This window comes from Vidua chalybeata, unplaced genomic scaffold, assembly GCF_026979565.1.
Source record: "Vidua chalybeata isolate OUT-0048 unplaced genomic scaffold, bVidCha1 merged haplotype W_reject_6, whole genome shotgun sequence".
Taxonomy (NCBI): Eukaryota; Metazoa; Chordata; class Aves; order Passeriformes; family Viduidae; genus Vidua; species Vidua chalybeata.
This window is the reverse complement of record NW_026530355.1, coordinates 575,678-644,393: the sequence shown is the minus strand read 5'-3', so window position 1 is coordinate 644,393 and position 68,716 is coordinate 575,678. Positions and strand designations below refer to the sequence as shown.

The following is a 68,716-nucleotide window of genomic DNA, read 5'->3' as shown; positions in this document are numbered from 1 at the left end:
CAGGGACAGCCCCGGGATGCCCCAGGGGATGGAGCACGGCCGCTGCGGGGTGTCTGCCCGGCCCCTCTTCCGTCCTGTCCGTGGGCATGTCCCCAGGGGATGGGATGGGATGGGATGGGATGGGATGGGATGGGATGGGATGGGATGGGATGGGATGGGATGGGATGGGATGGGATGGAATGGGATGGGATGCCATGGGATGCCATGGGATGCCATGGGATGCCATGGGATGGGATGCCATGGGATGCCATGGGATGGAATGGGATGCCATGGGATGCCATGGGATGGGATGCAATGGTGCCAAGCTGGCTGCAGGCACCAACCCTAAGCCCAGCTCTGCCACTCACCCTCCTGTAGAGTCTTGAACCGCACCACCTCTTTGATCTCCTCTACTGGGGCAGCTCCAGGGCCTTCTTCCTCCTCCTGCACCCAGGCCAGCTTGGGCCCTCTCAGGGATCTCTGCTCCATGGCAGTGACTGGATTTGAGGCTACTTGCAGGAGAGATGCCTCGGAAAAGCTCCGAGTCAGCGAGTCCTGCAGTCGTGCCTGGAAGGCACCTTCAAGAGAGAAGCCTCAGGAAGGCTACAGGACAGCAAGTCCTGCACTCTGGTCTTGAGGGCTCCTGCCACAAGGACAGGAGACTCCTGTCAAGGATTGTGGTCAGGCCTCGAGGGCACCGGTGGCAGGGATGGGAGATGCCTCCGGGGCACCAAGTCCCACGGTCTGCCCTCAAGGGCACCTGCAGAAGAGAAGCCTCGGGAAGGCCACAGGTCAGCAAGTCCTGTGGTCTGGCCTCGAGGTCAGCTGCAGGAATAACGCCTGGGAAAAGCTCCGGGTCAGACACGAACGAGTGCGCTGTGCGGGGGCTCCTCACGGCACCGCTCTGTCCCGTCCTGTCCCGTCGCGTGCTCCAAGCACTCTGGCGTGGTCTTGTCACCGCCAGCTCCTATGTCACCCCGTGTCACAAAGGGCCCTTGGACACGCTGTCCTGTTCCATGACACGGTGACCACGCAGCACCGTGTCACAAAGGGCCCCTGCACACACTGCCCCCTGCCCTGGGGCCGCCCCTGACCCACCCAAAGTGGCCCAGGTTGGAAGGAATTCCTCACCCCAAGTGTCTAAGACAGCCCGACAGGGTCTTTAGGAATGGCTGAAACCATCAGCAAATAGAAAAGGAGGAATCCCCAAATTTCTCCCCAAAATTCCTGATTTCCCTCCCCCAAATCCCGAATTTTCCCCCCAAAATTCCCTAATTTTCCCCCAGATCCCCTCAGGAACCTTCATCCCTCCCCCCTCCTCCTCCTCCTCATCTTCCTCCCCGTTCCCACTTTTCCTTCCTCACCTTCCTCCTCCTCTTCCCGAGCCTTCCTCCCCTCCCGGCTCCATCCTCTTCCTCCCGGCTCTGCATCCCCATGCCTTCCTCTTCATCTTCCTCCTCCTCTTCCCGAGCCTTCCTCCCTTCCCGCATCCTCCTCCTCCTCATGCTGCTCCTCCTCTTCCTCCCCCCCGGGGTCTCCTTCAACTTCCTCCTCCTTCTCTTCTTCATCCCCTCGCTTTCTTCATCTTCCTCTTCCTCCTCTCCATCCTCCTCCTTCTCCTCCTCCTCCCGGGCCTTCCTCCCGCTCCTTCTCCTCTCCCCGGTCCCTCCTCCCGGGCCTCCTCCCGTTTCTCCTCCTCCTCCTCCTCCCGCTCTTCCTCCCTTCCCGCTGCCGCATCTTCCTCCTCCTCTTCCTCCTCCTTCTCCTCCCCCCAGATCTTCATCCCCTCCATCCTCCTCCTCCTGCTCCTTCATCCCCCCCTTCTCCTCCCCTCCATCCTCATCCTCCTCCTCCTCCCGAGCCTTCATCTCTTCATCCCCTCCATCCTCATCCTCCTCCTCCTCCATCCTGGTCCTTCATCCCCCCCCCCCCTTTCCTCCTCCTCTTCTCGAGCCTTTATCCCTTCATCCTCTCCATCCTCTTCCTTCTGCTCCTTCATCCTCCTCCTCCTCCTCTTCCTCTTCCCGGTCCTTCCCCCTCCTCCTCCTGAGCCTTCATCCCTTCATCCTCTCCATCCTCTTCCTCCCCCCGTTCCCCCCCGTCCTCCTCCTTCTCCTCCTCCTCCCGAGCCTTCATCCTCCCCCCCATTCCCATCCTCCTCCTCCTCATCCTCCCCCTCCTCCAGGGCCTTCATCCCCCCGCCCTTTTCCCTCCTCCTCCTCCTCCTCCTCCCCCTCTTTTCTTTCTCCTCATCCTCCTCCGCCTCTGGGGCCTTCATTCCTTCATCCTCTCCATCCTCCTCTTCCTCCCCCCCCCCCCTTTTCTTCTGCCTCCTCCTCCTCCTCCCCCCAGGCCTCAGAGCCCCCAGGGCTGCCGACGCAGCTGTGCTGGGAAGGGCACGGGGCCTTCCACAGAAGCTGGCACGGCCTCCTTGGGACACGTCCCGGCTGGTGGCCATCCTAAACCCGCGGGTGTGACACAGACAAGGAACGTGTGGGCCAGGGCACCAATGCTGCTCGGAGCCCTGGGGCCCGGGGAGCGCTGACATCAGCAGGTGTGGCAGAGTCCCTGCCCAAGCAGACCTGCCACCCCCCGGGCCCTGGCAGCTCTGGTGCCCTTCTCCTGCCCCAGAGACCTGTGCCCGTGGGGGGCTTCTGTGCCAGAGGGAGCCAAAGCCCACGTGCATTGGGGGCTGCGCTCCTGCCTGCAGGGGCTCTTGGCAGGAACACCTGGAACAACTGCTGGCAACACTTGGTCTCTGTCAGAAGCTCTTACTCCATGCTGAAATTATTTTCTCATTGAAGTTACTGCCTTCACCACAAAAACACATTAGTGGTCAAGGCACGGAAGAATCTGGCAAGTAAGAATCCTCAGTTCAGGAAAGCTTGACTTCCCATTGCTCAACTCAAGTAGTTCCAAAAATTTGCAAACTTCCCAAATTAATTGGGATGGCCTGAGGAGGTGAAGATTTGGAAGTAATTAGCACAGACATACCGAAGTATTTAGCAGCAGTTAGCCTAAGAAAAACCTGGCAGGCCTAACTTGACCTGAGAGTGACTTGACAAAAAGCTTTAGCCATAGTCTAGCAGAAGAACTAAGGGCAAGTGTGGAATCAGCCCTGTGCAGGGAAGCCATGAGGAAGACTTTGTGCTGCTTTGGGGCATGGAGACGGCTCCTGGCCAGGGCCTGGACATCAGCTTCAAGTACAGCAATCTAACACAATGTGTTTGCCTATCGAATCACCTCAGCAGTGTAAAGATGGATGGTATGTTTGATAAAATTCCTACATCAACCCCCTGAAATTTATAGGTGGTGGAGAAACATTTCGGTGGGTGCAGACTCCTGCCCTCCTGCCAGGTCAGTAAAAGGGCTTTTGGCAGACAGTGCATTTGTCTGCCGATTTCTTTGAATAAGGGAGACCCCTCAGGACTGCTGTATCCTGAGGGAACACCGTTGGCCTTGACCTGTAGGCACCTGCACCAGCTTAAAATCAGCTGCCTCAGCTTCCAGGACCTCTCTTGGCCAGCATCCTGACGTGGATGCAGGACTGCTGCGAGGCACTGCTGGGACCCAGCGGGACGGGACCGGCTGTCTCGTGTCCACGTAGCACCCCCTGACACAGCCAGGGTCATCCCGAAACCAGAGAAACGCTCATGTGTCAGCACAGGGGAGCAAGGAGCACTGGGCTCCTCTCAGGGTATCTCAGCTGGGCTCACTCCACAACACAGCCCCATTTTAAGGCCTGCTGATGCCCAGCTGCCAGAAATGCCTACCTTGCTCTCTCCAAGATGCACAGGGAGAGCCAATGAGCAGGACGCCTTGGGAGGCAAACCTTCCCTGCCTTTTCTGAGGCCAGGGACACACCAAGATCAAACAAGACTCTCCATGCTGCGTGGTCCACACAGCCCAGCTCTGTGCTGGCCCTGGGCCACAGCAGCATCCCCCAAGCAAGAGGCAAATGCATATTGCCAAGAGTTGAAACCCAGCAGACAGGGAAGATGTGAAAAGTGTGTGCATAAAGGCCTTTTAATTCACAGCTCTCAAAGAGACCTTTGGGGCTCATGGCTGGACAGAGGCGCTCCTGCTCACACCTCTGTCCAAAGGGGGGAACACACCCTGCTGCAGGTGCTTGGGTTGGTCTCCATAGGTCCAGGCGGATGCCAAACCTGCTCTTCACAGCCTTCTCCCTTGCCCTGCCCCTCTGCCAAGTGCAACGAGCCTCAAAGACTGAAAGGACCACAGAGAGACAAAGGGGGACACTTGCACCTGCCTTCCTGGGAAGCACTTCCCTTGAGAAACAAGCCCCTTTACTCCAAAGGCATTTCCCCAAACGTGTAGCTTTCCTGGGGAACACCAACACACTCTTAAGAAAAGCTGGCAAGGCTGAGTGACTTCAGGTCCTTTCAGGACAGGCAGTCCAGCTGTAGCTCCTATTCCCCCAAGTGTGTTTCCAGGTGGAGGTTCAGAGGTGCAGCCCCAGGCCCTCTACAAACACAAGCTGCCCGCTGCCTCTTCACCTGCCTCAACTCCTGCCTGGGGTCACGGCAGCAAAACCAGGCTGTTCCAGCCTGAGCCCAGAGCCCTGTTCCCGCAGGATGCTCTTGCCAGTACCTTCCTGCAAAGAAATATCATCTAGGATATCATGCCCTGGTGCCACGAGAAATTCCTCCACCCATTCCCCTTTTTCTTTCTGGACAACCCAGGCTCTATTTGTAATAGATTCTAAAGTTTTCTTTACACAAAAAAATACTGCCAAAGATAATAAGCACAGCAAAAGTGACAAGAAGGATTCTAATTCCTTCCATCAAGAAGGTTTTCAGCCATCCACTAATTCCACATTCCTTGAGCTATTTGTCAGAAGGATTTTCAACAATAGTAAGCTTTTTCATATTCTCTTGAAGTAGGGAAAGTCTCTTGTGAATGGAAGCAGAGTGATCAGAAAGATTCATGCAACACATTCCTTCAAAATCCTCACAGCTATGTCCTTGAGCCAGTAACAAGAAATCAGTTGCGGCACGATTCTGTAATCCAGCGTGTCATCTACTGCCAACGTCAGTGGTGAGCTCACTTAATATTTTGGAGGTGATATTACTTTGTTTCCCTGTCCAATAAGCCAGTCGTCGCATTAGTTCCAAAGCTCAGGCGGAAGCAACTCCTGGTGCAAAAATTGATGCTGAAATGACAGATGATCGTCCCCACAATTGAACATCATCTCTACAGTCAGGTCCTAATTCTAATTGGTGTACGCTACGCTTAACACGTTGAGACTTGTGACTTATGTTGAGTACCTGTTGGATGCTGGGGGCAAATGATGTTAATTTGCCAAAGTAACACGGTCCTCCTGCTGCTTTAGCAGGTCTGGCAGGCCAGGCACGATCCCCACAAATGAGGAATACTCCTGGAGGTTACATCTGTGCCGTGGCCCTAAACCATGGAACAGGCCAAATCCAATTGTCACAAACAGCAGGAATGTTGTTGTTGTTCCAAGGGGATCCAGGGGCAATGCAAGTACTATTACTTCTTGGTTTGAATGCCTGAAGGTTTTCGGAGCTAATGTCCTTTCTCTGAAATCCAAAAACTAGACAGTAATTTCCTGGAGCAGACCCTGACATGTCAAGCTCCTGAGGTTCTTTTTATACCTGTAACATTCAGTCCTTTTTGCAATTAAGAATGCTCGGGACCCTAGGGGGGTTGGTGGAAATGTTGAGTTGTTTGCAGCAATTAATTGGAACGCCTTTTGTTTCATTTAATTGTTGTGGATATTCTCAGTTCAGTCAGAGAGAAAAAGAGAGATTTCTACCAGCCTGGGCCTGGGAGAGAGTTGGAAAAGAATGTAAAGAATTCACTATGTCTCTTGTTGTTCATATTGTTTATAGATATATTCTGCCACCGTGCATCATTCAGAGCGCACCAATGGTGTGAGATGATTTTACTTTAAGTCCAATGAAATTTGTCTGCACAATGTTCTCTCTAAAGAGAGTGGTGCATTTGAAATAAATCAGTTTTCCTTCTCACTTCTGAACTGGAGTTCTTTGTTCCTGTCCTGCCACAACAACAACAACAGGCGGTAGTACAAAACTCATCTGCTGCTTGTTCAGGCTTGGGATATACTTTACTTTTTGTCCAAGGCCTGAATTCTGTGAGATTGTTCAAAGGAACTCCGATGAAGCAAGTACAAAAGGGATCAGAGGGGGTAGCTAGTGATAAATAGAATGATTTTTGCCCTGTCTGATTGGCCCAGGTAACCCACATATTTGTTCATGGTTGGATGTTAATCCATGCTGTCTTCTCCAAGGACAGTTTTGTCAGTCCTAACAGCCCTATAATCAAATGAAACAAGAATTTTGTAATTCTTGTTCCTAGCTGGTAAAATGAACACCACAGGCCAAGAACTTGCGTTCTTTTTGTGGCTAAGACAACAGTGTAAGCCTTGGTTAAAAGATGCCAAAAGAAAGCTTTGTATAGGCCTTCAATATTTTCTGGTATCCATGTTTCTGGAAAAGGCTGATCTGGCTCAAGGTTCAGAAATGCTCTACCAGGTTCTTCAAAGGTAATACTAACAATGACATCTCAGCAGTCTAAGCACAAAGCATGATCAGTTTGCAAGTGGTTCCACTGTATAACAAAATTCTTTCCACAACTACTGCAATGTAACACTATGTCAGCTTGCTTTCCACAATTCTCACAAGCAGAATTTTTATAGCACTTCCTTAACACAACATTACAAGCTAGCAGACCAAATGATTGTCCTGCTATGACTTTTGACACGACGTCTTCTCTGGAAGGTGGGATTGGTCCGAGTTCTTTGTGGAGTCTCTTGAAGATTGGGAAGAAGTAGAGTTGATATCAATATTCCCTTCATTCTTCTGAGGTTGACATGCAGGGCAGACAAATCTGCTAGGGACCCACAAAGGTTCTTTACCTGTGGAAATACAGAAATATCCTTGACCAATAAAGAACACTGGACTGGGTCCTTCCCAGTTGCCCATAGTCACATGTTTTTATAATGAACTTGCATCCCAGGAATGGTTTGATTTTGACTGTTTTGAATAGCCTGATGATGTATAACAACAGGAGGCCCCTCTCTTCCTTCTGTTAGAGACAAGTAATTCCATGTAAAAATTACTTTATTTAACCGTTTACTTGCATCAATCTCAGTTGTCTTTTGTTTCCTCAAGTATTCTTTTATTGTGCGATTTGCTCTCTCGACTATGGCCTGTCCTGTAGGGGAGTGTGGAATTCCCCTGACATGTTTCACCCCCCATGTTATCATAAATCTAGCAACCCATAAACTACTGCAAGCAGGGCCATTATCTGTTTTGATGTCTGCAGGCACTCCCATAACTGCAAAACAGGCTGTTAAATGTCTTTCAACATGAACTGCCTTTTCTCCAGCCTGGGCAGTGGCCCAAATGAAGTGAGAGTATGCATCAATTGTTACATGGACACATCTAGACTTTCTAAATTCAGGAACGTGTGCTACATCCATTTCCCAAATTTGGAATGCTTTTAAACCTTTTGGGTTTAAACCCTATACCAGGCCCATGACGACTACACTGAGGACAGGAACGAACAATTCCTTTTGCATCTGCCAAAGGGATTCTGTACTGTCGATGCAATGATTATGCATTTGGATGAAACATTTTGTGAAAAATGCCAATCACTTGTTTTTAGAATTTTTAAAAGTTTAATAATAATAAAATCGTTATAGAAATAGCAATGCAATTAGAGCAATAAAAATTTAGAGTAAGGACAATTACAAGACAATTAAAAGCAAAGATTTACAGACATCCGGATGTTCTTGGGCACTAAGCTGCCAAAAACATGCCTTGCGAACAAAGGAATAACCCTTAAAAGCAACAGCCTGTTGCATATTCATCTATCTCATATATGATGCATAGATTCCTTGCAAATTAAGAACTTTTCTGGTTTTTTCAACTTCTTCCCCTTAATCCTGGTGCTTCCATAAAGATGGAGAGAAGGTGGAAGAATATTTGTCTTTCCCGATAAGGAGGCCATAACTCTTTGTGTCCTGTCACTGTTATCTCTCTGCGTAGAGTTTCTTGAATATCTTATCCCTTTCTTGAGCTAGTAAAAAATCTTACATTGCAGAGTTTCTATGTTAACATTTTGTTATAACCTAAAACTATATTTAACACACCACTCAAGAGAATTAATACAGCATAACTTTCTAATATTACACATATCATATTCATTTTAATATTTGTGAAAAGCCACTCATAAAAGATGCATTTTTCACAATTTCATGGCTGTTTCGGGCTTCTTCCAATTTGTTTCTTGGAGGTGTTATTGCAAAACAACTGACTGCTTCATCTGCTCGTGCATTGCTTTTGCCTAATCTAATGTTCCACTGATGGCTTCTGATATGCATCATGCAGAATTCTTGCTCTCTTTGCTGAAGCGTGGTATGTAACTGTACAAACAGTTCACCAGGCTGCTGATTTTTTGTTTCTCATAGCAAAGCATCTTCAATGCGCTGCACTACGCCGACTACACACAATGACTCTGATGCTATGTTTACCGGCGTATCTTTCCAGTTTCCAAAGCCCAGCACACGGCTTTCGGTTCTAAGGTTTGGAGGCTGTCTCTCTGTTGCCCAAGGATGATGTGCTTCTGCCAGTGATTTTCTGATTGCCGCACACATGCAGCCTTCTTCATTTTTCGCCCTGCATCTGTAAACACCGTTGGCCCTTTAACTGGCCTTTCAGAACAGAGTGGCGTTTTGACACGTATCGTTCAAGCATCAGCTCCATCTAGTTCAATGATTCTGTCCCTCCTTTTTCTTACCAAAGCTGCTAATGCTTCTGACCGATACGAAATACGATGCCATAGTTGCATTGGCAAAAACACCCACTCAAGAATGATGGCCGTGTCCTCCCCCTTTTTCTTTTGCCATTGTAGGGTAATGGCAAGGGGAGAAGTGGTGGCGTTGCAGATCAGAAGAGATAATGGCTGATCTGGCAATCGGCGATTACTCCATCCTGTTTGAATCTTACGAGCTACTGCATCCAGGGCAGCCTGTTGTTCTGGTGAACGGGTGCGGGGTCTTTGTGCCTCGGTGCCATGCAGCCAAGACTGGAAGGGGAGGAGGTCATCATTGGTGATGCCAACTAGATTACAAACCCATTGTACATCTCCCAAAAGCCTTTGAGCATCATGCAGGGTACCGATCTGTGCAGTGATGGTTACCTTTTGTGGCCTGATCTGAGCGTCCGAGATGAGCCAACCCAGGTATTTCCATGGTACAGAACGCTGGACCTTTTCAGGGGTGACAGCCAGTCCACAGGAGTGCAAATGGTTGATGATCCACTCGAATTCACTATCTGTTAAAGCAGATTTGGCAGCAAACAAAATATCATCCATGTGGTGATAAATGAGCATGTGAGACCATCGCTTTCACACAGGCTGAAGTGCCCAATCCAAAAAGATTTGACACATACTTGGACTCTTTCTGGACCCCTGGGGTAAAACTACACATTGATAGTGTTTGGCAGGGGCTGCACGGTTGACAGATGGCAGAGTAAATGCAAACCTCTGTGTATCATCAGGGTGTAAAGGAATTGTGAAAAAACAGTCCTTTAAGTCTATTAGTATTTGCCAAGTTTGTGGGATCATTGTAGGAGCAGGAAGGCCACTTTGCAGTGCACCCATACCTAACATTTGATCATTAACTTTTCGTAAATCATGCAAAAGTCGCCACTTGCCAGATTTTTTCAGGATGACAAATATAGGAGTGTTCCACGGGCTTGTGGAAGGTTGAATGTGACCTGCGTTTAGCTGTTCCTGCACTAACTCTTCTGCAATGCGCAGCCTTTCTGAGGTCTTCGGCCACTGGTCTACCCACACTGGCTTTTCAGTTAACCATGTAATTTTTAGAATGGGCGGCTGCCGCCCAGTGGCCGTGGCACAAAATGCTGATCTGTTGTCAGCACCAGTCCCGGTTGTGACAAAACATCCCTTCCAATCAATCCTGGTAAAGTGTGTGGAAGCTGCATTACAATTACAATTAATTACAATTGTTTGGCTGTCTTCAAACTGCAAAGTAATTAAGTCTTTACTTTGTTTTGGTGCTTTTGCTCCTCCCACCCCCACTGCTTGGGCAACTGGAGATTGTAATTCCCATGTCAGAGGCCACATATGTTGATTAATGATGGTGACATCTGCCCCAGAGTCTAGTAATGGTTCTAAACTAATTTGTTGACTGCCCTTTTTCAGTTGAATTTCCGGATATGGTCTTTGATTAAGGTCCAATGTGAAAAACACATCATATCCAGAGGATCCAAAACCTTTATTTCCTCTTACTTTAGCTACTTGGCCTTGTTTTCTGAGTTTTTCATAATATTCTCGATGTGTAAGAAAGTTGTCATAAGGAAGTATTTGTGCAATCTTGCTGCCTTTAGGAATTGTTACAGTTGGTTGTAAAGCAGAGGCCATGTTTGTACTTGCCCTATGAAATCTGCATCTATTACATCGGGTAATGCAATTACTCCTTGTTTGCTTGTTGACGACCTGCCAAGTAAAAGCCCTCCGGCTGGAGACTCAGCCCTGAGCACAGGGCCTTTTACTTCAGCTGGAATCAATGTTACCTCTTTGTTGCTCAGGGTTACCTCTACTGTGGTTGCCACGTCCACTCCGAGACTCCCTCGGGTGGCTGGGACGCGCTGGTATAGGAAACCGTATTTTTCATCTGTGTTGAAGGGGTGTGTTGGGTTGAAGGGGTGTGTACTTGTGTCTTTGTGCGGAGACAGGTCGCGCTGCTCTGCATGTTTCTTGACGGTTTGTGAGCACAGGCAGCGGTGGCATGAGTGTCAGAGTTACACACATGACACCAAACAGTTTTGGAACAGCTTCGCCGCATATGCCCAAATTCACCACATGGGAAGCAGGTAGCAGTTTTCATCTTTCTGTTATTTTGACCTTTTATTTTAGCTTCCTTGCCTCTATTTCCAGACAGAGCAGCTGCTATTACATGACCTTGTTCCTTTAATGTTTCTTTCATCGCTGCCGTGAAGGCGGCTGTCTGATTATTCTGTTCTGCCCGAGTGGCTCTCATAAGCATTTTGTCAACGGGGCTCCCTTGGGGTAATGTTGCCAGGATTGCTCTCATTCTGGGATTTGCTCCTTCAAAAGCGAGAGTGCGGAACATATGTTCCTGGAGTTCAGGAGGCAAATCTGCATTATCTTTCATTGCTGCTGACAGACGGTCTAGGAATAGTCCACAGGGCTCTGTTCTTCCTTGGCGGACAGCGGTCTAAGGTGCAGGATTTTCCTATCAGGTATAGACAAAAGAGCTCAGTGGGCTCAAGTCTGGGCAATTTGGTGCATTTGAATAGGATATGGTAGCTGAACCTGTGTGTTAGAATAGGGTCCTTGCCCAGTTAGCATGTCTGCCTGTATACCATACAGAGGGTCTCCTACTATTAAATGTTTATTTGCTTCTTCAACTGCTCATCTTTTCCATTCTCTTTCAAACAACAAATACTGAGACAGAGTGAGGAGAAGGGAAGCAACTCTTGCACAGTCAGCAGGGGCAAGGACATCTGCTGTAGAAATAAACGGAATAATTTGTCGGGTAGCTTCTGATCGAATACCATGGGTAGGAACTGCTTGTTTTGCTGGTTGCAATATTTTCCAATCATGAGATTCCCAATTTGCTTAATTATTACTGACTATTACAGGGCAAGCAAGAGAACTGTCAGCCTGCCATTCACCTTCTATGATAGCATCTGGAATCACACCCAACCATCGCTGTTGAATTGGATCTTTTTCCGGCCTTGGTGCCTGTGGGGGTATTGCAAGGCATCCGGGCATGGGTGGAGCAGTCGGCTCCTCAGGGGGTGTCACAGGGACTGGGAGGGAAAGGGGTGTCGGAATAGTCTTTAGCACTGACACAGTCTCTGTTCGTTTTTCCAATTGTTCCTGCCGTATGGATAATTCTGCTAATTCCTTTAACACTTCTTGAATTGAGTCATTAGAATCCGATTTTTTAGCTTTGTACTTAGATTCAGAGTGCTTTGACCTTCTAACTCTATCTTTTTCCTCTCCCTCGGACTCAGCCGACAGCATAGATTCGTCTGATGCTATGTCAGGCAAAGGAGGGCACAGGGAAGGGCAGCATTCTTTTCTTTTCCTTTCTACCCGCAAGCTGAAGCTGCCTTTTTCGGCCTTGCATCACCCACCGCCTCAGGAATTTCTTCTATTTCTGCTGCTTCAGGCACTGCTTCCATATCTATGGCTTCTCTTGAAGGGGGATCAGTTACTTTTTCTAATTTTTGACCATCTGCAGCAGACTCTGATGGGGCAACCTCCTCTTTTTGTGATGGATTATTTAGCAACTCTTGCAAATTAGAGCAAACAGGGGCAGAGATTCCTTTCATGGGGACCTTTCCAACTCCAAAAATGTTAGCGAGACGTGATGGCTTGGAAGGAACTTGTTGCTTTGCTCCACTCACATCGCCTCCCAAATCCTCAATGGCTGCGGCAGCTACCTTTTTCTCAGCTTTCACAGTCTCTGAAGTATTGGTGATAGATTTCCAAGTAACTCCTAACTCCCTTGCTTCTTTTCCATTTTTTCCACCTTCTATCCTGATGTCCTGGAGGTAGTTTCCTACCTCTTGCCACTCAGATTCACTAAAGAGCAGGGCAGGTTCAGAAAGCTTTCCTGTTTTTACGTGCCCATTTTATTAGGGCTATTACTTCTTCTTTGGTGTCCTCACCTCTCTTTGAGAGGATAGTTGTCAGTAATTTAACTGCCGCGTCTAATTCCATCCTGGTCTTACCTTGGCCAGGGCTTGATCGGCCGCTCAAGCTCCGGACTCTGCTCTTGCGTTTGCCTACCAGGCCTCTCCTGCCTCCAGCTCTCCGGCTCCCAAATCAGGTGCTTACCTGATGCTTGGGAGCCTCCCGCATGTAAGTGATCCGCATTTAAGCAAAGGAGTCCCTGTTCATGGTGCCAGTATGAAGGGGGTCCCACGGAGAGCCGGCCGGAGTAATGACATTCAAACCACTATGGCTACATGTCCTCCTCCTTTATGGTCTAACTTATCCATATTTTATTCCTTATTGCCTTACATCATACAATAGCTAATTAACATTCATTGGTTAAGATCATATGATTACATCTACAAGTCACTTATTGCTTGGCTGTTATACTACAAGCGTCTGATCAGGTTATAGTACGTGACAGTTTTCAGCATCCAGCATAGACTATTGTATTCATACAAAGCTTATTGTCTTTCCAAGGATGTCCTAAATTCTTCTCAAGTAACTAAAGTATCTCCGTAATCTGCAGGCCAGGGTTGTCCAGTTCCTGCAGAGAAATGCCATCAAGGATATCATGCCCTTGTTCCATGAGAAATTCCTCTACATTTCTCGAATGTCACACAGCTGGTCTCTAATGTCACAGCCTGTTCTGTGATGTCATAGCCTGCTCTGTGATGTCAGACCTCTGCCCTGTGATGTCACAGCTGACTCTGTGATGTCACAGAGACAGCCTATGATACCATAGTTGCGCGATGACCTCACATAACCCACTCTGTGGTGTCATATCCCACTCTGTGACCTCATGTTCCCAGATGATAAATTGTCTCCACCTGCTGAGCACACACAATGCTCGTTCTGCAAAACCCCGGGCCTATGGAAACCACACAATGCCCATTGTGTGAGAAGGGGAACTGAAATTCACCAGCCTCAGTGTCCTGCCAGCTCAGCCAGGCTGATGGGAACATTGGGGTCCACAACCACCAGGGACCACCAGAGACCCCCCAGGACAGAAAAATGAATGCAAAAAATGGGAGGGGAAATGTGTTCATGATTTTGGGGAAATGATTATCATCTGTGTGTTTAGTCCCAGACAATCAATGAATATGTATGCAAAATACAGAATATGAACAGAAACTTTCCTGCACTCAGCATGCTTGGCTTTGGGAGGAGCTCTCCCCCATGCATCCGGCTGAATAAAGAATGCTGCTTCCTAATGCTACATTGGGGTTAAGGAGTTTTCTGTTTTACCGAATTTTTGGTAAGTCCCACTCCCAAGGAAAGCTCTGCCTCCTGCTGTTCACAAACAGAGAAGGGCTGGTGGCAAATGTGGTGCTCAGAGGCTGCCTGGGACACAGTGACCATGAAATAATCAAGTTTTCAATGTTCTGTGAAAGAAGGAGGGGCATCAACCAAACTTCTACACAGTAATTACGGAGGGCAGACCTGGGCTTATTCAGGATGCAGATTTGGAGAGTAGCGAATCAAGTACTGATTCTTTCAGGGAAACAGCCCTTAAAAACAAAGAGGTCCAGGAAGGAAGGACACATCTCAAGAAAGAAATCCTAAGGGGAAAGGAGCAGCCTGTCCCTCTGTGCCAAAGTTGAGCCAGCGAGGAAAAATAACTGTTCTCTCTGAGCATGGAGCTTTTGTGGGAGCTCAGGAAAAAAGAGGGTGCATCAACTTTGGAGAGAAGATCAGGCATGTCAGGAAATCTTTCAGGATGTTGTTAGGTCGTGCAGAAAGTAGAGTGGTGAAAGGTCAATTAGAGCTTAACCTGGCCACTTCTGTGAAAAAGAATAACAAGTGTTTTAAAAATAAACTAATAGCAAAAGGAGGGATAAGTAGAACTTCTACTCTTTATTGGATGCAGTGGGGAATAAAGTAACTAAAGGAAAAGCTGAGCTGCTTAACGCCTTCTTTGCCCCAGTTTTCAACATTAGGACAGGCCATGCTCAGGACAAGTGTTCTCCTGAGCTGGTGGATGGGGACAGGGAGCAGAACAGCTCCCTGGAATCCAGGAGGGAGCAGCTGGGGACCTGCTGAGCCACTCAGATGCTCCCAGTTGTCTCTGGCACCAGATGGGATCCATCCTAGGGGGATGAGGGAGCTGGTGGATGAGCTCCCCAAGCTGCTCTCCATCATTTCTCATCAGTCCTGGCTCACCAGGGAGGCCCCAGAGGACTGGAGGTGCCAGTGTGAGCCCATCCCCAAGAAGGGCTGGAAGGAGGATCTGGGGAACTGCAGGCCTGTCAGCCTGACCTCAGTGCCCGGCAAGGCTCTGGAACAGATCACCCTGAGTGCCATCACAGGGCACCCGCAGGATGGCCGAGGGATCAGAGCCAGCCAGCGTGGATTTCAATGTCTGCATTGATGATCTGCATGAGGGGACTGAATCCACCATCAGGAAATTTGCAGATGACACCAAGCTGGGTGTGAGTGTGGATGTGCTGGAGGGTAGGAGGGCTCTGCAGAGGGGCCTGGACAGGCTGGATCCAGGTCCAACAAGGTGAGGTTTAACAAGACCAAGTGCTGGGTCCTGCACTTTGGCCACAAAAACCCCTGCAGAGCTACAGGCTGGGGCCAGAGCGGCTGGACAGCAGCCAGGCAGAAAGGGACCTGGGGGCACTGATGGACAGCAGGCTGGACATGAGCCAGCAGTGTGCCCAGGTGGCCAAGAAGGCCAATGGCTCCTGGCCTGGATCAGGAATGGTGTGGCCAGCAGGAGCAGGGCAGTGATTCTTCCCCTGTACTGGGCACTGGTTGGGCAGCACCTCGAGTGCTGTGTCCAGTTCTGGGACCCCAATTTAGGAAGGACATGGAGGGGCTGGAGCGTGTCCAGAGAAGGGCAACAAGGCTGGTGTGGGCTCTGCCACACGAGTCCTGTGAGGAGCAGCTGAGGGAGCTGGGGTTGTTTATCCTGGAGAATAGAAGGCTCAAAGGAGACAAGGCGGTGTCAGGGCACAGGTTGGACTTGATGATCTCCAAGGTCTTTTGTAGCCTGGCTGGTTCTGGGATTCTCTGAAACCACCCTTGGAGCAGTTGCAGGAGGAGCCCTGGGCCTCCTCTTCAGAAGCTGCAGCAGCCCAGGTCCCTCAGCTTCTCCTCACAGCCCCAAAGCCCATCCTGTCAGTCCTGCAGAGCCTCTGCAGCCCCTCCTCCTTGCCCAGAACAGGGAGCCCCACAGGCAGACACAGCAGCCCAGATTTACCCCCTTGGCCTGGGGTGCCTCTGGCAAGGGAGCAGCACGAGGCAGTGCAGGAGCCTGCAGACAATTCCTGCAGCACTTGTGGGATGATCCTGCTCCCCAAGGGATGTTCCCATGGTGCCAAGTCAGGAACTCAATGGGGAGTGGGGCCAGAGAGGAGAGGGCAAACAGGGATGGGCTGTGTGCAGGGCAGGGAACAGGGCTGGGCAAGAGAATGAAATTTGTAGAAGGAAGAGTAAAGAAAGCAAAGGTGAAGCCAAGGAAATGCTCAGGGCAGTTTGGGGGTGGCTGCCAGGCAGCCCTGGCTCTGAGCAACAGCGTCTGCAGTGGGACAGGGAACTCCCAGCTGATGGGAACAAACTTTCTGGCTGAGTGCAGAGGCCAGGACAAAGCTGAGTGGTTTCCCTGGCGTCCCTCAGCCCTTCCTGGCCCCAGGGGCTGATGGCATTTGTGCTCCCTCAGGTTCATGTCCCCACAGCAGCAGCACGGGGGTGCTCCCGCCTGCTGTGTGCAATGCAAACAGGGGCTCCTGAGCCAGTGCTGCCGTGTCTGTGCCTGCAAGGATGGGGCACCTGTGTGAGCTGGGGGAGAGGCCAGGGCTGCAGAGGGGGGATGTTGTTGGCCGCTCCATGAGGATGCTCTGGAACGCTGCCCTGGGCTGTCCAGCGCACTGGGGATGGATCAGCCCCTGCTCTGCTGCTCCTTCCCGTCTCCCCCAGGGCCCTGGCAGAGCACCAGCCGTGCTGTTTGCCCCCAGCCTGCCCACGGCCAGCCTGGGGCTGCTGACGGGGGTTTTCTGTGCTGAGCATTGGCCTGGCCGTGTTCTTGAGAGAGCCTGGGCAAGGAGCCTGGAGCCCCCAGGCCCTGGCCTGAGGAGTCAGCGCTGCCCCAGCAGTGCCCATGGCCTGTCCCTGCTGCAGCCCCGGCACTGCCACCCCCAGGACTGTGCCCGGCCCCGAGAGCACTCAGGCCCTGCAGCAACACCAGGGCCACCAGGGCAGCGGGGCAGGGCCACGGGAGCAGCACTGGCAACACCAAGTGCTGCTGCTGCTGCTGGGCACAGCTGCTGTGCCAGCACTGATCTGCCCCCAGCTCTGCACACAGACATTGCTGCTGCAGCTCCAGAGAAGGCAACAAAAGGGCATCTATGCAGAAAACTTTGCTGGGAGATCCTTGAGTTCCTTTAAAGGCACTGAGAGCACAGCCCCTCATTGACACAGTCTGTGGCTGCAGGGAAGGTGGAGAGAAACAAAATGAGAAATGGCACAAACAAAGACATTGCTTTGTGGACAATATTGAAAAAGAAAAACAAAGAAAACAAACCTCCAAAACGAAACCAACAAGAAGAATCAAAGATTACTTTTATTTGATGTGATTTGGGGAATAGCCTATAAGTCTACTGTTTCTGAAATGGTCCAGTCATCAGTCTCCACAGTGCAGCCTTGAGCTCCGAATTCCTCAGGCTGTAGATGAGGGGGTTCAGGGCTGGAGGCACCACCGAGTACAGAACTGACAGGGCCAGATCCAGGGATGGGGAGGAAATGGAGAGGGGCTTCAGGTAGGCAAATGTGCCGGTACTGAGGAACAGGGAGACCACAGCCAGGTGAGGGAGGCAGGTGGAAAAGGCTTTGTGCCGTCCCTGCTCAGAGGGGATCCTCAGCACAGCCCTGAAGATCTGCACATAGGAGAAAACAATGAACAGCAAACATCCGAATCCTAAACAGACACTAACAGCAAGAAGCCCCAGTTCCCTGAGATAGGATTTGGAACAGGAGAGCTTGAGGATGTGTGGGATTTCACAGAAGAACTGGCCCAGGGCATTGCCCTGGCACAGGGGCAGGGAGAATGTATTGTCCGTGTGCATGAGAGCATTGAGAAAGGCACTGGCCCAGGCAGCTGCTGCCATGTGGGCACAAGCTCTGCTGCCCAGGAGGGTCCCGTAGTGCAGGGGTTTGCAGATGGACACGAAGCGGTCGTAGCACATGATGGTCAGGAGGGCAAGCTCTGCTGAGATGAAGAACATAATGTAAAAGAGCTGAGCAGCACATGCTGAGTAGGAGATGGTGCTGGTGTCCCAGAGGGAATTGTGCATGGCTTTGGGGACAGTGGTGCAGATGGAGCCCAGGTGGCTGAGGGCCAGGTTGAGCAGGAAGAAGAACATGGGCGTGTGCAGGTGGTGGCCGCAGGCTCCGGCGCTGATGATGAGGCCGTTGCCCAGGAGGGCAGCCAGGGAGATGCCCAGCAAGAGGCAGAAGTGCAGGAGCTGCAGCTGCCGCGTGTCTGCCAGTGCCAGCAGGAGGAAGTGGCTGATGGAGCTGCTGTTGGACATTTGCTGTGGCTGCACAGGGAGACCTGTTCATGGAGAAAGGACAGGGAAGAGTTAGAGGAGATACCTGTAACCAAAATCAAAGCCATTTCCCATACACCCAGCCCAGGAATACAGAGACACACTTCTGTGTTCAAGAGTTCTGGGGTTTTCTTCATAAGCTCCCCTATATTTGTCCTGGTGTTCTTGGATGTCAGAAACCCTCAGCATTTCTGCTGCCGTCAGGGAGAAAAGAGCAAGTTCTGTGAGGCAAAGTGGAGAGTGGAGAGTGAGAGGAGATGGTCTGTCCTTCTCACCTGTTCTGAGTTTCTCTGGGCTCTAACCTTTCTCTGGGGGAGGTTGATCAGCTTCCCACATTTTCCCTAAAAAACCCCCAGGTACAGTGGAGAGCAGATGGAGCCCAGCCCACAACCACAGCCCAGCTCCACATTTGTAGCCAAGGACTCACATTGCTCATTTTACCAACCCAGCAGCATTTTCAGTGTCAGAACACCTCTGTCTTTCCCCATCAATCTTATAACTCAGAGATGCTCTCGGACAGGTTTGCATCCTGGATTGGAGCTGCCAGCTTGGACTGAAATCTCAGGGAGACTTCCAAGAATCCTTCTGATGGCATTAGATGAAGGGAGATGCAGCTCCTTCCCTGGCTGCACTGCCAGCATTGCCCAGAGCCGGGCCCTGGGGACAGCTGTGTCACCCTGAGCCAGCTGTGCCCCCTGCCAGAGCCCCCAGTGCCGGGCAGCTGCTCCCAGCCCTGTGCTCTGCAGAGGGAACTGGGCCCGGGGCTGCAGAGCTGCCCCACGGCTCTGCTGCAGCTCTGCCTGCACAGGAGGGGCTGCACGCCTTGGAGCCCCGGCCCTGAGGGCAGAGGCTTGGCTGGGGGCACAGGAGGGAGGGGGCTTGTGCAGAGGGAGGGGCTGCACTGGAGGGGGTCCTCTGGACATCTCTAAACTCTCCCTGCCACAGCACTAATGGGTTTTGTTTTCTCTCCTTGCCTGATCTTCTCTCTGCTTCCTGGAGATTCTCCTCCTGCAGGTATTTCCCTGTACCTGATCTCTCTGTGCCAGCACTCACAACCCCAGATCTCTGTGCACTCTCCTTGGCCTGACAGAACCCTGCCTGTTTGCAGGGCACTGGCTGGGGGCAGCTTCTGTTTGCAGCTTGGAGAAAGGAGAGCTCAGACTGAGCCTGATGGCTCCAGCAGAGGTGATGCTGCTGCTGTCCATGGGCAGAGTGGCTGAAAGCACATTAGGGATCTCCTGTGAACCTACTGATCACTAAAAGTAACAGTTCAGATGTCTCAGGTGCTTTTCAAAATTCACAATCAACCTTTAATATTTATCCCCCCTCCCTGTCATTCTCCAATAGCAGGAAACTGAATACAAAGTCTTAGGAGCCTATTTCCTCATTTTTGTCAAAATCCTTGCCTTGGAAATATTCCATGACTGATCAGAACCCCCCAGCATGTCAGAGCTTCATGAGCATTTCACCTGGCCTGCACCAGAAATAGTCAGAGTTGTACTCACAGGGTCTGTGGGCATTGGGATGTTCCAGATTGAGGAGATCACTGCAGGAGCTGCAGCTGCCTTGTCCTGCAGCCAGAGGTTCCTGTGCCAAGGGCTGGCAGTGATTCTGCCCCAGGCACTTCTCAGCACCTTCCCAGCCCTGACTGATTGAAGCTCTCTGTGCCTCTGGGCTGTGCCCGGGCAGACTGCAGGCAGTGCCCCAGCCCTGCTGGGCTGGGAGAAGAGCTGCTCATCAAGAGAAATGTGCTTTTGAAGCTCTTCTTGGTTGCCAGGATCACCCTCTGTGCCAGGAGCCTGGCCCAGCTCAGCAGCACAGACACAGCACAAGGACTTGAATGACCCTCTGGGGCTTTGTGCTCAGGCCCTGAACATCAGGCCCTGAGAGGGAGCTGCAGAAACCTCTCTGTAGGAGGAGGGGTTGGGGAAGGCAGTCTAGGGTTGCCATGGGAAACAGCAGTTGTATGAGTTCTCCACCCCCTTTTGTAAGAGCATTGTCCCCTCCCCCTGTCCTGTCAGTTATAGTTCAAGTCTGCCCCTTAGCCTAGAATCTTCTCTGTTCCACGTTTTCCCTTTGGTTCTTCCACCAAGAACACTCCTTTCCATTTTCCCCACTGGTTAATGTTATATTTCCCCTCCCTTTAGCCTTCTCCCGATTGTACCCTCGAATGCTAAACCCTCCTACCCCTATGCAGTAAAAGAATCCTCACCCCGCCCTTCGGGGCTCTCGGAATCTGCCTCCCTTCTGCTTCGTTGTCTCCCTGTTTGCCCCTTCTGCCACCCTTCAATAAACGAGCAGGATTTCAGCAGCCCGAGTGTCCCTCCCGTTCTTCTGGTGGACCCTCAGATGTACCAGCTATCCGAGCTTCGTGCCGAGTGGCTACAAGCCCCCCACGGCTTGGCAACTGGCTTCCCAAACAGGGATGGACACCAGCGAGTCCAATCCTTGACCGTCTCCTGGAGATTGCCTGCTCTGTGACCAGCCTTCTCCAGGACTGCAAGTGGCGTTCAGGGCCAGTTCCAGGGACAGTCGCCCTTTCAGTTCGGAAGGCTTCTGTCTCCTGGGTTCTGCTGATAACCGACGGACCTTTGAGCTGCGCGGCAGCGGCGACGCCCTCGGACCAGCAGAAGTTCCACCAGACCCCTCTTCGATCTCCCCGTTTTATGCCTGAGTCCTTCAGAGGTATGCTTATCTCGCTTTTTCTTACGCCTGACTAGGCTTCACCTCCCTTTTTTGGTTTTTTTTTTTTTTTTCCTTTTCGAAGAGGGTGATTTAGCTGTGAGACCTGATATAATGGGTAACCGCCTGTCTCCAGCTCAACGGGAGTTTTAGATCCAAATTAAGTCCCACCTTGTTTTAGGGAACATTTCTTTTGATAAGAGAGATTTAAAGCCTTTTGTTAAATTTATTTTTGAACATTTTCCTGCTACTACATGGGAAGATGTTTTGGTGCCTGATTTCTGGGGAAGAGTTGGGAGTAAGATTTACGATTTACAAGTTCAGGGGAGGATTTCAGTCAGTCGTTTTTTTCCGCTTTTTCAATCCATTATTAATTTGTTAAAAAAGAAGGGAGAGAGTTGGGTCCCCAGTTCACCTACCTCGTGTTCCTCCCCCCCCAATCCTATTCCCTCTTCCCCTAAGGGCGGATCGGGAGACAGATCCTGCCATACACAGAGCTGCTGCCGTTCTCTGCTGCTTCCCGATCCTCCCTGTCCCATTCGTGTGTTGGGACTGGCCACCCCAACACATGTCATTCCTGTTCCCTCCACCCCAGAGACCCTAATCCTAGTTTGAAACCCTGTTGCTCTTTAGAGGACTTAACTGAACAAATAGGACAAAATGGTGCCTGCCTCATGGCGAAAAAGGACCAGCCCCAAGATGGCGTTCCTCCTTCTCCTTCACCCCAGAAAATTCCTGCCGTCTCGCCCCCGCCTCCTCCCCCGCCTCCGTCGAGTGCCGCCCCTGCTTCGAGACCGTCCCCTCCTTCCCTCTGACCACACCCCTGGGTGGGCCCCCTGTGGCTGGGACCAGCCCCCAAGTGGGCCCAACCCCCGTGGGTGGGAACCCCCCACCAGAAAGTCACGCCCCGGTGGGTGGGTCGGGACACGCCTCCTCCTCTCCTGCCACTGCCAGTTCCCATGCTACCGGAACCAGGAAGAAGCCTGGCCAGAAGCAGGCCATCCTGGTCTGCCGGACCCACTGTCTCCGGGACCCACCGGCCAGGGAGAGGCACCGTGCCCTAACCCGGACTGCTTCATCCTCAGAGGAGGATGAGGAGAGTGGCAGCCCCCGGCATTCCAACAAGTTGGGGGGGGGGGGTTGGGCAAAGATCAGAGAGGAGGCAATTAAGGATGGGGATTTGGAATTGGCACGGGACTTGGGCAGCTTTGCGGCACCGGTCATCCTCCGGCGGGGGAGGAAGCCAAAGTGGGAGCAAATTCCATACGCTGAGGTGAAGGAGTTAAGGAAGGCTGCCAAAGATTATGGCAGAAACTCGCCTTTCTTTAAAAATGTGCTGGACTTAACATTTGCTGGACATTTGCTAGTCCCCCATGATTTAAGGTATATTGCTAAGGCACTGTTTTCTCCCACCGAATGCGACCTCTGGGAGATTCATTGGAAAAAACTGCGCAAGTATGATCTCGCAGAGGTGGTGGGAGAGGGGGACGAGGCAATGGAAGCCCTTGCTGGAGAAGGGGAGTTCAGCCGTCCGGAGGACCAAATTCTACTAGCACAGGAGCTGCATCAGGACATATCAGCAGCGGGAAAGGAGGCACTGCTGAAGATACCGGACGGTAAGACCCCCCTCCAAAACTTTTCTTCCATCATGCAAGGGCCTGAGGAGACTTTTATTACTTTTGTTGATAGACTGAAAGAGGCCATTGAGAGACAAATAGACAACGTAGAAGCTCGTGCAGAGCTTCTACGAAAGATGGCCATTTCTAATTCTAATTCGGAAACAAAAAAGATTCTCCGTGCACTACCTCAGGACCCCGAGCCCACCATCTCTCAGATGGTGGAGGCTTGCACAAAGGCAATGTCAATGGAGCACACTGCGGCCCTGGCTGTCAGCAAAGGGGTGGGAGAGGCCATGATAAACTTAAAAAATACGCACTGTTTTAACTGTGATCAGCTGGGTCACATCCAGGTGAACTGTCCCCACTGGCCACAAATTCAACAACCTATCTTGCCCCCCCCAAGACCATATCCTAGGAACCCATTTTATCAAGATCACCAGTTTCATCTACAGCGACAAGGGTACCAGCCAGTGGGAAACTGGCGGCGAAGTACAAGGAAGGGCCGCGCAACGACACCAAGTGGCCCTTCTCAGCATCCCAGCCTCCCGACCATCAGGGAGGATGAGTGGCTGCGCGGCCAAGTCCAGCAGTTCAGGGCAGCCACGAGGACGGATTCTGCCTCTTCCGCCGGACAGGTACCCTAAATCAGGGCAATTGTCGGGTCCTCCGCAGCAGCGTCACCATCTCTCTCCAGGATGAGGATCTGACGAGAGTTCCTGCTGGGTTCCTGGGCCCCCTCCACGACTGTCGGGACACCACCGTGCTCATCTTAGAAGACTCCTTCAACACGCCGAATGAAATCACCATCTTACCTGAGGTAGTGTGTTTTCCACCAGGAGAGGAGATCACCGTCTCCGTCATTTGTAACCACCCGCCATTTACTTTAAGGAAAGGAGATCCTTTTGCTTTGCTTTACGTACTGGACACCCACGATGACCCGGACACAGAGAGACATGTTTTCTTCACCCAAAATGTATGTAAAGAGAGACCATTAATTGATGCCAAACTTTCTTTCCAGGGAAAGTTGGTGCAGATGCGGCTCATGGCAGACAGAGGAGCTGACGTGACCATCATCCCCCAGGCGAGGTGGCCCAGCGACTGGGAGCTCGTGCCCCCTTGCGGCAGGATCTCCGGTGTGGGCGGAGCGGTCCACTCTCTGAGGAGTAGGCATCTTGTGTGCGTGGAAGGTCCGGAAGGACAATTGGCAACGGTGAGACCTTTTGTTGTCTCTTCAAACATACTATTATTAGGAAGGGATGTTTTATCCAAATGGGGAGCCCGCCTCGACATCCCTAGCCCTTCGTGGGATTTTTAGTGTGGGCCACTGCAGAGCGCACTTCCCCACCCCTGACCTGGAAAACCAACACAGCGGTCTGGGTGGATCAGTGGCCCCTTCCATCAGAAAAATTGAGTGCGCTTCATAAATTAGTAGAGGAGCAGGTGAAACTTGGGCATTTAACACCTTCTACCAGCCCTTGGAATACCCCTGTCTTTGTAATTAGAAAACCTGGCACGGACCTGTGAGACCTTCGCCTGCTCCAAGACCTGCGAAGGGTTAATGATGTGATAGAAGATATGGGTCCCATTCAACCAGGCCTTCCGTCACCTTCTATGCTCCCCAGAGACTGGCAGCTAGCAGTGATAGACATCAAAGACTGCTTTTTTAACATTCCGCTCTACCCCAGGGATGCTCCCAGGTTCGCCTTTTCTGTACCATCATTGAATAGGGCTGAACCTTTTAAAAGATATCATTGGGCATCCCTGCCTCAGGGGATCAAAAATTCCCCTGTGCTCTGTCAGACTTTTGTAGCGCAGATTTTATCACCTGTGTGCCACCTTTTCCCTGAGGCCATCATCCTGCATTACATGGATGATGTGCTAGTTTGTGCTTCCGACTCAACATACCTAAAGGCAACACTGGACAAGACTATTAAGGCTATCAAAGCTGCAGGGCTCCAGATAGCGGAAGAGAAGATCCAATTCTCAGCACCATGGAGGTACCTCGGATTCCTCATCACGGGAAGGACAGTGACGCCACAGACATTGACCATCAACGAGGACCCGAAGACTCTGCGAGACCTTCAGCAGCTGTGCGGAACGATCACCTGGATCCGCCCCCTCCTGGGACTGACGACTGAGGAGCTGTCACCTCTCTTCTGTCTGCTTTGAGGCGACGGAGACCTCGCCTCACCACGCGAGCTGACACCTGCCGCGCGGGAAGCCCTGGGACGGGTTGCTGTTGCTCTGAAGTCTTGCCAGGCACACCGCGTGGTCCGGACCCTTCCCATGAACCTCGCGGTTTTGGGTAAGTGCCCCCACCTCCATGGACTTCTCTTCCAGTGGGATAACAGAGCATCTGATCCCCTGGTCATCTTAGAGTGGCTCTTCCTACCACACCAGCCCTCTAGGACGATCACGACCCCTGCAGAATTGCTAGCCACTTTAATAATGAAGGCACGACACCGCCTCCGAACCCTCGCAGGGTGTGACCCTGCGTGCATTTACTTACCTGTTACATTAGATCAATTGGACTCGTTGTTGCAAACTAATGAAAATTTGCTCATTGCTTTGGACAGCTTCCCCGGACAAATTTCGGTTCACTATCCTAAGCATAAATTATTTAATTTGACCCCAAGGATGTTTAAAAGTAAAACACCAATTCCAGGTGCTCTCACGGTGTTCACCAATGGGTCGGGCAGATCCCACAAATCGGTGATCACTTGGAGGGACCCGGACAGTCAGACGTGGGAGTCTGACGTCCAAGTGGTTGAGGGTTCCCCCCAGATCACGGAACTTGCCGCAGTCGTGAGAGCATTCAAAAAATTTCAACAGCCTCTGAATGTGGTCACTGATTCGGCCTATGTCGCTGGGGTAGCAGAAAGGGCCGAAGGTGCCCTCCTCAAAGAAGTTTCAAACAAAAATTTATACAGTTTACTCTCTGATCTCATTTGGCTACTTTCCCATAGAGAGCAACCTTATCATATCATGCACGTAAGGGCACACACCGATTTACCCGGAGAGATCACTGAGGGTAATCGGAAAGCGGACCTCCTAGCCATGTCAACACAAATATCTGCAACCACTTCAACCACATTACCAGACATACTCCGGCAAGCGCGGCTCAGCCATGCATTTTACCATCAGAATGCCCCAGCTCTTGTGCGACAATTTAAGATATCGATAGCACAGGCAAGAGCCATTGTTTCTACCTGCCCGAGCTGCCAATCTTTCGCTCTGCCTTCCCTCATTACAGGGACAAATCCCCGAGGGTTGGGAGCGCTAGAGATATGGCAGACAGATGTAACACACTTTGAGCCGTTTGGTCGGATGAAATACATACATGTCTCTGTTGACACGTTTTCCGGCGCAGTGTTTGCCTCCGTCCATGCAGGCAAAAAAACCAGGGATGCCATTAAACATCTTTTCATGGCATTCTCTACGTTGGGAGTCCCATCTCACATAAAAACTGATAATGGCCCATGCTATGCGTCAAAGCGCTTCGGTGAGTTTGCGCAACAGTGGGGAATTTCCCATACCACCAGAATTCCCCACAATCCTACAGGACAGGCAATAATAGAGAGGGCCCATAGAAATCTAAAAAGGCTCCTTGAACAACAACATAACCCGGACATTACAGTGAGGCCAGCCGAAAGGTTATGTAAGGTCCTGTATGTCCTGAATTTTTTAAACTGCTCAGAAAGGGAGCCTGACCCTCCTATTATCCGCCATTTTCACAATAACACCAGAGCGCAACTCGCCGAGAGGCCACCAGTCTTGATAAAGGACCCAGAATCCAAAGCTATCCAGGGCCCTTTCCCTCTAATAACCTGTGGGAGAGGGTATGCCTGTGTTTCTACAGATAAAGGACCAAGATAGATTCCGGGGAAATATGTCAAGCCATTCGTAGAGGTGCCAGCTCAGCAAGACAACGTGTCCTTGGTGCAAACCACCGAGAACACCTCATCGCTGGACGGAGTTTCCACTGCCTGGAAGAGGAGGAGAAGAAAGACTGTTCCTCCCAATATCGTCACACGTGTCATGATTACTCAAAGATACTTTCCCCTGCTGAACTCTACGTACCCAATTACCCCATCAACCCCTGTGCCCTTTCCTATCCCCTAACCTCCACTTTCCCTCAATCCTTACCCCTTTTCTCTAATTTTATTTAGTGCTTATTTACTAAATAAAAACGGGGGAGATGTAGGAGGAGGGGTTGGGGAAGGCAGTCTAGGGTTGCCATGGGAAATAGCAGTTGTATGAGTTCTCCACCCTCTTTTGTAAGAGAATTGTACCCTCCCCCTGTCCTGTCAGTTATTGTTCAAGTCTGCCCCTTAGCCTAGAATCTTCTCTCTCCACGTTTTCCCTTTGGTTTTTCCACCAAAAACACTCCTTTCCCTTTTCCCCACTGGTTAATGTTATATTTCCCCTCCCTTTAGCCTTCTCCCAATTGTGACCTCATATGCTAAACCCTCCTACCCCTACGCAGTAAAAGAATCCTCACCCCGCCCTTCGGGACTCTCGGAATCGGCCTCCCTTCTGCTTCGTTGTCTCCCTGTCTGCCCCTTCTGCGACCCTTCAATAAACGAGCAGGATTTCAGCAGCCCGAGTGTCCATCCAGTTCTTCTGGCGGACCCTCAGATGTACCAGCTATCCAAGCTTCGTGCCGAGTGGCTACAAGCCCCCACGGCTCGGCGATCATGGAACTTCGTGGAACCAAGGCTCCATTGTTACCGTCCAGAACCAAGGACACCATTGTGAAATCCAGGAACCTCGTGGAACCAAGGCTCCATTGTTACCATCCAGAACCCTAAGAACATTGTGATATCATGGAATCTCATGGAACCAAGGCTCCATTGTTACCATCCAGAACCAAGGAGACCATTGTGACATCATGGAACCTCATGGAACCAAGGCTCCATTGTTACCGTCCAGAACCAAGGAGACCATTCTGACGTCATGAAACCTCATTAAACCAAGGCTCCATTTTTACAGTCCAGAACCAAGGAGACCATTGTGACATCATGGAACCTCGTGGAACCAAGGCTCCGTTGTTAACAGTGCTGAACCAAGGAGACCATTGTGACATCATGGAACCTCATGGGACCAAGGCTCCATTGCTACCGTCCAAAATCTAGGAGACCATTGTGACATCATAGAGCCTCTTGGAACCAAGGCTCCATTCTTTCCATCCGGAACCATGAAGACACTTGTGCCATCATGGAACCTCATGGAACCAAGGCCCCATTGTTACTGGCCAGAATTAAAGAGACCATTGTGACATCATGGAACCTCATGGAACCAAGGCTCCATTTTTACCCTTGAAAACCAAGGAGAGTATTGCGACATCATGGAACCTCGCGGAACCAAGGCTCCATTCTTTCCGTCCGGAACCATGGAGACCATTGTGACATCATGGAACCTCATGGAACCAAGTCTCCATTGTTACGCTCCAGAACCAAGGGGACTACTGTGACATCATGGAACCTCGTGGAACCAAGGCTCCATTGTTACTGTCCAGAACTGATAGGGCCATTCTGACATCATGGAACCTCGTTGAACCGAAGCTCCATTGTTACCGTCTGGAACCAAGGAGATCCTTATGACACCATGGAACTTCGTGGAAGCAAGGCTCCATTGTTACACTCCAGAACCAAGGAGACCATTGTGACATCACGGAACCTCGCGGAACCAAGGCTCCATTGTTGCCATCCAGAACCAAGGAGACCCTTGTGACATCATGGAACCTCACAGAACCAAGCCACCATTGTTACCATCCAGAAATAAAGAGACCATTGTGACATCATGGAACCTCATGGGACCAAGGCTCCATTGTTACCGTCCAAAATCTAGGAGACCATTCTGACATCATTGGGCCTCTTGGAACCAAGGCTCCATTGTTACCATCCAGAACCGAGAAGAGCATTGTGACATCATGGAACCTCGCAGAACCAAGGCTCCATGTTTACAGTTCAGAACAAAGGAGACCATTCTGACATCATGGAACCTCATGGAATCCAGGCTCCATTGTTACCATCCAGAATCAAGGAGACCACTGTGCCATCATGGAACCTCGTGGAACCAAGGCTCCATTCTTTCCGTCCGGAACCATGAAGACACTTGTGCCATCATGGAACCTCGTGGAACCAAGGCCCCATTGTTACTGTCCAGAATTAAAGAGACCATTGTGACATCATGGAACCTCATGGAACCAAGGCTCCATTTTTACCCTTGAAAACCAAGGAGAGTATTGCGACATCATGGAACCTCGCGGAACCAAGGCTCCATTCTTTCCGTCCGGAACCATGGAGACCATTGTGACATCATGGAACCTCATGGAACCAAGTCTCCATTGTTACGCTCCAGAACCAAGGGGACTACTGTGACATCATGGAACCTCGTGGAACCAAGGCTCCATTGTTACTGTCCAGAACTGATAGGGCCATTCTGACATCATGGAACCTCGTTGAACCGAAGCTCCATTGTTACCGTCTGGAACCAAGGAGATCCTTATGACACCATGGAACTTCGTGGAAGCAAGGCTCCATTGTTACACTCCAGAACCAAGGAGACCATTGTGACATCACGGAACCTCGCGGAACCAAGGCTCCATTGTTGCCATCCAGAACCAAGGAGACCCTTGTGACATCATGGAACCTCACAGAACCAAGCCACCATTGTTACCATCCAGAAATAAAGAGACCATTGTGACATCATGGAACCTCATGGGACCAAGGCTCCATTGTTACCGTCCAAAATCTAGGAGACCATTCTGACATCATTGGGCCTCTTGGAACCAAGGCTCCATTGTTACCATCCAGAACCGAGAAGAGCATTGTGACATCATGGAACCTCGCAGAACCAAGGCTCCATGTTTACAGTTCAGAACAAAGGAGACCATTCTGACATCATGGAACCTCATGGAATCCAGGCTCCATTGTTACCATCCAGAATCAAGGAGACCACTGTGCCATCATGGAACCTCGTGGAACCAAGGCTCCATTCTTTCCGTCCGGATCCATGGACACCATTGTGACATCATGGAACCTCATGGAACCAAGGCTCCATTGTTGCCGTCCAGAACCAATGACACCACTGTGTCATCATGGAACCTCGTGGAAGCAAGGCTCCATTTTTACAGTCCAGAACCAAGGAGACCATTGTGACATCATAGAAACTCATAGAACCAAGGCTCCATTGTTACCATCCAGAACTAAGGAGACCATTGTGACATCATGGAACCTCGTGGAACCAAGGCTCCATTGTTACCGTCCAGAACCAAGGAGACCATTGTGACATCATGGAACTTCATGGAACCAAGGCTCCATTGCTACCCTCCAAAATCTAGGAGACCATTGTGACATCATGGAACCTCGTGGAACCAAGGCTCCATCCTTTCTGTCCGGAACCATGAAGACCATTGTGACATCATCGAACCTCGTGGAAGCAAGGCTCCATTGTAACCGTCCAGAACCAAGGAGACCCTTGTGATATCATGGAACCTCATGGAACCAAGGCTCCATTGTTACCATCCATAAACAAGGAGGTTCTTTTGACATCATGGAACCTCCTGGAACCAAGGCTCCGTTGTTAACAGTCCAGAACCAAGGAGACCATTGTGACATCATGGAACCTCGTGGAACCAACGCTTCATTTTTTCCCTGAGAACCGCAGAGACCCTTGTGACGTCATGTAACCTTGTGGAACCAAGGCTCCATTGTTACAGTCCGGAACAAAGGAGATCCTTGTGACATCATGGAACCACGTGGAACCAAGACTCCATTGTTACCCTCCAGAACCTAGGAGACTACTGTGAGATCATGGAACCTCGTGGAACCAAGGCTCAATTGTTACCGTCCAGAACCAATGAGAGCATTGTGACATCATGGAACCTCGTGGAACCAAGGCTCCACTGTTACACTCCAATGCCAAGGTGATCCTTGTGACATTTTGGAAACTTGTGTAACTAAGGATTCATTGTTACCGTCCATAACCAAGGAGGCCATTGTGACGTCATGGAACCTCATGGAACGAAGGCTCCATTGTTGCCGTCCAGAACCAAGGAGACCATTGTGACAATCTGGAACCTCGTGGAACCAGGATTCCATTTCTATGCAGTGAAGCTTCGTGGAACCAAGGAACCAATGTGACACAGCAGGGCTGCATGGAATCAATGGTCCACAGAGATAGTGCCGATCCAAGGAGACCATGGTGATGCTGTGGAACCTCATGGAACCAAGGGACCATTGTGACACAGCAGAATCTCTTGGAATCAAGGCAACCGGCTTACGCTATGGAACCTCATGGAGCCAAGGGGCCACTGTGACATTGTAGGGCCTCATTGGAACAAAGGACATGGTTGATAGGACAGAAGCTCCTGGAAACCATGGGACATTGTGACACTGCAGAGCCTCATGGAACCAAGGAGACCCCTGTGACACTGAGAACCTTATGGAACCAAGCAGCCATTTTCACCCTACAGAACCAAGGAGACCATTGATGACAGAACAAAACCTCATGGAACTGAGGGGCCGTTGTTATACAGCGAGGCCTCGTGGAACCAAGGGGCCGTTGTGACACTGTGGGGCCCCATGGAACCAAATATTCATGGTGACACAGCAGGGCTGCTTGTAACCAATTGTCCATTGTGATCCTGCAGATCCAAGAGAGCGGGTGACACGATGGCAGTTCATGGAACCAAGGGGCTGCTGTGACACACCAAGGCCTCGTGGAACCAAGGAGAGCATTGTGGCAGTGCAGAACCAAGGAGGCCATTTTAAGAGTACAGAACCAAGGGTCCATTGTTATACAGCAGGGCCTGATGGAACCAAGGGGCCATTGTGAAACTGTGGGGTATAATGGAGTCAAGGACAGCACTGGTACTGAAATGTGCTGGATAGAAACCTTCTCACACAGTTCTGAGTATTTGAAAGTAGATATTATTCATTACATACGGTATGGCAGTCATTTGGCTGATCCTACATCCATTTGAGTGCAGTGAACATCGAGTGAAGAATTTTTGCAGACACACTGATTACATATTCATGAGCTATCCCCACTTCCTTTGACATTATTTGACATAGTTGCACCCCTTATCAGAAGTCTTTATGTGGTTCTTTGGGGTCTGTCTCCAACATCCAGTGTCCTTTTTAGATGGCTGTTCCTCAACTCCTGCTTTTGAGTAAGGGCAATATCATTCTTTTGCATAACTTCTGCTTTGTCAGCCTTGCAGAGCAGAGCTGGCATCCTGCTTGTGCTTTGCATGAGTTACATCCTTTATCTGTTTCTCCAAGGTTGTGCTGTTCTGTTCTACTGCCCTCATCAAGTCTCCCCTTTTCTTGAGACTCAGTTCCTTATGGGCACCGGTCTCTCAATATCTCTATTTTGTTTTATAGTGTAGGGCACTATAACACTGAATCGTGATGCAAGCTAAATCCATACAGCAATTATTGTGGTGACCATTATAAACAGATGTTTTAACCAAACCTAGCTGGGTAACCATGAAGGAAATTTGGTCCAGATTTCTTTAAATCCCCAGGAGGTTTCATCTTGAGCTGTGCGTTGAAAGAATTTTTAAACTATAACACTCTGTCCCAAAGTCAGTTCTTTAGCTTTCTGGATGAAGAGAAGAATAGCTGCTACTGCCCTCAGACAGCCCAGCAGCTCTGGCTGACATTGTCTGGTTGCTGTGAAAAGTAGGCACAGCCCTGCTCCAGTCCCCAGGAACTGTGACAGCACTCCCCATGCTGGGTTTTGTCTCTCACATGGAAAAAACAGATCCAATGGGTCCATGGGGTTTGAGAGTCCCAAAACAGGGCCCGCATGAGGGCTCGCTGGAGCTGTGAAAAGGCAGCCCATGCCACACCAGTCCAGACTATAAAGCCCTGCTGAGCTGCCTGAGCTCACACAGAGGCTTTAGCAGCAGCCCATAATTGCTGATGCACAGCTGACATCATCCCACACCCCGAGAAATGCCTGTGACTCTCTCATTGTTCATGGCTGTGGGACTTGCCAAATTGCTTCTTTTCTTTCCTGTCCCAACCTCCTTTGTCCCTGGAGGATTTTGAATCCCAGGTAGGGTTCTGTGCTCTGGACTGTTTGTACTCTGTATCCACTTAGTCCCAGAAAATTCCACAATGCCACAGTCTGATCCCTGAACTGCTGCTGAGTTTCAGTTTCAGAGATGAATGCCATCTCCAGACTGGAACAAGACTCCAAAGAGGGTTCTGATGTTTCCATTCCTCCCGTTCTTTTGCCACTTGGTTTCCATATATCATGGGGGTATTTTTAAACTCCTGGGGTAGAACTGGCCAAGTCAGCCGGGCTCTTCTCACTGTGTTTGGACTGTCCCATTCAGAAGTAAATAGTTCTTGACTTTCACTACTCCAAGAGATACAGAAAAAGCCACTTTCAAATTCTACACTCTCAACCATTTTAATTTTTCACTCTAGCTTGTTAGCAAGGTACAAGGATTTGCTATGGACGGGTGTATATCTTCTACTGTCTCATTTATGGCTCTAGGATCCTGTACCAGCCACTAATCCTCTCCATTTGCCTTCTTAACTGCAAAATAAGGCTAATAAATTTGGATTCATATTCCTTCAACAGGCCTCATTTTATAAATATTTTTTTTACAAATCTAATCTTTCTTTTCTTTTATAAATCTATCCAAGGGATAATAACCCCTTACAACTTTCTTTTCTCAAAGGGTATTGCTTCTGCCTTACTGGTCCTGCTCAGGGTTTCAATTTGTTTCTCACAGGCTCTGCTTTTCTGGGTCACTGGGGCACCTCTCCAGTCCAGACTAGCAGATTTACTGCATCCTCAAGTGATACAGATGGCAGATGGATCACATCTGAAGATTGGAGTGCAAAAACAGAGGCTTCCACATAATTAGATTTTGGAGTAATAACCTGCATTTTGCCATTTTAATCTTGATTTTAGCATTCAGGCTTTCCAATAAATTGTCCAAGGAGAGGCTTAAGTAAATGGAGTAGATACAAAAACTGGGGAGTCACCCATTGTTTTCCTAATTTAAAATCAATGGGCTGGAAAAATGGCTGAGTTTCATGATTCCCTGTTGCACCAATGATTGTTATAGAATCATTACTCAAGTTTCCTTTTACTGTATTTAGCACAGAGCAACCAGCTCCTGTAGCCACTAAAAATCCTAACTCCTCATTGTCCCAGCTTAGCTGTGACCGGATGTTCTGCTGGGAAAGAATCCTCTGGTCCCCTGCAGTGACCATCGGTGATGGCCACGAGAGGGGAGTTTCGTGTTGTACCTGCGGACAGTCCCTTTTCAAACGCCTCTCTTTCTTACAGTGTGCACATTGATTAACAGCAAGTCTCTTTTCTTCCTTCCTCTGCTCTTCTTTGATGAGCCCTCAGGGGAAAGATGGACTGAATTGTGGAATAACTCACTTTGGAAGAGTGTCCTTTGCAACAGAGCCTTCAACTGCATCAAATGTGGTTTCACTTACAGCTGTTCCGATTGCTTCTGATAATCCGCCTGCCCTGTGGTCTCTGGAGTGTGGAAGCATCCTATGGAATTGGAATTTGCTCCATTTTACTCAGCTGTGCAGCAGAAGCTGCTACAGGGGGGGTCTCTGAAGCAGTCAGAGCCTCCACCCAGGGTGGGGATCACTGCATTTATGCACAAGAATCAACCTGGGCACAGCAGGATCTGCTCATCTCTAGGGCTGCCCCGAGTCCCCACCTGGAGAGCTCCCAAACATTTCAGTCCCACAGTTCATTTTGAAGGTGACTCATTTTTGCTCATTTTAGAGTTGGTTCATTTTGAGGGCTCTTGACTGAACTCAGTCACTTGGTTTCAAGTTGATGGCCTGTCTCAGACCAGGCTCTCCTCTGCTCTGTGTGGACAATGAGATGGGAGAGCCCTTGGGCCACCCAGGGGACCGATGACTTCAGTGCTCTGGTTGCACATGAACAGAGCTTTGTTTCACTGCTTCAGACCCTCCCTCTCCTCTTCTCCCCTGGCATTTTAAAGAATCCTATTTTCACAGTCATCTGCTCTGCTCTTCTCCATGTTGAAAAGCAAATCAAAAAACCTGAAAAGGAGAACACCAGTCTTTATTGCATATATTTTTTCTCATACATCTTTTCTTAGCTGTGTATTTTGGTTTCAAAACAGAGTAACTTAATTACTTAATTAATCAGGGATTTGAGACTTGAAAAGTGAGTTTCATCTACTCCCCTGCAGGCACCCAGGAGAATTTGTTTTCTCGAGGCTCCCTCTGTAGCCAGTGGAGACAATAGAACATTTGGAGGCTGGGTACTACCAACTGCCACATAAAACAAAAATTACAAATCTCTTCCTGGCAAATCTTTTCCCTTGCTCTGCACAGGTTCATTTTGGTGCAGACAGGAGACAGCTCAGATTGTGACACTCTGTGTGGATCCATAATAAATTCCAGTCCTCATTTAGAGTACTAAAAATCCAAATTCTACTTGGTCCCTATTCTGCCCTCCCCATTCCTTTCCTGAAGAGACAGAGAGGAAAAAGCTGTGGAAGAAAGCAGAGGGTTGCAAAAGAGATACTTGGGATTGCTTCTTTTGGAAGCAACAGTTCCTCAGGGACTCCTGGTCCAAAGGCAAGTACTGAAAAGCAGAAACAAGGAAGTTCAACGCACAGATTTGGTGTAATTTCAGCGTTTAGTGTTTGTGCTGTAGATGAGAGGTGTTTGGTGCATGGGTGTGACAGATGTTTGCAGTAGGTCTGAGTGAGCTGGGAATTTCCCAGGAATGGGGGGAAATAGCCAATAGCTCCTTAGAATCCTCTGTTCTGGTGAAAGAATTCTTTGGGAGTGTTTGGAGAAGGTAGAAAGAACACAATAAAATCTCTGAGGTCTCTACCTGAAATGGGAAAGAGAACAATCAGGGTGTGAGAATTGTTTGAAGCACAATCTCTGTGCTCTATAGCAAGAGTGCAGGAAAAGAAAGCAGCAGAGAAGGAAGGATAGAAATGTTTGTCCAGACTGTGAAAAGATTCCACTTGGTTTTGCCATGTTCCTGTCTCAGCAGGATGAGCTGGAATTCAGCATGGGACCAGAAAATGAAACAGCAGTTACTGAGTTCATCCTAGAGGGTTTCCCAGAGCTTGATCCGAGACTGCAGGTATTTTTCTCTCGGGTCCTTCTGCTCATGTACCTGACAACAGTGATGGGGAATGCAACCATCATTTTCCTTGTGTGTGTGGATCACCAGCTGCAAAGCCCCATGTACTTTTTCATCAGCAACCTGGCCTTCCTGGAGATCTGCTTTACATCCTCCACAAGCATCAAATTGTTTGTCATGCTGAGAACACTCTCTCACTAAGCAGCTGCTTTGCCCAAAACTATTTCTATTTTGCCCTGGGCTGCACAGAGTTCATCCTGCTCGTTGTCATGTCCTTTGAGCGCTATGTTGCCATCTGCCAACCTTTGCTCCATGCTGCCATCATGAAGCCTCAGCTCTGTGTCCACCTGGTTGTTGCTGCTTGGGTCCTCGGCTTTGCCCTGCTGAGCTACCGGCTGTTCTTCCTCTCAGAGCTGTCTTTCTGTGGCTCCAAGATCCCCCATTTCCTTTGTGACAACTCCCCTTGTTCAGACTGTCCTGCTCTGACACCAGCCTGCTTTGGAAAATAGACTCTGTCTTTTTAGTGTGTATTGTGCTGGGTTCCTTATGTTTGACTCTGGCATTTTACACCTGCATCCTTTTCTGTGTTCTGCATCTTCCAGCAGCCTCTGGGAGGAAGAAAGCTTTGACTACGTGTTCTTCCCATCTCATCACCTTCTCCATTGCCTATGGAAGCTGCATTGCTCTCTACACATGTCCTGCAGAAGATGTTTCCTTGAGGACCAACAGAATTGTAGCTCTGCTCAACACAGTCCTGTACCCATTCTTAAATCCATTCATCTGCAGCCTTCGGAACAAATCTGTGATCCTGGCCCTGAACAAATCCATTGCCAGGGCAAGAACAAAGCTTTTCCCCTAACCATGGTGCATTTCTGGAAAGCCATCCCAAGAATCTGATGTCATCTGTTGCACACTACCAGTGCCTGTGAGTGCAGCCTCCAAACAGGGCTGCCTCAGGAGACTGATGCTCCTGCTGGCTTGTGTCAGGTTAAGAGATAAGAGACTCATCTGCACACCCAGACAGGGCACCAACAATGTCAGGAGAAGAAACTCAGTTCATTCTCTGCCCTGGCTGCTCCCAGGCCCATCACTGGAGAGCCCCCAGCTCATTAAGAGCCCATCCCAAAACAGAGAAGAGCTCAGCGGAACAGTGGCAAGTGGCAATCCAAATTACAGCTCCTGAGCAATGGACACCTTGTCCCAGCTCCTTTCCTGGGACAGCCATCAGCCCTCGCGTCCACCTTTGAAAACCCAAAGTCACTGAGAGCAGGTCACCATTTGGATAAGGGGATTACTGCCCTGGCAACCATCATCAACAGCCCCTGTTGATACCGTCAGTTTTCATGGCAACCATCACCCGTCCCTGTTGCTATGGTCAGTTTCCATGGCAACCATCATCACCAGCCCCTGTGGCTGTGGTCAGTTTCCATGGCAACCATCACTAGCCCCTGTTGCTATGGTCACTTTCCATGGCAACCATCACCAGGACACGTTGCTCTGGTCAGTTTCCATTGCAACCATCATCACCAGCCCATGTAGTTACGGTCAGTTTCCATGGCAACCATCGCATCCCATGTTGCTATGGTCAGTTTCCATGGCAACCATCATCACCAGCCCCTGTTGCTATGGTCAGTTTCCATGGCAACCATCATCACCAGCCACTGTGGCTGTGGTCAGTTTCCATGGCAACCATCACCAGCCCCTGTTGCTGTGGTCAGTTTCCATGGCAACCATCACATCCCCTGTTGCTATAGTCAGTTTCCATGGCAACCATCATCTCCAGCCCCTGTTGCTATGGTCAGTTTCCATGACAACCATCACCAGGACCCGTTGCTAGGGTCAGTCTCCATGGAAGCATCACCAGGACCCGTTCCTGTGGTAAGTTTCCATGACAACCATCAGCAGCAGCCCCTGTTCCTATGGTCACTTTCCACGGCAACCCTCATCCCCAGCCCCTGTTGCTCTGGTCAGTTTCCATGGCAACCATCACCAGGACCCATTGCTATGGTCAGTTTCCATGGCAACCATCACCATCCCCTGTTGCTATGGTCAGTTTCCATGGCAACCATCACCAGCCCCTGTTTCTAAGGTCAGTTTCCATGGCAACCATCATAACCAGCCCTTCTTCCTATGGTCAGTTTCCATGGCAACCATCACTGTTCCTGCTGCTATGGTAAGTTTCCATGGCAACCATCACCAGGACCTGTTGCTATGGTCAGTTTCCATGGCAACCACAACCAGGAATCATTGCTATGGTCAGTCTCCATGGCAACCATCACCAGGACCTGTTCCTGTGGTCAGTTTCCATGGCAAGCATCATCACCAACCCCTGCTGCTATGGTCAGTTTCCATGGCAACCATCATCACCAGCCCCTGTTGCTATGGTCAGTTTCCATGGCAACCATCACCAGCCCCTGTTGCTATGGTCAGTTTCCATGGCAATCATCAACAACCCCTACTGCTGTGGTCAGTTTCCATGACAACCACCCTCAACAACCCCTGTTGCTATGGTCAGTTTCCATGGTAACCATCACTGTCTCAGTTGCTATGGTCAGTTTCCATGGCAACCATCATCACCAGCCCCTGTTGCTGTGCTCAGTTTCCATGTCAACCATCACATCCCCTGTTGCTATGGTCAGTTTCCATGGCAGCCATCACCAGGACCAGTTGCTATGGTCAGTTTCCATGGAAATCATCACCACCAGCCCCTGTTGCTGTGGTCAGTTTCCATGACAACCATCACATCCCGTGTTGTTATGGTCAGTTTCCGTGGCAACCATGACCAGCCCCTGTTGCTATGGTCAGTTTCCATGGCAACCATCACCAGCCCCTGTTGCTATGGTCAGTTTCCATGGCAACCATCACCCGTCCCTGTTGCTATGGTCAGTTTCCATGGCAACCATCACCATCCCCAGCTGTTGTGCTCAGTTTCCATGACAACCATCACCAGCCCCTGATGCTATGGTCAGTCTCCATGACAACCATCAGCAGGACCCGTTGCTGTGGTCAGTTTCCATGGCAACCATCATCACCAAGCCGTGTTGCTATGGTCAGTTTCCATGGCAACCAGCACCAGGACCTGTTACTATGATCAGTTTCCATGGCAACCATCATCATCAACCCCTGTTGCTGTGGTCAGTTTCCATGGCAACCATCACCAGGACCCGTTGCTGTGGTCAGTTTCCATGGCAACCATTATCATCAGCCCCTGTTGCTATGGTCAGTTTCCATGGCAACCATCATCTCTCTATGTTGCTATGGTCAGTCGCCATGACAACCATCACCAGGACTCATTGCTATGGTCAGTCTCCATGGCAACCATCGCATCCCCTGTTGCTATGGTCAGATTCCATGGCAACCATCACATCCCCTGTTGCTATTTTCAGTTTCCATGGCAACCATCATCACCAGCCCCTCTTGCTATGGTCACTTTCCATGGCAACCATCATCACCCGCCGGTGTTCTTCTGTTCATTTTCCATGGGAACCATCACATCCCCTGTTGCTATGGTCAGTTTCCATGGCAACCATCATCACCAGCCCCTGTTGCTATGGTCAGTTTCCATGGCAACCATCATCAGCAGCCCCTGTTGCTATGGTCAGTTTCCATGGCAACCATCATCACCAGCCCCTGTTGCTATGGCCAGTTTCCATGGCAACCATCACCACCAGCCCCTGTTGCTATGGTCAGTCTCCATGTCAACCATCAGCACCAGCCGGTGTTCCTCTGTTCGGTTTCCAAGGCAACCATCACATCCCCTGTTTCTATGGTCAGTTTCCATGGCAACCATCATCAACAGCCCCTGTTGCTATGGTCAGTTTCCATGGCAATCCTCACATTCCCCTGTTGCTATGGTCAGTTTCCATGGCAACCATCCCCAGCCCCTGTTGCTGTGGTCAGTTTCCATGGCAACCATCACCACCAGCCCCTGTTGCTGTGGTCAGTTTCCATGGCAACCATCATCACCAGCCCCTCTTGCTATGGTCATTTTCCATGGCAACCATCACATCCCCTGTTGCTATGGTCAGTTTCCATGGCAACCATCACTGTCCCTGTGGCTGTGGTCAGTTTCCATGGCAACCATCATCTCCCCATGTTGCTATGGTCAGCCGCCATGACAACCATCACCAGGACTCATTGCTATGGTCAGTCTCCATGGCAACCATCACTAGGACCCGTTGCTGTGGTCAGTTTCCATGGCAACCATCATCACCAACCCCTGTTGCTATGGTCAGTTTCCATGGCAACCATCATCACCAGCCCCTGTTGCTATGGTCAGTTTCCATGGCAACCATCATCACCAGCCCCTGTTGCTATGGTCAGTCGCCATGTCAACCATCATCACCAGCCCCTGTTGCTATGGTCAGTTTCCATGGCAACCATCATCACCAGCCCCTGTTGCTATGGCCAGTTTCCATGGCAACCATCACCACCAGCCCCTGTTGCTATGGTCAGTCTCCATGTCAACCATCAGCACCAGCCGGTGTTCCTGTGTTCGGTTTCCATGGCAACCATCACATCCCCTGTTGCTATGGTCAGTTTCCATCGCAACCATCATCAACAGCCCCTGTTGTTATGGTCAGTTTCCATGGCAACCCTCACATTCCCCTGTTGGTATGGTCAGTTTCCATGGCAACCATCACCAGGACCTGTTGCTATGGTCAGTTGCGGTTGCAACCATCATCACACCATGTTGCTGTGGCCAGTTTCCATGGCAACCATCACCAGGACCCGTTGCTATGGTCAGTCTCAATGACAACCATCAGCAGGACCCGTTGCTGTGGTCAGTATCCATGGCAACCATCACTGTCCCAGTTGCTATGGCCAGTTTCCAAGGCAACCATCACCACCAGCCCCTGTTGCTATGGTCAGTTTCCATGGCAACTATCATCACCAGTCCCTGTTCCTATGTTCAGTTTCCATGGCAACCATCACTGTCCCTGTTTTTGTGGTTAGTCTCCATGGCAGCCATCCGCAGGACCCGTTGCTGTGGTTAGTTTCCATGGCAAACATCATCACCAACCCCTGTTCCTATGGTCAGTTTTCATGGCAACCATCATCTCCCCATGTTGCTATGGTCAGTCTCCATGGCAACCATCACTGTCCCAGTTGCTATGGTCAGTCTCCATGGCAACCATCATCTCCCCATGTTGCTATGGTCAGTCTCCATGGCAACCATCACTGTCCCAGTTGCTATGGTCAGTCTCCATGGCACCCATCACCAGGACCCGTTGCTGTGGTCAGTTTCCATGTCAACCATCATCACCAACCTCTGTTGCTATGGTCAGTTTCCATGGCAACCATCACCATCCCCTGTTGCTATGGTCAGTTTCCATGGCAACCATCATCACCAGCCCCTGTTGCTATGGTCAGTTTCCATGGCAACCATCATCACCAGCCCCTGTTGCTATGGTCAGTTTCCATGGCAACCATCACCAGGAGCCTTTGATGTGGTCAGTTTCGATGTCAGCCATCACATCCCCTGTTACTATCGTCAGTTTCCATGGCAACCATCACCAGTCCCTGTTGCTATGGTCAGTTTCCATTGCAACCGTCACCAGCCCCTGTTCCTATGTTCAGTTTCCATGGCAACCATGACCATCCCCTGTTGCTATGGTCAGTTTCCATGGCAACCATCACCAGCCCCTGTTGCTATGGTCAGTTTCCATGGCAACCATCCCCATCCCCTGTTGCTATGGTCAGTCCCTGGGCAGCTCCATGGAGACCCCATGCCAGGGTGGTTGCCATGGACACAAGCTCAGGCCTGGAGCCAGAGCCCGTTGCCATGGCAACCATTGGCAGTCCCATCCCCAGGGTCATGGGATCCCAGAGCCACAGAATTGGCTGAGCTGGGAGGGACCCATCAGGATCCTCGAGTCCAACTGCTGGCCCTGCACAGGACACCCCAACAATGCCAGCCTGGGCCTGGCAGCGCTGTCCAAACGCTGCTGGAGCTCAGAGAGCCCTGGAGCTGTCACCCTTCCCTGGGCAGCCTGGGCAGTGCCCCAGCAGCCTCTGGGCAAAAACCTTTTCCTGAGATCCAACCCGAGCCTGCCCCGACTCAGCTGCAGCCGCTCCCTCCACTCCTGTCCCTGGGCACCAGAGTGAAGAGGTTCCCACAGCCCCAGCCAGGGACCCTCTCCCAAGGCTGTTGCCGTGGCCACCAAGGCTGGCACCAGCTGGGATGCTCAGTTTCCACGGGCCGGGGTTCAGGAATGGGATTCCCCAATTTCCTGCTCCCACTAAAACTGCGCTGCCGCTCACTGCCCTCCCACCTCCCATGGAAAGCACAAATGGCAAAGATCCTGGGCTGGGATAAGAACAATTTCCTGGGAATATCAACGAGACAAGGAACAGACAGGAACAGAAACAATATTGATAACAGAAGGGATAAGAAAAACTATTTACAGGGAAAACTACATCACCACCAACCGTCCCGTCCCAGCCACGTATTTCCTCCTGCCTGGAAAGGACACCCTTCTCCTCAGGGACAGAGAGAGAGAGTCCCTTTCCTGCCCCTGGCAATGACCTGAGGTGGGAGTGAATGTCATGACAGGGCCATGGCCAGACCCCCATGTTCTTCACTCCCACATAATGCCATTGGCAGGGGCAGGAGAAGGTACAGGTGTCTTCCCAGCATGGATCACAGGGAACATGGGTCACCAGGGCTCTTCCCAGTGTGGGTTCTCCAGTGGGAGATGAAGCTGGAACGGTGCATGAAGCTCTTCCTGGAGTTGGGGCATTTGCAGGGCTTCCCTTACCGGTGACTCCACTGCTTTCTGGTCAAGTTAAAGCTCTGGGGGAAGTTCTTCCCACACTAGGGACACTCGCAGGGCCTCTCCCCAGTGTGGATGCGCCTGTGCCTGACAAGTGTGGAGTCGTGCTTGAAGCCCTTCCGGCAGTCAGGGCAGTGGAAGGGCCTCTCCTCAGTGTGAATCCGCTCATGGAGGAGGAGATTGGAGCTGGTCTGAAACCTCTTCCCACATGTGGGGCACTCGTAAGGCCTCTCCCAGGTGTGGATGCGCCGGTGCCTGACGAGGTGGGAGTTGCGCTTAAAGCTCTTCCCGCAGTCAGGGCAGTGGAATGGCCTCTCCTCTGTGTGACTCCGCTGGTGGCAGAGGAGATCTGAGCTGGTGTGAAACCTCTCTGACACTCAGGACACTCCTAGGGCCTCTCCCCAGTATGGATGCGTTGATGGATGATGAGGTTGGATCTGCAGCTGAAGCCCTTCCCACACTCCCCACACTCGTAGGGCCATTCCTCGGTGTGGATCATCTGGTGGCAGATCAGGTAGGAGCTCTGCCTGAAACTCTTCCCACACTCCAGGCACTTGTAGGGCTTCTCCCCATCATGAAGCTGCTCATGGACCACCAGCTCCGAGCTCTGGCTGAAGCTCTGCCCACCTTCCTGGCACAGGGTGGGTCTTTCCTCCTCAGAGCACCCTGGGCTGGCTTTGCAGCCCCTCCTCCTGTGGAATCTCTGGGGCTTTTCCTTCCCATTGGATTCCTGTGCCATGGAGCTGCTCAAAACAGCCTCTGCCACGAGGTTCTGCCATGGGGATTTGTCCTCCCTGGTCTCCATCCTCAGCTCCTGGTCTGGGGGAGGAAGGACAAGGAGAGGATGGGATTTGCCTCCGTGCCAGACGAAGGGGAAGGAGATCCCCCCAGTGCATTCCCGGCAGGACGGCGTCGGCAGCGGGGCTGTCCTGCAGCCGGGGGCCATGCTGGGCTGGGAGATGGAGCAGGAGAGAGGAGAAAGGGGCACTGACTTCCTCCTCACGTGCCTGGTTGTCCTGGGGCACCTTTCTCTTCCTCGCAACTTTCTCCTCCATCCAGACAAGGTTTGAGGATGGGAAATTCTGTTTTGGGAGGAAAAATAGGGATAAGCACGTTGAGTTTTGTACTGGTTTGAGGGCAAACCAGGGGGAGAGGCTAAGCCAGAATTACAGTTTAATAGGAAATTAAAATCAAAGCAATGATACAGAAACCCTGGCTTACACGGACAGAGTCAGGAGATAACCTGACACACAATTGGTCAGGGTGGTGGTAGCCATCTGATGAAATGGTGGCTGCAGTCCTGTTGGAGTGATGAACGTGATTCTGTCAAAGCAGGGATCCTGTAGAAGGGTCTGGTCTTCCTCTGAAGGTCCAGTGGTGGTTATGGAGCTCTTGTCCTCTGGGAATCCAGTAGGCAAGGTGCTCCTGGGGTTGCAAGGGTGAGATTATATCCAGGTAGGAATGCTTGGTTCCTCCCCCTGGGCGGAGCATCCCACAATGGGATGATGTAATTTTATCAGTCCTGCAGTGACACTCAATGGCCCATTAACAGAAGATGGCCCCTGGAGGGCGTTATCAGGGCTGAGTCATGGAAGAGATAAAGAACACTGCCCCACCTGTTTATAGCAGTTCATGAAGATGGTGACTGAAAACATACTTTTGGTTACATCTTACATTGTCACCTGAAACAGTGAGGCAATCCCTGCTCGGGGTGGGGGGTGAACACCAACCCCCTTACCCAAACTGGCTCTGGTGTAAAACTCCCACCCTGGGAAGGCCACACACACAGGGGACAATGTCACACTTGCCCTGCCCCAGGGGAGGTCTCTGTCCCTGTCACTCCCTTGCTCTCCCCCCATTTCTCCTTCCTTCCATCTCTCTCTCTACCTCATATTTACTGTTCAATAAAATCCACTTTAGATTCGGTCTCCTTAGCACCTTAATTGGGGCAGAGGCATCTCTCTAACAATTTTATTAACCAGATTGTTGTGGGTATTCTCAGCTCAGTCATAGAGAAAGAGAAAGGTTTTCTAACCAGGCGACAGCCTGGAAAGCAGGTGGGAAGAGAATGTAAATAATTCTCTAATCTACCTTGTTATTCACATTGTTTATAGATATGTTCTGCCTCTGTGCATCATTCACTGCACACCAATGCTGTGAAGTGTTTTTACTCTAAGACCAATGAAATTAGTCTTCTCAATGTTCTCTATATATAGAGGGGTGCATTTGAAATAAAGGAGAGAGTTCATTTTCTTTGCCTTCTGATCTGGAGTTCTCTGTTCCCGTCCTGCTCAACGGCGTCAGATTGTGATATTATTTTGGCACAGTGAGTTCAGGGCACTGTTCTCTGACACCAAGTGCCTTTGACAACAGCATGGTTCCCTCCTCTGAGCAGGTTCTGGCTCTTTCTGGAGGAACTCTTGGAAACTTGGACGCAGCTTCCTCTGAGCGACTTATGGGAGAACTTATGAGGAAAATGGCTCTTGTGGCTGGCCAGTGTAAAGAAAATATTTTGTTGTCCTTCCTTGAAAAGTTTGTTCAAATCACTGGAGGAAAGGGAGCAAATGATATCAGCAAGACTGACAAGGAGCATTCACCACAAGGTGAGGAAAACAAGGCTGCCAGAAGTCCTACAAGAAGCCCAGCTCAAGTAGCTAAATTCCCAAATAACTCCCAAATTCACAGGCTTCGGGGCTTTGCCAAATGTGAGAATCATTATTTTCTTTGTCCCTGTCACCTTTTTGACAGATACACTGAGCTTTCCCTTCATTTTAATAATCTGTATTGGGCCAAATTTCCACTTTTCTCAGAACCTGCCAGCAGCTGAGCTGGAGCTGTGCAGGAACCGATGAAATTTGGAATTGCCACAGAATTGCTTCTATTGTCGATTTCTTCATGTTTGGGACTTGTCTGCGTTTCCATCACAAGTGACTTGTGGGAAGAGCAAATATTCCTCAAGGCACTTTATGTAGCCTTAAGTTTGATTTCTGCTGAGTTTATTTTGTCCAGTGCCCAGGGGATGCTCGAGGGGTCTCTGTGCCTCTTGCCCTGGGTGATGCTTGGGAGGGGCTTGGGGGGGTTGTCCCTGCCCCTGGCAGCCCAGGCCATTCCCCATGGGGTCTCCATTGTTTCCACTCCAGGGAATTCCTGCGGGGGTCTCCCTCCCTCTCACCCTGTGCCAGGAGAGTGCTCATGGGAGTCTCTGTCTCTGTCAGCCCAAGGGGTGCTCGGGGGTTGAAACAGGGTATTTTACAGGATACATTTAACAGGGTAGAATCCATTTGTATTTAGGTGAAATGTGCTGCTTTGAATCATTAGTAGCTTGCTAGCATAGGTAAAATATGCTGTTTAGTCTGCTAGTTCTGCTGCACTTGTAAAATCTGCCTCAGCTGAGAAGACAGAATGTGAATTTCCAAGCTGGAGAAATAAGAGAGGCCCCTTGAACTTTGAAACAAAGAGGAAAAAAATCCAAAGCTGAGTCTGCAAGAGATGAACAAAGTGACTGGAGAGTTCTCTGTACAAGGACTGTTCTCTGTACTAGGACTAATGGGGTTCCAGAGTCCATCAGGACTCAGATCTAAACTGGAAATTCATTGGGAAGAAGTGATTTGTTGACTTAATACCCCAAAAACTCACCTGCTCTGTCCAGTTGTTTCTTCTGGTTGCATCAAGCAGTGCTGCATGATCTTGGAGGTCTTCTCCATCTAAATAATTTCCTTTTTCACCCTGTCTAAACAACCAAAACTGGGTGGAAATAAAGAAATTAAGCAAATAGATCTAAAGCTGCACCATTTACCAGGATTTGGGGGTGAATTTGGGGTTGGTTCACTGGAATATTTGGGAGGATTTGGGTGTTCTGAGGCTATCAAAGGCAGGGGACATGTCCACAATCTCATAGGTGTGCTGGCAAAACGTGTCCACCTGAGCCCACCTGTTCTCCAAGAATTCTAATTGTCTGTCCCAGTCCCTGGCCTGGGTCTTCCCATTTGGGATGTTCCCCCAAAGTGCCCAAATGGCTGCTGAAGTGCCCGAGCTGATCCTGGCTGTAAATGTTCCTGTCCACCAACGTCTCCTGGTCAGTGCCACGGGAGGTGGGAGTTTAGGGGCTCCTGGGGGGACTGGGAAGGGCTTCTGAGGGCATTTGTGGTGCTGGGAGGGGGCTTGGCAGGGTGTGTCAGGGAGGTTTGGGTCCCAGACAGGGCTGCGTGGCTTGCAGAGGATTTGGGTGGGTCTTGGGGGAGATGCAAAGGGGTTTTGGTGGTTCTTGGGGTCATTTATCTTGCAGGGAGTAGTTGGGGGAGTCCTGGCTGGGAGCTGTGGGGTAGTTTGAGGAGTCCGGGAGTGGCTGTGGGGCTGGGAGGGCGTTTTTGGGTGGTTGTGACTCCCCCAGACCCCCAAAGCTGCCACCAGACCCCACCCCCCAAGATGCTGCCAGGGGTCAGTGGCTCCATGTTTGGGTTCATCCTCCTGGCCCTGCAGAAGATATGGGGGGGTCCCCAGGGCCGTGTGTGTCCCCCCCAGAGTGTGTGTGACACCCCCCATCCCATTGTCACCCCCTTGTCCCTCCCCACGGGGCTCCTGCCCCAGCTCCTGCTCCCCCAGAGGGAATTTGGGGAGGGGGCAGAGGGGGTGCGCAGCCCCCGCCGGGGGATGACCCCGGCCCAGCCCCTTTGTTCAGCACCAAGCTGGGCTCGGGGCCGCAGGAGGAAGAGGCTGGTGGGAAGCAGATCCTGCAGCTGGGACAGTGCTGGGGGTCAGGGCAATGTGAAAAATGCCATTCACTTGGTTTTTAAAAATTTTAAAGTTTAATAATAATAAAATGGTTATAAAAATAGTAATACAATTAGAGTAATAAAAATTTAGAGTTAGGACAATTACAAGACAATAAAAAGCAAAGAATTACCGACGTCCGGATCCTCTCGGGCACTTAAGCCACGACAAGCATGCCTTGTGAACAAAGGAATAACCTTAAAAGCAATAGCCTGTTGCATATACAAAACACTTCATGATTATGCATATATTTTATTTAAAACAGGAAATTCATATGGTACTTGTCAAAAAGTTTCTATTAATCCCCAGGCGCCTTCGAGTCTAAGTCAGGCTTGAAGAAGTTCGTTTCTGTTGATAAGGAAAGCCATAAATTCCTCTTCTCTGGAAAATTTAGGGGTTTCTGTAATTGTTATCTCTGTGTGAAGAATTCCTTGATTATCTTCTCCTTTTCTAATAAAAAGAATATCTCACACACATAGTTTCTATTTTAACTACTAATGCTTAATTTTGATTACAAAACTACATTTACTACATTATTAGAATGTTAATACAGCATAACTTTCAGCATAATACATAGAGTAAATATCTGCATAGAGCCATATAATATGCATTTTTCACAGCAAGGTCCTGCCCTGCACACCTGGCTCAGGTGGGACCCTGCCCTGGCAAGGGAGCAGGACATTCCCATCCCCACGGATCAGGGCTGGGAGCAGCACTTGGAGCACGGACATGGAAATACTGGGAGCGACTGGGAGCACACTGAGGGTGTGAATTATTCCCCCCGCCTCCACCTTCTCAGGCCGCCCTGCCAGCTGAGAAATGCTCGCTGGGCCTCGGCCTTGGCCAGCAGCCCCTGGGCTCAGCTCCTCTGGAGCTCATCACAAACACTGTCTGCTCCAGGCACTGCTGCTGCCCAACCAGCTCCTGGTTCCTTTAGGAGCAGCCCTGGGAACTGTTTTGTTCCCTCGGTGGCACAACATCCCTGTTCTCACCCTGCCAAAGAAAGCTGTTGATGCCAAGTGTGGCCAGGATGAAACATTGCTGGGACTGAAGCCCCTCTCTTGGGGCCCTACAAACAGCGCTCCAAAAGGAGCCCCTTGGAGCTCTCCTGGGCCAGCGACTCCCTCTGAGTGGGGCCTCTCCGAGCCAGGAACTCTCCCGTTTGCTGCACTCGGGGGATCCCGAACAACGAGGGAGCCTGGGCTGATCCCCCCGCTCCTCCAGGCTCAACCCTTCCCCGCTGGGGAGATGCCAAAGCATCCGCAGGGAGCATTTCCCTGCCCTCAGGGGAATTTCTCACAGGTGCCTTGCACTGACTCTTTGTGTCTGTGTGCACACAGGAGTGCCTGTGCTCGGGAAATGTGGCAGAAATGCTGCTCTCTGAGGGGTCGGAGTGCCTTGGGTAGCTGAGCCAGCCAGGCCTGTAAGTAAGGTCAAATCACAAGGTGAAAGTGAAGTTAAATGCTGCTAAGAGTTGTTCTTTTGCTAAGTTGTTATGTTTAATATAAGTTGTAAGCTGAGTTAAATACTGTTAAATGTTATTCCTCTGTTAAATTGCAAAGTCATAGGTTATTAGTTAGGTAAAATGCTGTAAAGTGCTGTTCTTTTGCTAAATTGTGAAGTTTAAGGTAGAAGTTAAGGCTAAGGTATGAGTTAAGTCCTGTCAAGTTTGAGCTCTGTTAAGCTTTTAGGCTGTATTCTTTTTATCCTTGCCCTCACTGTCCTTGTGTCACACACACACAGGGCCAGTTCTCTGATAATTTCTGGTTTGATTGCCGGGATTCTGTTTGGTTTTGTTGTTGCTTTGTTTCCTTGGAGTGCCTGAAGTGTCCAGTCAGGAGCAGAGCGACTCTTGCCAAGGAACTTTGCCGTGCTGTCACTTCATATTAAAACTAATCTTAATATTAAATTAAATGGTTTTTGCTGATCCCTTGCCAGGGGATTTTTTCAGCACTCTCAAGCCCTCGTTGGTAACAGGGTGAAGGAGCCCTGGCCCAGGCTCTGGCCCTGGGGGACACGGGGACGCTGCCGGGGGGTCCCTGTCCCCCTGTCCCACCCCCCACAGCCCTGTCCCCGTCCCCGTGTCAGGCTCTGGGGTCGATCTCGTGGAACATCCTCTGGGGGAGGCTGCGGCGCCGGGGGTGGGGGGACCCGGGGGGACAGGGGACCCCGCTGTGCACGAGCAGCGTTGGACTTCTCTGGGGGAACTGTGAGGGGGGGCTGGGGTGGAGTGACCTCCCCAGTGACCTCACACAGCCCCTGTGATGTCACACAGCCCCTGTGATGTCACACAGCCACCTTTGATGTTACAACCCACTTTGGGATGTCACACAGCGTCCTTTTGATGTCACAGAGCGAACTCTGAGATGTCACTCTCTGATGTCAGAGTTGTGCTGTGATGTCACTGAAGGCTGATGTCACAAAGTCACCCTGAGATGTCACTGTCTGTTCTTTGATGTCACCCTGAGATGTCACAGTCTGTTCTGTGATGTCACAGCCTGCTCTATGAAGTTACACAGCCACCCAGTGATGTCACAACCCACTCTCTGATGTCACAGAGCCACCCTCCATGATGGCAGAATCTGCTCTATGGCCTCCTTCCCTACTCTATGATGTCACAGTCCGCTCTGTGATGTCACAAAACTCTCCCTGTGATGTCATACTGCCACTCTGTAATGTCACAGCACACACTTTGACTTCACAGCCTGCTTGATGATGTCATACAGCCATGCCATGATGTCCCAGCCTGCTCTGTGATGTCACACAGTCCCCTCTATCATGCCGTAGCTGCTCAATGACCTCACACAACAAACTCTGTGATGTCATAGCCTAATCTGTGACCTCACACAACCCACTCTGGGCTGTCACACAGCCCCTCTCTGACATCACAGCTGCTCTGTGCCTCCGGGACACAGCCACAGAGGTGCTGCTGTGACACAGCCCCCTCTGGGACATCCCACAGCCCTGCCAGTGCTGAGCCCCTGTGAGCTCTGTCTGTGCCCTGCTCGTGTTCCTGGCATGTCCTGGCAGTGCCCCAGCCCTGCTGGGCTGTGCACAGGAGCTGCTCCTGGCCAGAGCTGTCTCTCTGCAGCGCTGCCCTTGCCAGGAGCTGCCTCTGGGCCAGGAGCCCGGCCCAGCTCAGCAGCACAGACACAGCACCAGGACTTTAATGACCCTCTGGGGCTTTGCTGCTCTCTGCATCAGACCCAGTCCCTCAGAGTGTGCTCAAAGAACTTCTCAAGAACTCCAAGTGAGATTGAAACACTGCAGTTTCTTTTACTTTGAAGAGATCCCTGTGAGGGACACAATTGAGAAAGTGTCCCCAGGTTCCAGTTAGAGCAGAACACTGGAGGCACTGATGACAGCTGGGGACAAACAAGGCAAAGGTGTCTCTGGTGCTGAGCACACCTGGATGTGTTTCAGGAATGCAAAGGGCCAAGGCTGAGCCCCAGCCCCTGGCAAGGCAGATCCTGTCCCTCCCTCCTTGCTCAGGGCTCTTCCCGGGATGGGCACTGGCATGTGGGGATGTGCAATGCCAAGGGCAGGACCATGGGGCGGCCCCTGCCAGGCTGCTGAGCAGGGACAAGGAGGCAATGAGGCCCCAGGCCTGCAAGGGTCACTTGTCCCCTCCTGGAGCCAGGGCCAGCAGCCACGGCCAAAGTGCTGCACAGGTTGGCTCTGTCAGGGCCTTGCAGCTGCTGCACATGCCTGTGCCCTCTGCAGCCCAGGCTGTCCTACGGTGTCCCTGCCCTGCGCCTCTGTCCCTGCCGGCTGTCCTCATCCCCCGGCTGCCCAACTGATACTGAATCAGCCAGATAGAAACCTTCTAACACAATCTGGCTATTAGAAAGTGTTCTGCGAATCAAGAGGGGAGATTTAAAGAACACAGGCACCAATGGAAAGAATGGTCTTCTTTTACTATGAACATAAAGACAACACAAAAGTAAAATGACATATTCAATAAATATATCAGTTGGCTTTAGCAACAAGCCAATGTCAGCAAGCACCTAACCATTACTGTGGGAGAGAAAGGAGCATGATTGCCAAAGATACATCACCAATTGCCTAAATACTTTTCCACCATCCAGAGTCTGCAGTCGCTGGGGAGCCCCGTTTCACAGTGAGGATCTGGAGAACCCTTCCCAGCAACTGGCAAAATCCTGCACTGTGCATCCACCCATAGGTGAGCTCTCCAAATTCACCCCAAAAGCGAGTCCAGCTTTTATAGGCCCAAATCAGTGACTCAAAGTGACTTGATTCTATTTTTAGCACAGGAACTCCTGGATCTGATAGCACACGTCCTGACCAGCAAGGACCAGGGTTTGGCCAGAGCCCAGACCTCAGATGGGAGGGTTTTCCCCTAAAATACCCTACAAAAAAGCCTCTATTCATGTTAACTGGGAAAGTTCCTTCACATGATACATTTCTTGCAGATAACTACACCAGGTTATACGGAGCTGGCATAAGCATCATTGTCATGTATTTTAGGTAAATAATACCAATGGTGTTGCTCACGCAGTGCCCAGGATTCGCGCTGTCAGTCAGCTCTGGCCGAGGCCTGCTGCTCAGGGGCTGAGCCTGGCCATGCTGGACTTGCTGCCCATCACCGAGGAGGAGAGGCAGAGCCCCGGACAGGTCTGCAGCCGTGACAGGTGAGCCAAGGGTGGGGGGACAGTGTGGCACCCACGGGACAGCCCAGCATCGCCGGGGACAGCCTGGCAGCCATTGGAAAGCCTGGCATCCATAGGGGCACCCTGTCATCCACTGGGAGAGCCTGACACCCATGGGGACACTCTGGCATGCCTGGGGACAGCACGCCACCCCCTCTGCCTCACCTCTGCTGCCGCGGGCACCCGCGGGGCAGGAGGGGTCTGGGGGCTCCCGGGGGTCCCCTCCCCACTGAGCCCGGCGGTCGCTCCACAGCCGCGCTCCGGCCGGGATTCCAAGCGGTGCCAGCTCCGCCGGGACGAGGACGGACACTTGTGGTTGTCGGGGGTGGTGCGGAGGTTCTGCAGCCTGCGGGAGCTGCTGGGCACTTCCAGGCGCTGGGGGCTGCAGGCACAGGGGCCCAAATACACCTGGAGCCCACCTATCCCCTCTGTCCCAAAGGTGACACCGGGAGATGTCCCAGAGAGGGAGCAGTGACCTCAGGGAATGGCCGTGATGTCACAGATGAGCTGTGTGATGTCCCAGAGGGGGCTGTGTCATAGAGGCACCGCCGTGGCTGTGTGTGAGAGAGGCACAGAGCAGCTGCGATGTCAGCAAGGGGCTGTGTGACATCACAGAACAGGTTGAGTGAGGTCACAGAGAGGGCTGTGACATCACAGAGTGGGCTATGACATCACAGAGTGGGTTATGTGAGGTCACTGATCAGGTAAGGCATAATAGAGGCGACTGTGTGACATCACAGAGTGGCTGTGTGATACCAGAGAGCAGTCTGTGACATCACAGGGCAGCTGTGTGACACCAGAGGGTGGTCTGTGACACCACAGGGTAAGATGTGACATTACAGAGCAGGTTGTGACATCACAGGGCAGACTCTGACATCATAGAGTGTGGTAGAGTGACATCACAGAGTGGGCTGTGACATCAGGGAGTGGGCTGTGACATCACAGTGCAGTTGTGTGACATCACAGAGCAGACTGTGAGGTCACAGTGGGGCTCTGTGAGGTCACTGGGTTGGTCACTCTGCCCCAGCCCCGCTCACATTTCCCCCCCAGAGAAGTCTCCCCTGCTTGTGCCCAGCAGGGTCCCTGTCCCGCTGGGTCCCCCCTGCAGCTGGAGCAGGGTTAGGGAAGGGCCTCCAAGGTGGGGCTGGAGCCCTTGGGCTGTGAGCAGAGGCTGAGGGAGCTGGGCTTGTCCAGCCCGGAGCAGGGAAGGCTGAGGGGCTCCTCATCCCAGGACAGGAGGAGATGAAATGAGTCAGGCTGTTTTCAGCATTTCCTCAACCCCAAAAGCAGCCTGATCCCCTTCTCCATCCACCACTGACAGCTTTGCAGACCAGGCATGGTTCAGGCTGATTTATCCCCACTTCACGCAGAGCATCATGATACAACAACTTAACTGTTTCTATATCTATCGCAAAATCATCTTTGTATAAAATTGGTTTTCTACAAAAATCCCTTGTGAATGCTGGACATGTCAGATATTGCTGGGATGTCTCCCATTGCTGCAGGAAGAGTTTCAATGTTTCTTAAATTCTATCACGTTTACATATTTTATGTTGGCAATGAAGAGAAACTTCCTGTGACTCTGAGTGCCACAAGTTCCTGACTCCCAAAGGACACAAACCTGATGAGTTCTGGCTCCCACTGCAGTGGTGGCACTTGCACCTCCCTCCATCCCCAGAGCAGAGCTGCCTTGTCCCAGAAAGTCCCTGGCAATGCAGGGATGGAGGAAACAGGACGGACTGTGGGGATCAGGGGCAGGGCAGAGCCAGGGTTTGGGGTGGTTGTGAGCCCAGGGCAGGACCTGGCCCTTGGCCTTGGTGAACCTCATCCAATTGTCCCGGGCCCATGGCTCCAGCCTGTCCAGATCCTTCTGCAGAGCTTCCTGCCCTCCAGCACAGCCACACTGCCACCAAGCTTGGGCTCACCTGGGAACTGCCTGAGGGTGCCCTCGATGGCCTCGTCCAGAGCAGCAATAAAGAGATTTCACTGACCTGGCCCCAGTCCTGAGCCCTGGGGACACCCCTGGATGTGACTCCATTCCTCAGCTGCTCTGAGTGCCAGGGCTTGGATGAGGGAAATGGTGGGATGGGGGTAGGGACAAAGTGTGATTGATTGTCAGCCATGGAGGGTCTTGAATTTCATATCTGTTCAGACTGCATTAGGAGGTGCTGGGGATCAATATCAATTGGACATTGCTGATACCAATCTGGGAACAATAATTGCATATAAGGAAATTTGGAGAAGGAATCCCAGTTTTGGCCATGGACAGCTGGAAAGAGGGACAGTTCTTTCCAGAGGAAGGAAAGCACAGGGCCCCAGTGCTTCAGGGACTAATAAGAAGCAGCCCTCGACATGCCAAGGTCAGCTGGACCTGTCAGGTGGCCCCCCAAAGGCCAAGCCAGTCAAACAGTCGAGACCTGTTCCATGTTCCCTGGGTTCCATGGGGCCCCCGAGTTTCACAATGGTCTCCTTGTTTCCCTGAGTCCCTGTAGTGTGACAATGTTCTCCTTGTCACAGTATTCTCCTTGCTTCTGTAGAGTCCCAATGGATCTTTGCTTCCATGAGGTCTTGCAATGTCACAAGGCTTCTTTGTTCCACAAAGCCCTGAAGTGTCACAATGTCCCCTGGGCTCCATGCGGCCCCGCTGTGTCACGATGGCTCCTTGGTTCTATGGGCCCCACAGCTTCATCCTTGACCCTTGCTTCCATGGGTCCCTGAGTTTCACAATGCTCTCCATGATTCCATAAGGCACCAGAGTGCCACAATGGTCTCCTTGATTCCATGAGGTTCCAGAGTGTCTCCATGCTGTCCTTGGATCTGCATTGCCTCAATGGCCCCATGCTTCTATAAGATCTGCACTGTCAACAATGGTTTCTTTGTTCCAACGAGGCCTTGTGTCACAACGGCTCCTTGGGTTTGTGACGTTCCACAGTGTCAAGTATGGAAAATCCCGCTATGAAAACCATAAAGGAGACAGAGTCCTTCAACTTTATTGGAATAAAGGGAAAGAGTCCACCAGGGCACACACCCACGGGGTTTTCTCTCTCCAGGCTTCAGAGGGTGCAGCCTCCTTTTATCCAAACTCCCGGCCGCACGTTGCCCTCTTCCTTTCCCATTGGTGAGGTACTAGGAAGGTTCAGCCTTCCCGAACCGCCGGCCACATATTCCCCTCTTGAACCTGTCATTTTACCCCAAAGTTCATGAACGCAAGCTCGTGCAGACCCACGTGTCTGTTTCAGGAGCCAAGCTATCTGGCCTCTGTAATAAACTTAATGGAGACTAAGACCCGTTTCAAAGATGGTAAAACCCAAACCTTCACCCATGGAACTGTCTGAAAAGAATCTTCCCTGTCAGTCACAATGGACTCCTCGTTTCCGTGAGGCCCCACAAGGGCCCCTTGGTTTTGTTATAGATACATATTATAATACTGGCTTTTTGCAAATATTAAAATGGATTTTATATGTGTGGTGTTAAAATCACTTTGTTATAAAGATATAGTTTGTATTTCTGCTGTTAATTAAGCTTAGGCATAGTAGTGAAATAGCTATGCTTGTGTTAAAATGCCTGCTTGGAATGGGATAACATCCAGTGAACACAGGATGAGGACGCCTGTACAGATCTGCCAACCATCAGCATTCACCGTCTGAAGGCAGTGTGGGCCGGGACCCGGACTGGAAGTGATAAAGAGAAGGAGCCAAAACCACAGCCAAGAAACAGGCATGCTCTAAAAAGGCAGACCCAAGGAGGGGCCATGTCAAATAGTTCCTGGAAAATGTAAATTAGTTAATGGGTATGCATAAGAGTCTATGAATATGCAACAGGCTGATGTAATAGAAAAGGCATTTAAGGGGAATCCCCAAAGAGAAGGGTGTGCTCTTGGCTGAGTGTCAAGATGCACCCAGCCAAACTAACCTTTGCTCTATGGTCCTTGTCTCCTATTGTCCTTTATTAAACTTTGTAAATTTTCACAGGAGAGTGAATGTGTTTTTCACAGTTCCATGAGGTTCCCCAGTGTCACCGTGGTCACTGTCAGAGGCTGGATGAGATCGATGTCCCAAGACACCTTGGGCTGAGCTGTCAATCAGTCACACAGAGGGGACAGCGCTAACCCAGCCCTGATTGCCCGAGCAATCAGAAATCCCACCTGGGGGAGGCCCACAAAGGCCCAGGGCCTTAAAACACAGAGCACAAGGTCAGCCCCTGCTATGGACTCTGCCTTCTCCTGGGGTTTGTGTCTCACCCACACTGGAACGCCAGGAGCTGGGAGCCACGTGCGTGTCTTTCTATGGAGCTTCTGTCTTTGCGTCTCTCTCTCTTTCCTCTCCTTCTCATGCTCTTTCTATGGAACATTTTTTGGGTACCTCAACAACTAAAGTGTTTAAAGGTTTCCAGGTTAAATGGGCTGAGTGAATTAAGTTAATTCTAGGGTGTTTTATGTTGGATTGGATGTTGTATTAAATCCTTTTCCAAAGTTTCTTGCTTTTTTGTACTTTGCCAGTAAAATTGTGGGGGGTCCCAAATGGCCGCTGAGGGTCACTCGGGGATCCTGGAGGGTCTGGGGGACACTTACGGCACAGATGGGGGCGGATACCGGGGTTCTGTGGAGCGCGGGGCATGACGGGCGTTGTAGTCCCGGCTCCAATAGGGCTCTATTGGGCTGCGAAGCATGATGGGAGTTGTAGGCAAAAGAAAAGACAGCACTGACTCCAGGCACCGCCCCCAAAGCCACAATCCCTGGCGATGATTGGCTGTGGGTGATGATGGGCAGGAGCCTCAGCAAATGGGAGGCAGTGGAGGCGGGAACAGCCCATTCAACCCCTCCAGTCCCTCCCAGTACAGCCCAGTGCATCCCCAGTTCATCCCCAGTACAACCCCAGTGCCCCTCCAATCCCTCCCAGTACAGCCCAGTCCCTCCCAGTACACCTCAGTTCATTCCCAGGCCCTTCCAGTTCCCCCCAGTGCCATCCATAGTCCGCTCCAGTGTCCCCCAGTCTTCCCCACAGCGTTCCCGCCCATTGCGGGGCAGCGGCGCAGACGGAATGTCCTGCGGCCCAAACCTCCTGCTCCTGCCACACAGCGCCCAGTGTTCTCCCTCCTCCTCCTCCTCCTCTCCCAGCACGGCACAAATTCCAGCTCGGAGGAGGCTTCCCCAGAGAGGGCTCCGGCTCCTGTTTCAGCCTCCCTGACCCTGCAGAGGAACAGGGCATCTTTCAGGTACTTCCACAAGCTCAGGCTACCCATTTCATGGGGAATCTGGGGTGAAAATGGCCTTTTTCCAAAAGATAATTGCAGAGGAGATGGATTACAAATTATAAGGGGAAAATTACACTTCTTACAGACAAAGTCGACCAAGTCATTGCCTGCATTTCTTCTTTTCAGATTCTTTCAGTCATCTCCTGAGAGCTCCAGCTTGTTCTGGTGCTTTCCATGAACTGATTGAACTCCTGATTTATATCACTGCATGAGATGTAGAAGCATCTGAACTGAACACAGAAACAAACTCCCTCTGTCAGCCCATTTTCATCTTCTAGATCACTTTCAAGATGTCCATGGGGATGTTGCAATGCTGATCACACAGCTCTCCATTTCTGGCTGCAGGCTCTGCAGATTCTTTCTCTGCATTCAGTCAGGCTTGTGCTCCCTAACAATTCCTGGTAGCCCATCATGTTTTCTTAGGGTAGAACAATAACAATGAAATCCTTACCAATGGCACAACTGCCCAGCCCACAAGGAAAAGAAAGAACAAGTTGTCAAGTTCTTCAAACATTTGTCCTGCTTTGCTGCAAGAGTTGTGCTGCACACATGGTGTGGAATGCCAAGAGAAGCTGCAGCTGGTGGCACATCTTGAGACAGAAGCTGCACCTCGTTCACCAGGAAAGGTTCTTGGAAAGAGCAAACAGGCCCCGGCCCCAGCGCCGGCTGCTCCCGGGCCCTGCGGAGGACACAGGCGGCGCAGCCGCTGCCGCCGCCTCTGCTGCGGCTTCCCCGGCCCGAGCTCCGCCGCTCGGCAGCGCGGCCGCCGGCCCCGAGCCGCCGCTGTCCCGTTGCCAGGAGCGAACGCCTGGGGATGGCCGGCCCGGGGCGCTTGAGGGGCGCTCGGGGGCCGCTCCTGGCCCCGGGCCGAGCGCTGACAGCCGCGTCCCGCCGGCAGGGAAGGCGCAGCAGGGCCTGCAGGAGCAGTACCGGCTGGGTTCGCTGCTGGGCCGCGGCGGCTTCGGCAGCGTCTTCGCGGCCACACAGCTCTCGGACGGCGCCCCGGTGAGCGGCGGGGCCGGCAGCGGGAGCAGGAGGAGGGGGCGGAGGAGGAACAGGAGGAGGAGGAGGAGGAGGAGGAGGAGGAGGAGGAGGAGGAGGAGGAGGAGGAGGAGGATGGGGCTGGGCAGGGTGGGCGGCGAGCTGAGCCCGCTGCTTCTCTTGGCTTGCAGGTGGCCATCAAAAGGGTGCCACGGAACCGCGTCCTGCACTGGGGCGAGCTGGTGAGTGCGCGGGGCCAGCGGGAGAAGCCGGGGCGTGCCGGGCGGGGATGAGCCGGGGCCCGGCAGGGTGGAAGCCGCCGGGACGCCTCGAGGGAGAGCGGGCGTGGGGCCAGCGCAGGGCGCAGAGCATCCCGGGCTGGGCGAGGGGTTCCCGAGCCCCGGCACGGCCTCAGCCCCACTGACGGCATCGTGCTCCTCCCGCAGCCCGACGGCACCAGCGCACCCCTGGAGGTGGTGCTGCTGGCCAAGGTGTCCACTGGCTTCCCCGGTGTCGTCCAGCTGCTGGAGTGGCTTGAGCTCCCCAACGACATCGTGATGGTGCTGGAGCGCCCAAAGCGGTCTCAGGACCTGCACCATTTCATTCGGGCACGGGGGTTCCTGTCCGAGGAGGTGGCGCGGGAGCTGTTCCGCCAGGTGCTGGAGGCCGTGCGGCACTGCACCAGCTGCGGGGTCCTCCACAGGGACATCAAACCACGGAACATCTTGGTTGACCTGGCCACCGGGGAGGCTAAATTGATCGACTTTGGCTGTGGCACCTACCTGCAAGACACAGCCTACACTCACTTTGCAGGTGAGTCCACACAGGGCTGTGCTCCCGGTCCCAGCATCTCACGGCCCAACATCTCCTAGCCCAAGCTGGGTGTGGCATCGGGGATTGTCCCTTTTGCTGCCCTTGATGGCACTGAGATTTCAGCCGAGTTGCATTTCAGCAGGGCTGGGTGGGGAGCCAGCTTCCAGCCCTGCTGGCAGCCTTTGCCCACCACTCTGCCCAGGGCTGGGGCTGGGGCTGGGGCAGCCAGCCCAACAAAAACACCCGTGGGTGGGGGTAGCAGAGAGGGGGGGGCCAGAACCTGTGCCCCAGCCGGTTTGGTGTGCAGGTGAGAAAGGGCTTGGACTGCTCCACTCACCTGGTTTGCTTTGAATTCATCATGTTCTTTGGGGCAATGCAGGCAGGGAGGATGAAGGCATGGTTTTCCCCACCAGTGAGCCGGTTTTTCCTTGTCATGGTTGGGCCTTGCCAGGGCTCCTGCTGCCCTCTTCCAGCACCTGTGGCTTCTTTTCCAACTCCGAGTCTGTACACAAGTCCCAGGTGCTGGCCAGAGGGCAGCGGTCACCCCGTGTGCCACTGGGGCAGCCTCCGCATGCCCAGGGATGCTGGGGCCAGGCTCTGGGAGCAGCAGCATCCCCCTGCTGAAGCCCATCTCTATTCCATAGGAACACGGTCATACAGCCCCCCGGAATGGATGCATTTTGGCTGGTACTACGGCAAGCCAGCTACTCTCTGGTCCCTGGGCATCATGCTGCACCAGATGGTCTGCGGGGAGCACCCTTTCAGGGGGTGCCAGAACATCAGCTGGGACCATCAGCTCTCGCTGCCACAACGGCTCTCTCCAGGTGGATCCTCATCTCTGGCCACGGGGGCAATACCAGTGCTGGGAGACAGCAGCAGCTCGTGAGCATCCCGCTCTGGCAGCTGCTGAGGAGGGGGCACATGTCCTGCTCTCCTGCTCTCCTCCACAACTGGGAATTGATGGGAAAGTTTAGGCCCAGCTCTGAGCACATCCAGCATGGCCTGGGCACGGGAATAGTGGGGCAAAGCCAACAGGAGCCTTCTCCAACTGACCGGCGGGTTCTGGTTTCTCTGCCCAGAGTGCCAAGATCTGATCAGGAGGTGTTTATCCATGCTGGACATGGAAAGGCCCTCGTTAGAAGAGCTGTTGTGTGATCCCTGGATGCAGGACGTTCATCTGCCCTAGAAGAAGGGAAAGAGCCACAGGCACACTTTGATGCAAGGCCCTGGTAAGTTACAGCCCCACACACGCATTGGCAATCAGAAGCACAGGAACCCAGACATTTTTGTGCTGCCTGTGTCACTGCCCAGGGCTCATCAGATGGGAACACGCAGCCCTTATGCTGGAGCTGAGCTGCTCTGCCCAGCACTGGTGGCCGCCATCTGGGCTGGTTTTGCTTGTCCTTGGTTCCCTGACAGCTGGGGCCCTGGGCAGAACCCTGACAGCCTGGTCTCAGCCCCAGGGAAGGAGAAGGAGCCCCTGGAGAAGCTGTAGCAGGTGGGACTGCTGCTGCTGGAGACAGCGAGGACACCATCAAGGATGACAACCTCTTGCTCCACCTGGTCACCGGCAGGCTGAAGATGACGGCACTTTGATTCTGGCACCTTCTCCAAAGCCAGGCTCCACAGGGAATTTGCAGATGAGTCCACACGCAGGGGATGCTCCCGGATTTGGGCATTGCACAGCCTGGCCGGGAACCAAAGGTTCCCCCTTTGCTGGGGCGGATGCAGCTGATCCTTCAGTCGGCTGCCCAGCTGCTTTTGGCAGGGCTCGGGGCATGGGCTGGGGTGGGTACGAAATGGGAGTGGGCTCCTGGCCCTGCCAACAGCCCCCACCACCCACCGTGCCCCGGGCTGGGCCCGGGGCTGGGGCAGCCAGCCCGACACAAACCAACCCCCCATGGTGGGAGCAGAGGTGGGACTCCAGAACCTGTGCAGGGGCTGCTTTGATTTGCAGGCAAGGAAGGGCTTGGGCTGCTCCTTTGCCCTTGTTTGCTTTGGGATCACTCTTATTTTGGGGGGCAGTGCAGGGGGAAGGGAGAAAGCCTGGGCTTCCTTCACCCGTGGGTGAGTTTTTCCCTGGCATGCAGGGGTTGGGCCTTCCTCAAGCCCCAGACAGAGATATGATTTTTGACCTTTTTTCTTGTTTCCCCTTTTTGTCTGTAATCTACTTTCAATAATTTGTTGTGTGTTTTTCTAGAGGAAGCGTTCTAGGTGAGGTCCAGTCTGGATGGGGAAGTGCTTGGGAGCAGCTGCGGCGTGGATGGGCCGTGCCCTTGGAGAAGGCTGAGGACGTCGTTTGGGACCAGCTTTTCTTCCAGCGGTGGATGGCGTCAGGTGGGTCCCGTCTGCTTGGCATGGTGGGATCAGAGCTTTGGGGTGATGGCAGCGAGCACAGGAGCATCCTGCTCTGGGCAGCTGCTGAGGGCTGGATGTGCCGTGGCTGGCTGCAGGCTGGGCACATGTCCTGCCCTCCTGCTCTGCTGCCAAAGGCAGCAGTGATGGGCAGCTCTGGGCACCGCTCTGGGCACGGCCAGCATGGCCTGGGCACTGCGGGCGGCTGGGACAAGGGGACAGAAGCCTTCAGCTGAGGGGCACTTTCTGGTTTCTCTCCTTGCAGACGGGCTCTGCGGATGCTGAGGCTGCTCTGGGCTCTGCCAGGGCTCTGCTGGAGCTCAGCACCGGGCCCCAATCAGCCCAAGAAGAAATGGTGTGACCTGCAGCACAGACTTGCTTGAGCATTTCAGCAACACAGCTCAAGTTTCCAGAGTGTACACCTCCAAGGGAAAACATCCAGCCAAAAAATAAACTTATTCAATACTTTTCTGAGATGAAATCAATCTGGGATGACCCCAAATGCCATTTTTCAGCTTGCTCAAGCTGTAGCTCAGGCCTTCTCTGAACAATTCTCTCCCCACCTGCCTTTTTATTCCCAACTGCTCCCTCTTTTCCCCCAGTGAGTTCCCAGCCCGTGGCAGTCTCCATCACACCGTTGCCTTCCTTGATGCCCCTCACCACGAGGAAGCCCGAGCCCCTGGCTTAGGGACTCATCCTGACACTGGCTGAGGAGCTGCAATGTCTCAGAGGTCTGGTTGGATTTTAGTGGCATTCAGAGCTGCTCTCCAGCCCTCAGCTCTCCTCACTGCTGAGCTCCCACTCCCTTTTCCTTGTCCTTTCAGCAGGGTGAGCTCTGTGAAACCCCTTGGGCCTCCCCACTCTTCCCAGCCCATGCACCCACCTCAGTTAGGCTGAAGCTGCAGCTTCTCTGTCTCCTCTGGCACACCAGTCCAGTCCCCTGTGCGGGGAGCCCCAGCCCCAGAGCGCAGCACCCAACAGTGCCGTCCGGGCTGGAGCAGCTGCCCTGCAGCCCTGGCTTGGCTCTTGGTGGCAAGGGAATGCTCCCTGTTTGCAGCTGTCCCTGCAGGATGGCCCCAGGGCAGAGCCCAGCTCCCACTGCAGCCCTGAAGCTTGGGGCAGACAGTGGTCCCAGAGCTGAGGTTCATGGGGAGCACCCGCAGCTGTGCCTGGCACTCTGTTGCCGTGTGTCACAGTGCAGGCTGCCTTGTACTGGCTGAATGGACCAGCCCCTGCTTTGACTGACAGGGGCCTCGCCCATCACATCTCTCCCAAGGCTGCAGGCATTTCACAGGCCAGAATCTGAAGGGGCACAGAGATCAGACCAGTGAAATTATCCAGACTGGCTTTTTCAAAGGCCCTTTAAAAGGAAGGGCTTGAGCACAAACGCTCGCTGTTTGCCCCATGAACATTGGGCTGAGTGGTCTCTTTGGCTCCAACCCACTTTCCTCCTCGAGCCAACGTTACTCTCTGCCTCCCACACCCCCCCCGTGCCTTCCCACTGCCTTGTCCTGTCAGGGCTTTCGCAGCCCCTCATCCCTTGGTGGCCCCATCCCCTCAGGGTCTCCCTCAGCCCGGCCAACCTGCCCGGCAGCAGCGCCGCAGCCCCACAGGAGCTCCCGAGGAGCCCCATCCAGAGGCACCTCGGAGCCCTCAGCAATGCAGCCAGCAACACACGGGCAGGAGGACACAGATGGCGGTTCCTGCCTGGGACAGGGCTTGTGGCCATCTCCAGGCACCGGTCTCACAGGGATCCCTGGAACTCCGGCCCCTGCCCACCGGCTCTGTTGGCAGCACAAAGGTTTCAGCAGAACCACCAAAGGCCAAGGGGCTTCTGGCCATTTTCCCTGCAAGCCTGCACGTGCCTGGGCAGCTTGCTGAGCCCAGGCACCCTTTGCTCCCTCTTCCCCTATGCCCTGCAGAGCCTGGGCAGCAAAAGAAAGATCCTGGGAGTCTGTCTATTAGAACACATCCTATATTTATATCCTACTGAAAGGCAAAAAGAACGAAAGAACAATCTCAAACAAATGAAACATTCCTGCTGGCTCAGGTGGCCCCAGCAGACAGAGCCTCTGGGATCAGCACTCTGCACAGCTCCGGCAGCGCAGCCAGCCGAGCCCCAAGAGACAAGGCCGTGTCCTCCATGCCCTGCGGAGCTGATCATGCAGGCTGTCCAAGATGGAATATCCAGCTCTCTCTACTGCCTGGAGGATGTACAACGTTTGAATTGCCAGGCTTCCAACGGCGACGCTGATGTCATTTGCCGTGCCTTCAAGGGCTGAAAGAGAGCAACAGAGCCATGGTCAGATCCCGGATCTGAGGGGACCCGAGGAGACCTCCCTGCCAGGGCCATCCCAGCCGGCTTCGGCCACGGCCAGCAGGGAGCAGGGACCAAGGGGATCAGCCCGAAGCTGCTGACCACGAATCCCCCAGGTGGCCCTGAAATCTCCGTGTGCTCTGCCCACGCCGCCCCTCGTCCGCACAGGGAGCAGAGCCCTGCGCAGCCGGGGCACGGCTTGCAGCTCCCCCGCCAGCCCCCGCTGACAGCCCGCTGCCCTCACTCACCCTCACAGATGAGCTGGAGCTCTTCCTTCTTCCCCCTCAGCTGCCGCCCGGCCATCCCTGCCAACACAGAGCCTGTCACGGCCCAGCGGCACAGCTCCCTGCCAGCGGCGCTGCCAGCCCTGTGGCCACACGGCCTCCTGGCCCGGCAGGGCTCAGCCGGGCCCGTGCCGCACGCTGCCGCCCAAGGGCACGGCTGCGAGAGGGCGGCAGCAGCGCCCAGGCCAGCCGGGGCTCCACCCCGCCGGGCCCGGATGGCGCTGCCGGGGCAGCAGGCGGGGCTGGGGCCGAGCTGCGGCGGGGCGGGGAGGGAGCCCGGGCTCGCGGCTCACCCAGGAACCTGATGGCCGCCTCTCGCAGGGGCTCCTCTGGGCTCTCCAGGTAGGGCATGGCCTGGCGCAGGTGCTCGGCCGCTCTGCTGCTGTCGTCTGCCAGCTGGAGAGAGCGGCAGGAGGGAAGGCTTGGCGCGGGCTCAGCCCCTGGATCGGGCACTCCCTGCGCCCAGCCCCAGCCTCCCCTGCCCGCACCGCCGTGAGCTCGGGCCCACAGGAGCCTGGAGAAGAGCCCGCGCCGCCTCTGGCTGCAGCAGCGGGCAGGGGCACAGCTGCCAGCCCCGCACACTGAGCACCGCGCTCAGGGGGATTCTCCAGCCTGAGGCTGGCACTTCCAGACCATCCTTACCAGGCACTCGGTGAACTTCCACAGCTTCTTGTTCTTCACCACTTTTTCCAGATCCCTCCTCTTCAGGAAGTGGGCCACACAAAGCAGCGTTTCCTGAGAAGCCTGGAGAGCAGCAGAGACGCGGAGATGGCCCCACAGCCCAGGGCGCAGGACCTGTGTCCCTGTGCCAAGGCCTGGAGGAGGCTGCAGCCCAGCAGGCGCCAGGGCAGGAGGCAGCTGAGCCGCCTCCCAGGGGGACAGCAGCAGCCCACGAGTCCTCACCTGTGCCACACGCCCATCCTCATCATGGCAGTGGAAGAAGAGTGGCAGCAGGCTCTGGCGCGCGTGTGTCTTCAGGGCCTTTTTGTCCTTTTGCAGTGGAAGAGACACCAATGTTTGGAAGAGCAGGATGGAGAGCAGCTGCACCTGGCTATTGTCCTGTATGAAAGGAAGAAAAAAAGACCTGAGCATCGGCTGCACGGGGCTCAGCTTGGCTCAGGCCTGGAAATCCACAGGGCACAAAGTGTCCGGGCAGCAGCCAGTGGCTGTGGCTGGAGGCAGCGAGCCTTACGTGGTCAAAGAGTGGCAGGAGCGCCTCAACCAGCCGCAGTGCAATGGAGCTGCCTATCAGCATGTCCTTGTCCTGGGAGATAAAGCTGAGGAGCGTGACTGTCATGCTAACTATCTCTCCATCTGTGTCGCACAGGAGCTCCACAAGACTTTCAGTCAGGCTCCACATTTTTTCACTCTGTGCGGAACACAAGTTTGTGAAACGCCATCCTGCTGCCGCAGGGCCTAGAGGCCAAAGGGCTGTTGCGGAGCACTTGGGCAGCTGAAGCAGGAGGCAGGAGAGCTGGGAGCAGCTCCCCCAGCGCCTAAAGCCCAGCAAAGCCCAAGCGACTGCATTCCCGAGCGCAGCCTCAGCCGCTGCCCCCTTCTCACCATCGAGGGATTGTCAATGAGCTTGAGAAGGGCCCTGAGCGCCAGGCGACGCCTGTCCCTGCACTTGCTGTGCAGGTGCCTTGACAAGATTTGCAGGACTCTGTTAGCACTGCCTCCACTCAAGTTCAGGCACTCGAGGACCTGAAAGGCACAGGGCAGTGACAGGGGACCCGGCCGGCAGGAGCCCGGAACCGCCCAGGGCTGGGCCCAGGCAGCAGCACAGGGCGCGGGCACCCGTCCCAGGCAGCTGCGGCTACGAGAGGGCAGAGAGCTGGGAGGCAGCTGAGCGAGGCAGCGCTGGCCATCAGGCTCACCTCCACAAGGAAGGCCAGGGCGGGCAGCTCCCAGCGTGGCTCCAGTGTGCTGAGCAGCTGGAGCAGGTAGCGAGCGATCCGGGAGCACAAGGGGATGGAGACACGGGATATCTCCCTGGCAGGAGAAAAAGTAACCAAGACTTTGGGCCGGGGGACAAACCTCTCCCAGGACAGACTCACAGAGGTCTGGTCTTTCCCCAGCATCCTGCAAGGGGCCCTGGGCTATTTGGGAGGCGGCTCCTTGTGGGTACCCTCCTCTGCCAGCCTTTTCCAGTCTGCTTGGCTGTGCCTCAGTGACAAGGCCCTCTGGCCCACGACCACTGGGACTGTGTGGGGCACCCTGGGCACAGAGCACAAATGTCAGAGGCAGCGGGGAGAAGGGGGTCTCACCTGGCCAGCAGACCCACGGCATAGTGGTGGGTGTCAGCACACAGCAGCGTGTCCCAGCCACGCTTGCGTTCCATTGCCAGCACCACATCCTCGTGCTCCATTTGGCAGAGCAGGGACTTCAGGGTCCGCACTGCAAACCTGCGTGCAGAGCAAAGCCCAGGTAACACTGGGAGCACTGGCTCCTGCCCAGGGATGTGGCAGGGACAGAGGAGTGGGATGGAGTACCTGCTGGGGCTGGTGGCAAGGCCATATTGCTGCTGGCATCCCTTCCAGAAGGTATCGACCTCCTCTGGCATATCCAGAGTGCTGAAGAACACTTGGAAGAGCAGATGCACAAGTAGGTGGGGGAAATACACCGTCACCATCTGTGGGACACAGGGCACCTGGAGGATCTTCCACATCACCACAGTTGCCTGCAAAGGACAAAGCCCCCCGAGACAGCGCTCAGTGCCGAGGTGTCCGTGTGGCAGGGCCCGAGCACGGGAGGGAGAGGCCCGGAGAGACGCAGGGGGAGCAGCGGGCCTGGTGCCCCTGAAGCTGCCCCGAGGCCAGGTTTCAGCCCAGCGCCTGAGGCAGGGAGAGGCAGTGGGGCAAGGAGGATAGAGAGCTGCTGGGCAGGTGGCCTTGGGACCAGCAAAGGCCAGTTGCAGAAACTCACAGCCAGGACAAAGACACCCGTTTTGTCCCCATCAGAGGTGAACGTGCTGTGCTCTGGCCAACTCCCCAGCACATCGAGGAGCATCAGCTGCACTGGCTCGGCAGTCCTGGGCGAGCACATGATGCTCTTCCACATGGTGAAAGCAGCTCTGCGGGGTTAGAGCTCTGTCTCAGGGGGGTCTGGGACACAGCACCGTGGCCTGGGCAGCAGCGGGGACCTGAGCTGGCTGCCGGCTCTGCCTCTGCCCACTGCCCCTCGCCAGCAGCACCCAGGCAGCCCAGGCCTGTGGGGACAGGCCCCTGAGGGGCAGCGAGGGAGCATGGCAGCAGGCTCGGGGGCTGAGCTGCCAGGGCTGGCAAAGGGAGCAGCCAGAGGGCCCTGGGGACTCTCTGTTGGTCAGACATCTGGGACAGGCTGTACAGGCTGATGGGCTGGGGAGCCCTGAGCCCTCTGGGCAGGTGGCCCCATACCTGTCACAGGATGGGGCCACACACAGGAGTGTCATTACTACATCAGCAGGCTGTTCTTCGGTGAGATCCAGCAGGGCCCTGTTCAGCCTCTGCTCAGCAAACTGATTGTCCATGAGCCACTGGTGGATGTACCTCACCATGGCGGGCACCTGGAGAAGGCACGGGGAGACTTGGAAAGCTGCCAGAGGGAGGAATGTCCCCAGCTTCCCCAGAGAAGTGCTTCCCTTCCCACCACACTGCCATGGCCTCAAAGGCTTCCAGTGACCTGCAGGTGTGGCTTGGGAGGCCAAGCAATTCCTGGGAGGATCAAACCCTCAAACCATAGGCTGCTTATTTGCTTTGGATTGCAAAATCCGCCCTCTACGAGCATATCCAGCAGGGCAGCAGAGGTCTTGGTTTTGAAGGTGTGTGAATATGCTCTGAGCCCTGTGCGCATGGTGCTGGTCTCTTCCTCCTGAATCCTCTTGATGAATTTGCAAAGCAGGTGTAGGAGAAGGGCAGGAAGCCAGGGATGTTCCACGGAATGCTCCAAGCGCGGTGCTCGGCTGAGCGGTGACAGCAGGCCCAGCCCAGGTGGGGATGGCTGCAGGTACCTCCACTGTTCTGCGGAAGAGGCCACGGGCGGGGTCCTGCTCTTGTGTGCGGTCCACGGCTGCATCTGGCAAAGAGCGAGCGCAGCCAGAGCTGAGGGGCTGCGGGAGAGGCCGGAGAACACAGCCCAGCCCTGAGCTCCCCAGGCAGGGACAGCCCCGGGATGCCCCAGGGGATGGAGCACGGCCGCTGCGGGGTGTCTGCCCGGCCCCTCTTCCGTCCTGTCCGTGGGCATGTCCCCAGGGGATGGGATGGCATGGCATGGCATGGCATGGCATGGCATGGCATGGCATGGCATGGCATGGCATGGCATGGCATGCAGTGGGATGGGATGGGATGGGATGGGATGGGATGGAATGGTGCCAAGCTGGCTGCAGGCACCAACCCTAAGCCCAGCTCTGCCACTCACCCTCCTGCAGAGTCTTGAACCGCACCACCTCTTTGATCTCCTCTATTGGGGCAGCTCCAGGGCCTTCTTCCTCCTCCTGCACCCAGGCCAGCTTGGGCCCTCTCAGGGATCTCTGCTCCATGGCAGTGACTGGATTTGTGGCGAGTTGCAGGAGAGATGCCTCGGAAAAGCTCCAAGTCAGCGAGTCCTGCAGTCGTGCCTGGAAGGTACCTTCAGGAGAGAAGCCTCAGGAAGGCTACAGGACAGCAAGTCCTGCACTCTGGTCTTGAGGGCTCCTGCCACAAGGACAGGAGACTCCTGTCAAGGATTGATTGTGGTCAGGCCTCGAGGGCACCGGTGGCAGGGATGGGAGA

General features: G+C 52.7%; 4 protein-coding genes, 1 long non-coding RNA gene and 1 pseudogene across 8 annotated transcripts in view; 2 read left to right on the top strand and 4 right to left on the bottom strand.

Moving 5' to 3' along the window:
* Positions 1 to 880, bottom strand: part of LOC128783273 (uncharacterized) — a 5,658-nt gene extending 4,778 nt beyond the window's left edge. The window contains exon 1 of the mRNA XM_053933927.1: positions 348 to 880. Within this exon, the coding sequence (XP_053789902.1) occupies positions 348 to 468 (121 nt within the window). The 5' untranslated portion in view covers positions 469 to 880. The remainder of the gene's footprint in view (positions 1 to 347) is intronic.
* Positions 881 to 17,311: 16,431 nt separating this feature from the next.
* On the bottom strand, positions 17,312 to 18,662 carry LOC128783283 (olfactory receptor 14A16-like). The gene is made up of 2 exons (XM_053933937.1): positions 18,590 to 18,662; positions 17,312 to 18,319 (listed from the first exon to the last, which is right to left on the bottom strand). The coding sequence occupies exon 2, from the start codon at positions 18,294 to 18,296 to the stop codon at positions 17,364 to 17,366; it is 933 nt and encodes a 310-aa protein (XP_053789912.1). The 5' UTR covers positions 18,297 to 18,319; positions 18,590 to 18,662; the 3' UTR covers positions 17,312 to 17,363.
* Positions 18,663 to 26,417: 7,755 nt separating this feature from the next.
* On the bottom strand, positions 26,418 to 27,287 carry LOC128783286 (uncharacterized). Its single transcript, XR_008429055.1, has 2 exons — positions 27,117 to 27,287; positions 26,418 to 26,601 (listed from the first exon to the last, which is right to left on the bottom strand). It is a non-coding gene; the product is annotated as an uncharacterized LOC128783286 (long non-coding RNA).
* Positions 27,288 to 35,094: 7,807 nt separating this feature from the next.
* Positions 35,095 to 36,632, top strand: LOC128783281 (olfactory receptor 6M1-like; annotated as a pseudogene).
* A 20,655-nt stretch (positions 36,633 to 57,287) lies between these two features.
* On the top strand, positions 57,288 to 61,804 carry LOC128783276 (serine/threonine-protein kinase pim-1-like). 3 transcript variants are annotated; one of them, XM_053933931.1, is made up of 7 exons: positions 57,318 to 58,223; positions 58,391 to 58,441; positions 58,646 to 59,012; positions 59,657 to 59,836; positions 60,092 to 60,241; positions 60,470 to 61,349; positions 61,633 to 61,804. In XM_053933931.1, the coding sequence occupies exons 1-5, from the start codon at positions 57,657 to 57,659 to the stop codon at positions 60,196 to 60,198; spliced, it is 1,272 nt and encodes a 423-aa protein (XP_053789906.1). In that variant the 5' UTR covers positions 57,318 to 57,656; the 3' UTR covers positions 60,199 to 60,241; positions 60,470 to 61,349; positions 61,633 to 61,804. The 3 variants fall into 3 exon arrangements, with proteins under 3 accessions (XP_053789907.1, XP_053789906.1, XP_053789905.1); XM_053933930.1 differs by having other exon boundaries at positions 57,319 to 58,223; positions 60,432 to 61,349; XM_053933932.1 differs by lacking the exon at positions 59,657 to 59,836 and having other exon boundaries at positions 57,288 to 58,223; positions 60,432 to 61,349.
* A 1,533-nt stretch (positions 61,805 to 63,337) lies between these two features.
* The window catches only part of LOC128783269 (maestro heat-like repeat-containing protein family member 6), a 5,622-nt gene continuing 243 nt past the window's right edge, over positions 63,338 to 68,716 (bottom strand). The window contains exons 1-14 of one of the 2 annotated variants that reach the window (XM_053933923.1): positions 68,364 to 68,716; positions 67,957 to 68,021; positions 67,364 to 67,512; positions 66,894 to 67,041; positions 66,461 to 66,648; positions 66,236 to 66,373; positions 65,846 to 65,960; positions 65,532 to 65,672; positions 65,161 to 65,337; positions 64,872 to 65,027; positions 64,611 to 64,712; positions 64,262 to 64,364; positions 63,933 to 63,989; positions 63,338 to 63,645 (exon numbers count right to left, since the gene is read on the bottom strand). The exon at positions 68,364 to 68,716 is cut by the window's right edge and continues 243 nt beyond it. In XM_053933923.1, the coding sequence (XP_053789898.1) occupies positions 63,446 to 63,645; positions 63,933 to 63,989; positions 64,262 to 64,364; positions 64,611 to 64,712; positions 64,872 to 65,027; positions 65,161 to 65,337; positions 65,532 to 65,672; positions 65,846 to 65,960; positions 66,236 to 66,373; positions 66,461 to 66,648; positions 66,894 to 67,041; positions 67,364 to 67,512; positions 67,957 to 68,021; positions 68,364 to 68,484 (1,860 nt within the window). In that variant the 5' untranslated portion in view covers positions 68,485 to 68,716 and the 3' untranslated portion in view covers positions 63,338 to 63,445. Of the gene's footprint in view, positions 63,646 to 63,932; positions 63,990 to 64,261; positions 64,365 to 64,610; positions 64,713 to 64,871; positions 65,028 to 65,160; positions 65,338 to 65,531; positions 65,673 to 65,845; positions 65,961 to 66,235; positions 66,374 to 66,460; positions 66,649 to 66,893; positions 67,042 to 67,363; positions 67,513 to 67,956; positions 68,255 to 68,363 lie in introns of those variants that run through there. The other variant, XM_053933922.1, reaches the window with a different exon arrangement.

Coding starts and splice junctions, on each gene's coding strand:
- LOC128783283 (XM_053933937.1), bottom strand. CDS start 18,296: ATGTCCAACAGCAGCTCCATCAGCCACTTCCTCCTGCTGGCACTGGCA.
- LOC128783276 (XM_053933931.1), top strand. CDS start 57,657: ATGAAATCCTTACCAATGGCACAACTGCCCAGCCCACAAGGAAAAGAA. Junction 58,442..58,645: donor TCCTGCACTGGGGCGAGCTG/GTGAGTGCGCGG, acceptor CTCCTCCCGCAG/CCCGACGGCACCAGCGCACC. Junction 59,013..59,656: donor AGCCTACACTCACTTTGCAG/GTGAGTCCACAC, acceptor TCTATTCCATAG/GAACACGGTCATACAGCCCC.